The sequence below is a fragment of the Loxodonta africana genome, chromosome 15, assembly GCF_030014295.1.
Source record: "Loxodonta africana isolate mLoxAfr1 chromosome 15, mLoxAfr1.hap2, whole genome shotgun sequence".
Taxonomy (NCBI): Eukaryota; Metazoa; Chordata; class Mammalia; order Proboscidea; family Elephantidae; genus Loxodonta; species Loxodonta africana.
In genome coordinates this window covers 85,422,994-85,495,082 of record NC_087356.1, presented here as the reverse complement: position 1 = coordinate 85,495,082, position 72,089 = coordinate 85,422,994, and positions in this window count along the sequence as shown.

Sequence of the window (72,089 nt, the reverse complement as noted above, 5' to 3'; positions counted from 1 at the left end):
TTACACTCCTCCTCATAACATTCTCTGATTTTATAAGATCTCACCTCAATGAAATGGGGATGAAGTTTCTAGAGGCTTTGTGTATCTGAGAAGGCAAAATTCAAATTCCTTTACTTACCAGAAATGGGCTTTGTTTTATGCAAAAATACATAGTCTGTCCTGTATTACAGCCACAGTGTAATGTCCCCAAGGGGTTTCTCTCTGTGTGCTCATTCCATTTTATTTGCTTCTCTGTGGCTCAATTTTCATGGGTTTTATTTACTTTTTTTGCAATGCCTAAAATCTCTGACATGCACCTTAATGAAAAGTAGCAAACCACTTGTAAGGTTTATAAGATGCTCAAGTAATGGGAATTAGAAATCATCACCTTTGGTGAGGGCAGCAAACGGTTGTCTGAATCAAGCTGACTTTGGTGGCACACATTATGATGGAACAAATTACTGATGAAGTGCTAAATTACGGGAAACATCCCTGTTACTTATTAAACACTTTGGTTAATAAGAACTGGAAAAATAAAGGGTTGAGGCACATTTTCATATCGCCAGTGATACCAGGTCAGAAGTGAACAGATGTGTGAACTTACAGCCCTGCTACCTGTGAAAGCCCCTCCACGGGAGGGACTGCCAACCTCCCAAGTTCTAACCAGACCTTGAACACATGGACAAATAACCTTCCTGTCTAAAATGGGTGGTGTTGGCCAATTCTAAGTCAATACTAGGTCTTTTAATGAGCACAGAAAAATAAAGCTGGAAATAAAGGAAAATTGGGCTGGAAAAGCCGGAACATGGAGATACAATACTTGAGAGATGTTTAATATTGTCTATTTGAAAGCTCCCACTTTTTAAGGTATGATCTAGCTGAGGAGCAAGGGTGTTATACCAGCCTTCCCTAGTAACTGGCTTCCCATTTTGGTGCATGTGCCTGAGTGACTGTCTTGGTAACTAGCCTAGATTTCTGGTTTTCTAAAACCAGAACCCTGACTTCATCTGGCTGCTCCCCTTGCTTCAAGGATCACCCTTCTACCTCTCAGAGGCTGGCCGTGTAACAGGATGCCTGATGCCTGCCAGAAGGTTTATCTGATGCCATCACCTTGAATACTGACCTCTTAGATTTCTGAACACTGTGTGATCCTGGGTTCCTTGTAGTGATTCTGCACTCGATGGTCAAGGCTCTTCTGTTTCTTCCCGTGCTTGCCCCCACCATTGACAACTTCTAGCTCTGATTACGCCTGTCTGTACAGGTCCCCTCCAGGTCTCAGATTAGTCTGCTGAACTATACTCACTTTGACATCAGCAGAAGGGTCTGCCTACTGCCTCTAAACCACCAAAAAAATTGCTGTCAAGTCAATTCTGACTCATGGAGGCCCCATGTGTGTCAGAGTAGAACTGTGCTCCACAGGGTTTTCAATGACTGATTTTTTTGTAAGTACCAGCCCTTTCTTAGAGGAATCTCTGAGTGTACTTGAACCTTCAACATTTTAGTTAGCAGCTGAGCAAGTTAATTGTTTGCACCACCCAGGGCTACGCAGCACCACATAGGAGAGTGGAATTCCAGGCCCAGCCACTGTGCAGTAAATGGGATACAAGGCCAGAGTCTGAAGATCCAGTTCTAGCCCAGAAACTGCCATTGGCTAGCTGTGTCATTTGAGAAACTCATCACACCTCTCTGAACTTCAGCTTTCTTATTCATTATTTCCTAATTGTATTTATATAAAAAAAAAAAATTGTATTTATAGAGGGGCTGCTAAATATTGGAAATTCAAAAGATAAAAAAGACAAGGTCCTTGCCCTCAAGGAGCTCATTCTGGCAGAGGAAACAAGTCTTGTAAATAAATCATTAGAGTTATGGGCGAAGCGCTAAGAAAGGCATAGTCAAAAGGTTATGAAAACACTGAGAAAGAATAATTAACTGTGCCTGGGAGACACGGAGGAAGAGATGTTTGAGCAATCTTCAAGGTTGCATTGGCATTGACCAGGGAGCAAAGTGCCTCCAAGGCAGAGAAAATAACATATGCAAAGGTACAGAGGTGAGAACTGCAGGAAAGAAACCAGAAATTGAATAGGATTTGGGATGCCTGGATGAGGATGTAAGTGGCCAGTAATGAAGTTAAAAAGTAGACAGGAGCTAAATAACGATAGGCCTTTTCATGGCAGGCTAAAGCGGTTATCTTTCACTGTATAGATAATGAAGAACCATTAAGGGCTTTTATGTTTATTAGATCAGTTATGTGTATGAGATAACTGTGGCCCACGTAGAGAGAATGGATTGATGAGGTAGGAATTGGAAGTAGGGTGGTCAATGAGAAAGGTATTTCAACAGGGCGGGTAAGAGAGACAGAGCACTGTAGAAGTACAGGAAGCAAAGACAAAAGCTTCATAGAATGAAGAATTAGAGGAACATGGCAATTCATTGGGAGCCCCTGAGTGGTGCAAATTGGTAGCACTTTAGCCGCTAACCAAAATATTGGTTGTCGGAGTTTACCCAGAGGCATGTTGGAAGAAAGGCCTGGGGATTTACTTCTAAAAAACCAGCCATTGAAAACCCTATGGAGAACAGTTCTACTCTGACCTGAGTTGGAATCAATGCAACAGTAACTGTTTTTTTTTTTTTGTAACTAATTAGGTGTGAGGTATATGGGAGAAGCAGAAGTCAGGTTACCTCCAAAGATTCTGGTTTGGATTCATTGATGAGGATAAAGGGACTCTATTGGGAAAGATGAAAGCGGATTTCTGTTTTGCAAAAGTCATTTGAGATGCTGAAGAGCCAGCCAGGTGAAGATACCCATGGGGGTAAGAAACATTGCCCAGGAGCTGAGAAGTCTGGGTTAGTGATACATCTATGAGAGCCATCAATAGGGGGGATGATTATGTCATAAGAACTGAGGAGCTCAGCCATATAGAGCACACACAGTGAAAAGAGAAGACGGTCAACAGCAGAGCCAGAGGGGAAGAGCCGCGTTTGAAGACCTAGTGAAAAAAGAACCAGCAATACGCTGAGCAGAAGTTGTTAAGGAAGCAGGAAAGCCAGATGAACAGGGTCACCAAAGCCAGGAATGGAAATTTTCCCAAAGAGCAGTGAGCAGAGTCAAAGTGACAAAAATTCAAGTCCAGACTAGGAAAGCATTCATTGGTTTAGGCAGAGGGTAATGGCAATTGGAGGGTTATTGATGACTTTGTAATGAGCAGTTTCTAGGAATGATGTACCAAAGATGAGAGGTGATTACAGACAGGTCATGAGACATTACAGCCAGTGGGTATAGGCTATTTAAGGGAAAGAGAGAGAGAAGTAGCCAGAGGGCAACACAAAGTAGAAGGAGACTTTTTATATAAAGTGGAAGAAATCTAAGCATATGTACAATGAAGGGATTAGATGATATGATCCCCAAGATTCCTTCCAACCCTACTGTCCTTTGATGCTAAGGACCATACTTAAGAAAGGAGGGAAAGAGTCTCCTACTACTGGAGAATTTCCAATACAACGAGAAATATGAGCTGGAAAATGTTAAGTGACTCAACATAGTTTCTAAGGCTTCCCACTTGCCTGCCTCTCTCTGTCCTTCCAAAAACCAAGCCATTCTGATGAGCTCTGAGCATGAGCAGCACTTGGGGAAAGCTCACTGGAGCCCAAAGGCGTGTGTTGTTAGTTGCCATCAAGGTGACCCCATGGACAGCAGAACAAAACGTTACCCAGTTCTGTGCCACCTTTGTAATCATTGGTATGTTTGAGTCAACTGTTGGTATGTCGTTGGGGCTACTGTGTAGTGCCTTCCAACCTGAGGGGCTCATCTTTCAGCAATGTATTGTACAATATTCTATGGTGATCCATAAGATTTTCATTGGCTAATTTTTGGAAGTAGATCACCAGGCTCTAGTGTGTCTCAGTGTGGAAGCTCTGCTGAAACCTGTCCACCATGGGTAAGCCCGCTGCCTTTGGAAATTTTGGTGGCTTATCTTCTCACATCATAGCAACACACAAGCCGCCACAGTACAACAAACTGACTGATGAGTGGCGGGAAGCCATTTAGCCCACCTGAAGTTTGCACCTTCGGTTTCTATCCTATCAGCCTTCTCATCTAGTATTTACAGACTGAGTCTTCTCTGATCTATAACAATCTCCCAGGATATTGTCTGGTTTTAATTTGAAGACCCTAAAAATAAGAAAAACCATAATCAGAGTCAAGTGACAAGCAAGAGGGAAAAGAGTTTGGGCGGGAAAGGGGAGAAGGTAAGCAAACTAAGACAGAACCTACTTCCCTCTCTTCTAGGAGTTTACGTCAGATTTTACATTAGTTATCTCTGTAGCTCTTCACCTGTCTAGGTTAATATTCTCCAGGGAAGACCAAGTTGAACATGAACTACAGAAGACTTAAGCGTTCAATCTATTTTAATCTGTTAGCAAGATATTTCTGAAATAATTTTTCGAAGGCATTTTAGACTTTCAAGAGGAAGAATCTTATCTTCAGTGAATTACTATTTATTAAGGCTTTAATACTTTTTGTTGTTGTTGTTGGCAGGCTGCTTTTTGTGGCCCATTAAAGCAAAGTTTATCTTTGGGGGAAGAAAAGCACAGCTTGGTTTTCAGCCTGGGTAAAGGAAAAAATTCTACATGATCAGTTTTAATCTCACCTGCTGAAGGGTCTTTACTACTTAATGAAGTATATTGGGAATGCATGTGACACCAAAGGTCACCCCTAAATAGAGCTCAGAGGGGAGGGAACGAAAAGCACAAATTAGATTCACTGGCTGTGCTAGGTAGCAGGAAGCTTCCAATCTTCATCCCATTTGTGACAGAGAGAATCAAGCAACGGTTCTGGAATATGGCTTCTGGGGAGGAGAGCCGGGGTGGGAAGGCTCAGCCAGTTTCATGTTTGCTTGTTTTCTCTGGCCAGTCATGTGAAGAAAGTTGGCTGGGAGTTTTTTTCTTTATTATTGTTGTCTATGACACAATCACTACATTATACTGGAGCTCTTTGAAAAGCCGGTGTGCAGCTCAATTGCCTGATTAGCATTGTGATTTAATGGAACACGGTGTAGCCTTAGGGAAGCCCAGGATTCTACAGTGGCATGGGAGAGGGGTTGGCGCCTTCAGAATTTTTAGAAAATATGCCAAAACCCGCACAGGCAGCACAGAATTCCCAGGGGCCTTTGTACTTTTTTTTGAAGATGAAATTCACATAACGTAACAACCGTTTTAAAGTATACAATTCAGTGGCATTCAGTACATTCACCATGTTGTACAACTGCCACCCCTGTCTAGTTCCAAAACATTTTCATCACCCTAAAAGGAAACCCTGTACACACTAAGCAGTCATTCCCTGCACTCTCCTCCCCACAGCTTCGGCAATACCAATTTGCTTTCTGCCTATATGGATTTATCTATTCTGGAGATTTTGTATAAATGGAATAATAATATGTTACCTTTTGTGTCTGGCTTCTTTCACTTATCATAATTTTTTTAAGGTTCATCTATAGTGTATCAGTACTTCATTCCTTTTTATGGGTGAGTAATATCACATTAGGAGTCCCTGGGTTGGAGCCCTGATGGTGCGGTGATTAAGAGCTCAGCTACTAACTGAAAGGTCGGCAGTTTGAATTCACCAGCCACTCCTTGGAAACCCTATGGGGCAGTTCTACCCTGTCCTATATATAGAAAAAATATATATATATATATGTATATGGTCGCTATGAATTGGAATTGACACAACAGCAACGGGTTTGGCAGTGCAAATGGTTAGGATGCTGAGCCACTAACTGAAAGGTTGGAGGTTTAAGCCACCCAGAGGGGCCTCAGGAGAAAGGCCTGGAGATCTACTCCCCCAACCCCCTCTCCCTGCCAAAATCAGCCATTGAAAAGCAGATCTACTCTGACACACATGGGGTTGCCATGAGTCAGAATCAACTCCACAGCACCTGGTTAATATCCCACTGTATGTATACCATATTTTATCCTTTCGTTTGTTGATGGACATTTGGGTTATTTCCATCTTTTGGTTTTTGTGAATAATGTCGTTATGGACATTCATGCATAAGTATTTATTTGTTTGAGCACTTGTTTTCAATTGTTTCGGGTATATACTTAGGAATGGAATTACTGGGTTATATGGTAATGTGCAGAAACCCTGGTGGTTTTTTTTTTTTTTATGGTAATGTGCAGAAACCCTGGTGGTATAGTGGTTAAGAGCTACTGCTGCTAACCAAAAGGTCGGCAGTTAGAATTCGCCAGGAGCTCCTTGGAAACTCTATGGGGCAGTTCTACTCTGCCCTATAGTGTCACTATGAGTCGGAATCAACTCGAGAGCAACAGATTTGGTTTGGTTTGTTCAGTTTATGATAATATGGAGGAACCCTGGTGGCACAGCCCTTAAGAGTTACAGCTGTTCAACAGAGAACCCCTGAGAGAACAGGAGAGCAGTGGGATGCAGACCCCAAATTCTCATAAAAAGACCAGACTTAATGGTCTGACTGAGACTGGAAGGACCTCGGTGGTCATGGCCCCCAGACCCGCTGTTGGCCCAGGATAGGAGCCATTCCCTAGGCCAACTCTTCGGACATGGATTAGACTGGACGGTGGGTTGGGGAGGGATGCTGGCGAGGAGTGAGCTTCTTGGATCGGGTGGATACTTGAAACTATGTTGGCATCTCCTGCCTGGAGGGGAGATGAGAGGATAGAAGGGGTTAGAAGCTGGCAGAATGGATGCAAAAAGAGAGTGGAGGGAGAGAGCAGACTGTCTCATTAGGGGAAGAGTAATTGGGAGTATGTAGCAAGGTGCATATAAGTTTTTGTGTGAGAGACTGACGATTTGTAAACTTTCACTTAAAGCACAATAAAAATTATTAAAAAAAAAAAAGAAGAAGAAGAAGTTACAGCTGTTAAGCAAAAGGTTGGCAGTTTGTATCCACCACCTGCTCCTTGGAAACACTATGGGACAGTTCTACCCTGTCCTATAGGGTTGCTATGAGTTGGAATCAACTTGACAGCAACAGGTTTAGCACAGGTTTTTGGTAATGCTATGGTTAACTTTTTGAGCAACTGCCAAATTATTTTCCCTTTGTACTGTTTCTATGCAAAGAATTAACCTCAGCTCTTGAGAACTCAGTTTTTGAAATCATGTTACTCTTGTAACCTGGGAAGTTTGTCTTCCTAAGTATTTCTGACCCTGTAATGAGGAAAGTGAGAATGCTAGCCTCAAAATGGGGCTCCAATTGGTCTGAATCCTGATGTTATAGACAAAACACAGGCTTCCAAATCAAAAAAGTCTGGACTTATGCCCTGCCCATGCCACCAACTAGCTGTGTTAGAGAACCTCCCTGGCCCAACTTACTCACCTGTAAATGGAGGATAAGGTCTAGCCCACAGGGTCATCAAATGGATGATATGAAAAAATCCAAATGCATTTTCATTAACAAATATTTATTGGGTGCCTAACACGTATAAAGCACTGTCCTAGATACATAGGATACAACAGTGAGCAACACCAACATACAGAGCTAAGGCATGCAAACTGCCCAGCCCAGTGCCTGGCCTCTAACATGACTGTGACGGTAATTTCATATGTCAACTGTGGAAACCAGTTATTTGGTCAAACACTAGTCTATATGCTGTTATGAAGTAGTCACAAGTAAGTTGGCCTTAGGTAAAACAGGTTACCCTTCATAATGTGGGTGGGCTTCATGCAGTCAGTTGAAGGCCTTAAGAGCACAAAGTTTTCCCTCGATGTGTTCTGCCTCTAAACTATAAATAGACATCTTGCCAAAACTCTTCTGTTCTTGGCCTGACCTATAGATTTTGGGACACAGGACTGCAGGAATCTCTAGTCTGTTGTGTGACCTACAGATTTTGGACTTGTCAGCCACCGCCATTACATGAATCAATTCCCTAAAATAAAAATCTATCTATCTATCTTACTGGTTCTGTTTCTCTAAAGATTCCTGATGGAGACAATGACTAATAGACAGGTTGAGGGTCCTCATGTTAGGTAATGCTTTGTTTCTAAAAACTTACTTCTAAATCCATTATTTTTCTCTGAAATCATAGGATTCAACCTTCGAAAGTTATTGAAAGCAATACAACTACAGAAATATCCCAAGACCTCAAAGACTAACTTCTTTTCCTCATTTGGAACTGACGGTAGCCAGACACTGTAACCATCTGCTGAAGGATCATGGTGTGTGGGTTGTAGGCAAGGCAGTGCCATCCCTAAGAAATGATAAAGGAAGGTGTTTTGGACCCATTCTTGGAAGGCTCTGAGCGTTGTCAAGTAATAACGGTTGCAGCCATCATCTGTTGGGGGAAAGAGGGGGCTTCAGCATTTGTTCAGGTGCATATAGAAACCAGGTCATGACTCATCTTCCTCAGTGCCATTGAGTCACCACATGTGGGATTGTCCTATAAGAAGGAAGGGGAGAATGCTAGGCCCAAAATGGAGCTCTAATTGGTTTGAATCTTGATGTTATAGACAAAACATGTGACACACACACACACGCACACACACACACTTACTGCATTTATGTTCCATGCATTGTGCTAGGTACCAGGCATATAATAATCACATAGACACAATCCCCAGTCTCGACAAGTTTATGGTGTACAGCAGAGATTGGCAAACTTTTTTTTTTTTTTCTGTAAAGAGCCAGGTAGTAAATATTTTAGGCTTTATGGGCAGTATCATCTCTGTCACAACTACTCAACTCTGCCACTGCAGTGAAAAAGCAGGCATAGATAACAGGTAAATGAATGATGTGGTTGTGTTCCTATAAAATTTTATTTACAAAATAGATGGCAGGCCAGATTTGACCCTCGGGCCGTAGTTTGCCAACCCCTGGTCTAAAGGGGAAGACAATTATGTAACTAGATAATGTCAACAAAATGTGGAAAATATTTAACAGTGATAGCAGAGGATAGGCACCTAACTTATCCTTGTCTGGAAGTTTCAGGTAAGGCTTTCTATTTAGGAGCTTATATCTGTTGCCCACCACCCGTCTGTGGTGGCTTGCTTGTTGCTATGATGCTGGAAGCTATGCCTCCAGTTTTTCATATACCAGCACCCATGGTGAACAGACATCAGTGGAGCTTATAACTAAGATAGAACAGGAAGAAAGGCCTGGTGACCTACTTCTGAAAATTAGCCAGTGGGGGAGGAAAAAACCCTATAGGTCACAACAGAATATCACTCGACAGAGTGCTGAAAGATGTGAACCCTCGGCTGGAAGGTACTCAAAATACACAGTGGTTAGAACAATGGACTCAAGCTTACCAGTGATCATGAAGATAGCACAGGACCAGGCAGCATTTTGTTGTGTTGAACATACAGAACAAAATGAGTCAGAGGCGACTAGTCAGCAGTTAACTAGCACAACAACAACTATCTGTAACCCAAAGTGGACATTTCTAATTCCTTTGCCCTTTTGAAAGAGCAGACCCTCCAAGAACCATTACTTTCCTGTTCGGGAAGCTATGGCAAAAGTCCAAGGGAGAGATGATGAAGATGTGAACTGAGCAATGGTTTTAGGAAGGGAGTGGAGCAAGAAGACTTGAGAAATATTTAGCAGGTAAAAGTGGGAGGACATGGAGATGAAATGCCGTGAAGGAAGGAAGTGGGGTGTCATGCTTCTGACAGGGTGGTTGGGCAGTTAGTCACCAAGATAAGGATATTAGGAGAAGCTTGACTTTGAAGTAAGAGGAGAAAGTTTATTTGCTTGTGGGGAATTGAAGTGGAAGCATCCAGCAGGTGGTAGACATACGTGAGTCCCTGTGCTCAGGGGAGAAGTGGGTACTTGAGTATTCTCCCCTGAACTATTGATCCAACCGACCAATGAACCAAACAGTTGTAATCTAGGATACTTCAATTCTTGGTGGCCCCATGTGTGTCAAACTGTGCTCCATTGGGTTTTCCGTGGGTAATTTTTTGGAAGTAGATTGCCAGATCTTTCTTCTGAGGAGTTTTTGGGTGGACTCGAACATCAAACTTTTTACTTAGTAGTCAAGCACATTAACTGTTTACACCACCCATGGACTCCCAAACTGTTGATTAAAACAAACAAACATAGAACATCAAAAACAAAGAAACCTGTTGCTGTTGAGTTAATTCTAACTCATAGCTACCTGATAGGACAGAGTAGAACTACCCCACAGGGTTTCCAAGGAGAGCAGCTAGTAGAGTCCAACAGCCAACCTTTTGGTTAGCAGCTGAGCTTTTAACCACTGTGCCATCACCAATGCTCCGAACTATTGATAGAGACTCCTAAAGGTCCTTTGTCTTGCTCCCATCAAATCTATCCTCACTCAGGAGCCACGAAGTGCTACCTAAAGCACAAATCTGACCTTGTTATTCCCCAGCAAAATATTCTTCCATGGTTCTTCACCTTCTATAGGTTCCTTAGTCTGACCAGAGAGGTTCTCCAAACCAGGCCCCTGCCAGCCTCTGCATCCCTATATGTCAGCATACCCTGCCTTCTCTGAGCTCCTCCGTGATGTCAAGGCCCAGCCAGGAGGTGGATTTGATGATTCAATGCAAATAAGAAATACTAAGTCAGCATCCCTGGGGATTGGACCCTTTCAATGTGGGCGAAAGTATAGAAATACTTATCCTCAGTGGCAGGAACAAAGTCTCAATTTTAGCTCAGGAGTCCTCAGCAAGATTGCAAACCTTGGCCTGGCAGCTCGCTGAACTGGTTACCCTCCCTCACCAACATACCCTGAATCTTCAACTTTTCCAGAATTTGTAGCACAAAGGTGAGCCCCACCGGGAGTGAGGCCTTCTCTCCCATCCTGTTCTCTATTAGCCACACCTGGAGAACTCAAGGCACTGGGAAATAAAAACTAGCTCCTCCTCCCACAAACTCTAGGGACCTCATTAAACTCAAACTGCCTAGCATTCACATCACTGCTCCTGAAAAGTAAACAGGATCGATTTTCCTTGGCTGGGGAGCAGAGGCTGGCAACTTAGTGCTGATGTTTAGACTCATCAGACACCTCTTCAGAAGAGGATTAGCTGTGAGGCTCCTGGCACTCACAGCTGATGTTTAAAAAAAAAAAAATCTAAATGATGATGAAGGTGGAAACATTCTCCAAAGATTATGGGTCAAAGAAACAAGAAGTAAAGTTTTTGAAGAAATATTTACAAAAAGGATGATAACTGCTAACAGGCTTGTTCTATACGAGCAGACACAGTTTAAAAAAAAAAAAATCTGTCCACCACCTGTGGCATATTCAGGCTTTGCCTCGAGGAGGACTTGTTTTCTTACCTGGTGGGTTGAGTCACCCAGCAATGTGTAAGCTATCAGTCCATAAGCCACAGTAAGGGTGATTTCAGGCCATCTCTCATGGTTCACTAAGATGAAAACTTTTCTCTTCTGCTGTATTGATTCTAAAGAATCTTTGTCTTTTCCATTCAACATTACATGACTTTTAGTAAGGAGAATCCATCGGTTTGCTGTACTGTGGTGGCTTATGTGTTGCTATGATGCTGGAAGCTATCCCACCGGGATTTCCAATACCAGAAGGGTCACTTACAGTGGACAGGCTTCAGTTGAGTTTCCAGACCAAGACAGACTAGGAAGAAAGCCCTGGTGACCTACTTCTGAAAATTAGCCAATGAAAACCTTATCAATCATAATAGAATATTATCTAATATAATGCTGAAAGATGTGCCCCCTAGGTTGTCAGGCATTACATCACTGCTGCAACAATGGACTCGAACACACCAACGATCATGCAGATGGTGCAGGACCAAGCAACATTTCATTCTGTTGTACATGGGGTCACCGTGAGTCAGAGCCAACCTGATGGCAGCTAACAACCACGGTAATAAGAGCAGTGCCCCACCAGAATAAAAACTGCCAGCCTCGCCACGGAACTGGGCACCTAGCCTGGGTCTTCTCCTTCAAGATGTGCTTTCCAAAGGGTCTTTGATCTGACCTTAAAAGGAACTGCATGTCTCCAAGTCCAGGCCCAGGAGAAACCTGTCTGAATGAAAATATTCCCTTCTTCTTCACTCCCAGACCCAGTTTTGTCCCTCTGCATGTAGCTGTGACCTGCTACCCCCAAACTCTGTGTTGCCCCAAGCAGTGTGGGACATTTGGTGAGTTTGGTGTCTGTCAATGCACAACCAAGGATTTTAGAATTCTTTTCCCCAGAATTTTTGTTCTGAAGGGCACTAATAAACATTTTCAAATGTCTCTAAATTTCCAGAACAAATATATCTCAAGAAGTTTGATTACAGACTCTAATGCACAGTGGGAAGCTAACAATTATAAGCCAGTAAGAGGAAACAGTGGAATTGGACACACAGGCTTTTGCCTTCACATCTAGTCCAAATCTGGCTCTGCTCCCTAAAGATACCCCTTTGTTATTTCTTCAATTGCCTTTTCCTGTGCTTTTGTGAATGGGTAGAAGATTCCAGGTAGCAGGAAGAATTTTGCTGCAATGTATTGCTAGTGCAGTGGTCTGGATTATTGATTATTGTTGATAGTGAAAACACTGGCTTGGGCGATTGATAACAAGTAATTATTTACCAGCTGTTGTAGGCTCTCACATGTAGTTACTCAACAGTGGGAGTAATTGTAAAGTAAAGGTAATGATGGCAGACAAGCGAACGGCAGATATTATCAGAAAGGAGATTTTATCCTTATACAATTAACACTACTTGTTGGCTTCTTTGTCTGCCCTTCCTTTTTTCCTTCCTCCTTCCCTTTCTTACTTTCTCTTTTAATACAGATGAAGTACGCTAACCATCCATTTGTTGGCCCAAGCCTCCTCTTGAATAAACCTTTCTGCAGCCTTCCATGGACTCTCTGCCATGGACCCTGTTAGACACCAATGAACCCTTCTAGGCTGCTCCAGCAATGCATCGTGTTCATCTCTATTAGGACACGTATCATGTTATATCATTATACTTTGTTTATGTGCCACAACCAGGTCTCCTGCACATTCTCTTTACGTGCCTGTTTACCAATTGGATTATGAGTTCCTGGAGCAAAGACTTTGAGTCTTTCCAGTGCCCACAATGTGCTCACCATGTAACAATCAATATGTTTTTTGAATGTATGCATGTACACGTGCATAATTTTCACTCTCTGAGTCAAACTATTAAAACCCACATTATTCATCCACATGAAATACTTATTTTTTAAGTTGACCATCAGTTTTGATGAGAAATGTTGTAAGTTTTTTCAGAGGGAAAGGTCCGTATTCTTGACTCCTCAAGTGCCAGAGCTCCTGGGTGAAATCTCCATTGATATTTAGGCCCCTTGGCTGTAAACAAGAAGCCAAGATTTAAGGTTCCAGGCACTAGAGTAACTCTGAGGCTATTGTGAGTGGGCTTCCTGGCAAACCTCATTTTCCCCTCATTTGTGCTATAAGGGATAGATGTAGGGAAAAAGTCCTTCCCCAAAATACAAACATTCATTCACCCATTCATTCAGTGTTTGTTTATTGAGTGCGTGTTATGTGCCAGGTTCATTCTTCTGGCACTCCAGTATATTCAATATTCTTGGCCAACACCATAATTCAAAGGCATCAATTCTTTTTTGGTCTTCCTTATTCATTGTTCAGCCTTCACATGCATATGAGACCATTGAAAATACCATGGCTTGGGTTAGGCACACCTTAGTCCTCAAAATGACCCTTTAAAGGGGTCTTTTGCGTAAGATTTGCCCAATGAAATTTGTTGTTTCATTTCTTGACAGCTGCTTCCGGGGTCATTAATTGAAAGAAGTACAGCCAGAATATTCCTTAGAAGTGGGAATGGTGAGACGTCGTCTCAGATACTTTGGACATGTTATCAGGAAAGACCAGTCTCTGGAGAAGGACATCATGCTTGGTAAAGTAGAGGGTCAGCAAGACCCTCAATGAGATGGGTTGACACAGGGACTACAATGATGGACTCAAACATAGCAATGATTATGAGGATGACTCAGGACCTGGCAGTGTTTCATTCTGTTATACATAGGGTCACTATGAGTCAGACCAACTTGAGGACCCCTAAGAACAACAATTATGTACCAGGTGCTATGAAAAGTGCTGATACACATACACTTCAGTAGTCCCTATTCTCAATGGCTCAGTTTAGTAAGGAAAACACATTTAAAAAACATACATATGTATATAATATAATGTAATATATTATATATATGCATATATATGTGTATATATGTATATGTGTGAACACGTATATATAATATTATACATATAATACCATATGCTGAAATTAGGGTATAATATAGCATAAAAAAAAAAAAATTATACCCTAAATTCTACACCTAATTCATGTGTAAGGTACTAGGTGAGCACGAGGAGAAGAGTGATCCTGATTAACTGCATGCTAAAAATTTTTTTTTTTTTTAAGAAGAAGTTCACTACCCACCTATTAGATTGTCATACAGTGGTGGCTTGCATGCTGCTGTGATGATGGAAGCCATGCCACCTGTATTTCAAATGCCAGCAGGGTCAACCATGGTAGACAAGTTTCAGTAGAACTTCCAAATGAAGACAAACTAGTAAGAAAGACATGGGAATCTACTTCCAAAAATTAGCCAATGAAAACCTTATGGATTACAACAGAACATTGTCTGACTTATATGCTTGGGACACGTCATCCAGAGGGATCAATTGTTGGAGAATGATATCATGTTGGTGAAGTACAGGGCCAGCAAGAGTGAGGGAGACCTTTGGTGAGGTGGACTGGCACAATAGCCACACGATAGACTTGAACATGCTGGTGACTGTAAGGATGACAAAGGGCCAGATAATGTTTCATTCTGTTGTAATGAGGTTGCCATGAATCAGAGTCAAGTTGACAGTAGTTCTGTCCACCTATCTATCTACCTGCCTATCGATCTATCTATCTGAGCAAGAAGATTGTGGTATGTTCAGGGCTAGACTTGGACTTGGAAGGCTGAGGCTGGAGTCCATGAATAATCTATTTGCACAATGAGTAGGTCAAGGTCAGGGTAGAGAAACACACTTTGAAGGTGAGTTCTGTGAATGGGAGTCCAGAGAAACCTAACACAGCTAAACTGGGAGTCGTCTTAGTCATCTAATGCTGCCATAACAGAAATACCACAAGTGGATGGCTTTAACAAAAAGAAATTTATTTTCTCCCAGTTTAGTAGGCTAGAAGTCCAAATTCAGAGTATCAGCTCCAGTGGAAGGCTTTCTCTCTCTGTTGGCTCTGAAGGAAGGTCTTTCTTGTCAATCTTCCCCTGGACTAGAAGCTACTCCACACAGGAACCCTGGGTCCAAAGGAAGAGCTCTGCTACCGGTGTTTCTTTCTTGGTGGTATGAGGTCCCCAACTCTCTGCTTGCTTCCCTTTCCTTTTATCTCTTAAGAGATAAAAGGGGGTACAGGCCACACTCCAGGGAAACTGCCTTTACATTGGATCAGGGATGTGACCTTAGTAAAGGCGTTACAATCCCACCCTAATCCTCTTTAACGTAAAATTACAATCACAAAAAGGAGGATGACCACACAATACTGGGAATCGTGGCCAAACCAAATTGATACACACATTATTGGGGGGACATAATTCAATCCGTGACAGGAGTACTGCCTGGGAAATGCCCTTGCAGCCCTTTCATCCAGAATGTCCAATAGTGCCTAGCATGGTCACTAAGGACTACCAAGGGAAGGTGACTGGAAGGGTATGTTTTGCAAAACATCTTGAGCCTCTTGAGCCATTTTGGCCCTCCCTCATACTTCTCCTTTACTCTCTCTTCCTTAGAAAGGTGCTGGGGAGTGTTGGAGCCCAAGAATGTAACTTCCGCTGAGCACCTGACCTCCCCAGCTATCCTAACGATCCAAGTCAAGAAAGGCATTGCAATTTACAACTCCCACCTTGTGGTACTGCCAAGGCTTTCTTTAGAAGGCTATTTTATATTCCCTCTTGACTTTAGCATGCCATGTTTTCCTTTGCATATTAAAGATTGAAAATTGAGGCGATGGACACATTCCCTCAGTACCAGAGTCAGCTGCCAAGTTTCTCTGGCTGACTTTATCCCCTCCTACAATGCTTCTTTGCTAGCATGATTTTCACAGGGAGAGTGTAAGAGAATATATACACTTCTCTCACCCTTTTGCCTTCTAGTGAATTATCTGAGAAATAACCAGGAAAAAAAAAAAGGGAAAGCCACACACACGGAGTCCAAGGTACTGTTGATTTCACAAGATTTTAATGCCGTGATGAACTTGGGAGAACATATTGTATTTTATGTTTAACTGCAGCAGGCGACTTTATGCTTAATAGGTTTTTTTTTAATATAGTTTGAGCCAGTACTGCCGAGGGAAAAACTACGTTTTGTTCCTGCCTTACATTCAGGACATGATTTCTGCAAATAAATAATTCGTAAAATGCAGTTTCTCTTACAAAGACAGTGTTTCACACATCTGTTTAATGTTTCATTAATGGCACAACAAATGAAACCATCAACCAGCCTGTTCTCTATATTAATTCAATGTATAAGGAAAATGTGTGATGACTCTAGACAGTAAGGCTGATTACCGTGTCAGGGAAATCCACTAGTTTACTTATGGATCTGCAAAGGCTGCCAAAGTACAAATCACCATGCTCGCAAATGGCGATCCAATTTACTGCTTAAATCAAGAATGAGCACCATGGCCTAATCCTCAGCAGAGCAGTACAACCCATTACGTACTAATTTAACTTAATCTCCAGTACCGAAGCGATGATTAATAAATCCACTGGAAGTGGAAGCATCAGTAGGAAAAAGATGTCATAAAGAAGGTGGCTGATGAATTTCCCAATCTTCTTAAAAAGGAGGCAATCTTGAGTTGAGCCAAAGAAATTGTGTTTTTTCGGTAGTGATAAATATGAGAGGATCAGTTTATATCTCTCGTATCGTAGCAATCTTACACAAGACCTAGATGCATGGGGAGTCCAGTTGGCTTGGGTTGTAAAGGAAGTCAAAGATCAAGCCAAGCACAAAAACTTTGGACTCTGAGTTTAGTATAGGCTTGACCTACTTCATATGCAACAATGATGCCTCTGTGGATCATTTCATTTGCATTGATGTTCCAATAATAATAATGTGTTTGTGCTAGGAAGATGATAGCCCTTCATTTTGTTTCCTTTCTAACCAAAGCATACATTTGAGGAGGTGCTGGCTAAAGTTAGAGTTGGAGGAATCTGGCTTGACTTAGGGACATAGTTCTGCAGAGCGTATCTCCAGCCCACCCACTTGACTGGTTTCTTTTCCTTTGCTTCCTTTGAATGGAGCCTTTTATGACCATTACTGCTGATCTCTAACATCCCAAATGTCTTTATCTAGAGTATTTGCCACCCACTGATACCCCATACACTCTTTCATCTTAGCGTGTTTTCTAAGGTCCTTTTGTGATTGGGGTATGGAAAAAGAATGAGAGTTGGAATTTTTGCCTTGTTCACATTTGTAATGTGGGAACTGCATGACCAGGACACTGAACATGCAAATAAATAATGTGGGATGTTGAGGGGGGCACACATGAATTCAAGAGGTAACACTGGCAAAAAACCTTCCCGAGCCATGCATCATATTATACCAAGCAGTACAAAAAGGATCTACTCTAACCTGGCCTGGGGGATTGTGATTAAGAAATGTTTCAGTGGGGGACGAGAAACCTAAATGGATTCTAAAAACAAAAGAAAAACAAACAAAAAAACTGAAAGAAAAAAAATGGTTGTTGACCCAATAAGATATATATAAGGTCAGAAGGTACCCAGAGAGAAAGATGATGGCATCAGAGAAGCATGGAGGTAAGAAACAGGATGGGGTGGGCAGAGGGTAAAAAAAAAGTCACTGAATTGATTGACTCATGGTGACCCCATGTGTGTCAGGGTAGAACTGTGCACCATAAGGTTTTTAATGGCTGATTTTTTTGCAAGTAGATTGCCAGGCTTTTCTTTCGAGGTGCTTCTGGATGGACCCAAACTTGTATCCTTTCAGTTAGTACCTGAGATTGTTAGCTGTTTGCAGTACTCAGGGACTCTGGGCAGAAGGTACTAGAGTCTAAAATTCAGGCAAGAAATAGCAAAACATGAGCCTGGAGAAGTAGAAGGGGTAGGATCATGAAGGGCCTTGTGTGCCGCAGTGAAGGGGAGTGCTGACTGCCTTAGGCAGGGGAGGGGGCGTGACAGGGTCAAGTTTGGTTTCACTATAAGGAGGATGGATCTGAGAGCAACAAGCCTGGAGGCAGGGAGAGCAAAGGAATAGAGAAGGCACATTCAGTGATCAAGACAGGAGATAATCAAGGCCCAAGCTAGGGCTGTAGAATTGGGATAGAGAGAGAATCACACATGCTTTAGAAGGGACTGGGGTCTCAGACAGGCTAGGAGAACAGGTTCTGGGCACCGGCAGGGATATGGGCACTCATTATAGGTCACTGAGAGGACAGAGCTGAGGTTCCACAGCATCCATTAGCCAAGGCTCAGGTCAGGCCAGTAACGAAGAAGACCTGCAACCATGCAGAAGGCACTTGTCACCACAGTCAGCACTGTCTCTGTCCCCTGCCTGAAGTTGGAGTTGATCTGGGAACTGGGAGGAGCTGGTGGTCGGGCTTGGATGAGGTCAGCTGGTCTGGCAGTAGAAAGTGAGGGAGAACAGTGTCAGGAGAAACAGGCTGGAACTGCAAATCATCTGTCACCCCCTCCTCCAACTGCTCTGCAAAAGACCCCTAAGTAACCCCAGTTCACTGCTCCTCCACAATCCCTTCCTCTAACCAAAGGACACAGGTCAGGGCTCATATACCCTAACATCCCACCAAGGATTTCCTGTGCAAAGGGGGTATAAAAGTTCCTGAAGCGGCACCAGCAGGGTAGTCCAGGCCTGACTTTTCCAGAGACAAAAGGGACTTGACCACTGTTGCCCCTAAATCTACAGGGTTTGTTCACATGTTCGTTTATTCACTAAATATTTATCGTTGCCTGTGGCGTGTCCAGCACTATACCATCATGCACTATGGGGTGGAAGGTAGAAACGCCATGGAGAAGACTTGGATGTGGACCTTACCGTAAGGAAATTATAGTCTAGCAGGAGAGATGGAAATAGGTAGACATGGAAATAGCAACAAAACAAGCGCTGAGGTGGGCAGGAGAGAGTAAGGTTAGTGTGACCGTCATTCTAAGGAAAGAGCAGTTATTTCCTGCCATGGACATCCCAGAAGGTTCTATGGAGAAGATGGCATTGGACTGGGTCTTGATGAGTAGGGAGAACTAGCCATCTAGGTAAAAGGAAAAGCCCAGAAAAGTCTCAGAAACAAGGAACATTTGAGCAGATTAGCTTATTTACTATGAAGGGTATGAAAGGAAGTTAAGGGAAACAAGGCTGAAAAGAGAGCCCAGAGGACCTCAAATGTCAGACTGAATTTGGACTTCATTCTGTCAGTTGCAGAAAGCCAGTGAATCATTTTGAGCAAGGAAAGGTATTTTCAGGAGGTATCCTGGGGAAACTGGATTTTTGCTCATGACTTAGCCCTAAACCATGAGAAATGTCCCAGTCCTTAATTTTTCCCTTCCACTGTAAATGCCAATACTCCTTTTAAGCTTGCAAACACCCAATTCCGCTCTGAATGTAGTGAGCTATTGACTGATTTAAGTTTCTCATTTTTTCTTTCACTGAAATGCCTTTTGTGCCTCGCTGATAAGTCTAAAAGGACATGGGCTCAGTGGGTGCCCAGGGAGAGCCATATTTGGGGAGGGAAAGCGTGTGTGGAAATCAGAGCTAAATAATATATATTAAGGAATGTTGTGTAACAAGCACAATAAAATATTCATCCCATTCATTAGGTGCAGGGAAGTACAATAAAAGTCCCCAAGGGACAACTTGCAGTTTTGGAGAAATGTTAACGGCGCCTTCTCATTTCAAAACACACTCTGCCATCCTAAAACAGAATACCCCGAAAGTGACAGTGATCCTATGAGAAGGGACACAAGGAAAGGAACATGGAGTAGGGAAGCCTAATACATGAATCAAAGCTCCAGCTGTCACTGGGATGAGAGGCAACTGCCGAAAACAGGCCACAAATCTCAAAACACATGAGAAAGATGAGGGCCTATATTCCCCCGAGCTCAGGCAAGAAAATAGAAAATTATGTTTTCCTCCTCTTTCCTTGATCAAATGGAAATCACCTTCATCCAGCATTGAGATTCCTTTGTCTCTGTTTACTTAAGCCTCTATATTTTCAAAATTCATTCTCTTTTATTCTATGCTCTCCATCTACTTACTCTTCATGCTCGTGAACTGGGTGTTCTCCATCTACTTACTCTTCATGCTCGTGAACTGGGTGTCCTAGGCCTTGCCAGTCTATAGATACCAAAGATGTCCCATCAACCTTAATAGCTTAAGACTTCATAGTCATATGGGCCTCCAGTCCTCCTGAGAAGTCGTCCAAGTATTTCTAAGAATTCCCATGGGGCATGTGCTCGTCAGCCTCTCTGTCAACCTTTGTCACCACTTTTGATCAGCCCTGTTGTCAATGGTCTCTGAACATGAAGTAGCTTGAGGAAGTCACACCCTTCAAGTGTTGATCAGATGTTTCCTGAGAATGAAAATGTTCAGGCCCAAGGTTCTGTGTCTAAATGACCCTGAAACGTCCAGCCTTCAAGGCCCAGGAGCTGTTAGGTAGCAGGCAAGAGCAGAAGACGTGGCCTTCCACAGCTCCTGCCCCGCCTCTGTCACTGGGTCTAAAATAGCATCACTTAAGTGCAGTGGCTGCTGACTGAAAAGTTGGCAGTTTGAACCCACCCAGTGGCTCCGCAGGACAAAGACCTGGCAATCTACTTCCTTAAAGATTCACAGTTTAGGAAACCCTATGAGGCAGTTCTACTCTTTACATGGAGTCGCTATGAGTCTAAATCAACTCTACAGCACCTAACAACAACACAACATGCCCAAATCACACAATTTTCCTTTAGATTTTATCTCTTATACCTTGTCTCCCAAGGGGTAGTGGATAAATACCATCCTGTCCCACCTGTTGCTTTGTTCTCATGTCTACCACCTCCTTATCTGGTAGGAGTCAACTCAGACTCAACACAACCCTGTTTTGTTTTGTTTTGTTTTACAACAGAACAAAATGTTGCCCAGTCCTGTTTCATCCTCAAGATGGCCAGCATATTCAAGTTCTTTGTCGTGGCTACTGTGCCAATCCGTCTCACCAAGGGCCTCCTGTGCCCTCACTGGCTAGTTTTTGGAAGTATATCACCAGGCCTTTCTCCTGGTCTGTCTTAGTCTAGAAGCTCCACTGAAACTTGTCCACCATGAGTGACCCTGCTGGTATTGGAAATACTGGTGACATACCTTCCAGGGTCATAGCAATACGCAAGCCACTACAGTACAACAAACTGAGAAATGGGTGGTGACAGATGGTTGGTAGGATAAAGTATCCTATCTGCTACCTTAGCTCAAAAAACATTAAACATTGAATACACGAAAAGTTAAAAAAAAAAAAAAACTACACATGCGTGCCACCTTCTTCCTTCACCTTCAAACAAAACACAAATGCTGTCCTGCATATCCACTTGTGCAGACTGTGGAAAGCCACAAGCCTTCCACCTCCACAAAGAGCCACACTCTAAATTCAACACAGGGCTCCTGTTAAACAGATCCCCCCCCAACCTGTCATAACACTGGTTTTATATAGTCATTTATAGCCTAAAACCAGTTTTCACAATTGGCACTCCTCTGGTTTCAACTGTTGAAATCTGTTTGCCAAAATACTGCCTCATGCAAGGCTCCAATTTGTTGTTGAATTGCTGCTCTTTGTCGTGAAAGGACAGTTTACCATTTTGGGCCAAGAACTGGGTTTATAAGTGTTCATGTAGCAATTTGTAGAATAGCATTTTAAGATGACTTCTACATGTAGCTGTCAGTACAATATTTGCATCCTGCAGTGATGAATTGAAAAGAACACGAGCCTTTGGTGTCAGACATGGGTTTGAATCCCAGTTCTACTATATAATATCTGTGAAAATTTAACTTTTCTGTGTCTCAGTTGTGAAATACAGGCAGTAAAAAATTGTCATGAGGATTAAATTACATGATGTACTTAAGGCTCCTAGTTAGAGTGAAGCAACTCAATAAATGGTGGTTACCATTATTTATATTATTATTAAAATATGTTGCATCACTAAATGCAACAAAAGAAAAACATTTCTAGACACTTGGGGTAAACCAGGGATGGTATATGGACGGCACTCATGCTGCCTTTCCCTATTTCCACACACACAGCAGGCGTCATTAATTAATAGCCTTGCTGTTTCCCATTGAGCTAGATTGGCCTCAAAACCCTCAACACAGTGTTACAAGCAGTGACTAATGAGTTGACAGGTTTGGCAAATAAAAATACAGGATGCCCAGTCAAACGTGAATTTCAGATAAATAACTTTTTTTTTTTTTTTTTTGTAGTTTAAGCATGTCCCATGCAATATTTGGGACATACATATACTTCAAAATTTTACTTAAATATTATTATACTGGAAACCCTGGCGGCGTAGTGGTCAAGTGCTATGGCTGCTAACCAAAGGGTCGGCAGTTCTAATCTGCCAGGCGCTCCTTGGAAACCCTATGGGCAAGTTCTACTCTGTCCTATAGGGTCGCTATGAGTCGTAATCGACTCAACGGCACTGGGTTTAGTCTTTTTGGTAATTATTATACTAAATAAATTATTCATTGTTTTTCTGAAACTCAAGTTCAATTGAAAATCCTGTATTTTATCTGGCAAACCTTGTGATTGGCCTGTGAGCTAAAATTGACTTAGCATGCCTGACCTCTATATTAATCAAGATGCTGGGCTAGATCAAGTTATTAAAACTCAATTCTGTCAATGCTTAAGGAACACTGAGTTTCTGTTAAGAGTGATGGAAAAAAATTGGAAACAGTGGCAAACATAATTAATGTCACTAAGCTGTACATGTAAAAAATGTTGAAATGCAAATGTTTTGAGATATATACATATACTTTATCACAATTAAAAAAAAACAAAAAACCTCATCTCTGACTAGCTTAAGGGAAAAACGGTAATTTAGTAGCTTACACACCTGAGAAGTGCCAGGTTGGGTCTAGCATCAGGTGTGGTTGGACTCAAGAGCTCAAAGAGTATGTGAGGCCTCTGCTACTCTCTCAGGTCTCAGGTCTGCTTCCCTGTTTGCTTCTTTCTGTAGACAGCCTCTCTCCACCTGACAAGGAAGAAGGCTGCTCCCAATAGCAGATTTATTCATTCCCAGCTTAACAACCAGGGAGATTCTTTCTCTCAACTTCTGTACATTGATCCAGGGAAGAAGTCTGATTGGCCTTGGGTCACCTCTAAATCAGTGAACTGTTGCCATACGGATGGACCTAGATGGGATCAAGGGCCCATTCTTATGGATGGAGTTTGGATTAAGGTACCTGGTGCGCAGGCCCACCAGGATCATTTCGTATAGGAGAGGTATAATTTCCAAAGGAAGCAGGGTGCCAGGCAGGAAGAACCAACAAGGGTCTATTTTCCCTCTGCATTGTTTCCACAGAATTAGAGAAAGACTGCAGTATACAGGGAGCTCAGAATCTGCAATCAAGAGACATGATATGTAATGAACTGCAGTAAACCCAAAGTACTAGGGCACTTTTGAAGGCAAAAAATAGTGACCGCCACAGCTAAATGTGTTATTGCAAGAAATATACAGGGAGATTGTTTGTTTGTTTTTTTTTTAATTTTTCGTGTGCTTTAAATAAAAGTTTACAAAACAAGTCAGTCTGTCATACAAAAACGTACATACGCCTTGCTATATACTCCTAGTTGTTCTCCCTCTAATGAGACGGCACACTCCTTCCCTCCACTCTCTATTTTCATGTCCATTTGGCCAGCTTCTGGCCCTCTCTGCCCTCTCATCTATTCTCCAGACAGGAGCTGCCCACATAGTCTTATGCGTCTGCTTGATCCAAGGAGCTCACTCTTCACCAGCATCATTTTCTAACCCATAGTCCAGCTCAATCCCTGTCTGAAGAGTTGGCTTTGGGAATGGTTCCTGTCTTGGGCTAACAGAAGGTCTGGAGACCATGACCTCCAGGGTCCTTCTAGTCTCAGTCAGACCATTAATTCTGGTCTTTTTACAAGAATTTGGGGTCTGCATCCCACTGGTCTTCTGCTCCATCAGGGGTTCTCTGTTTTGTTCTCTGTCAGGGCAATCATCGGCTGTAGCTCGGCACCACCTAGTTCTTCTGGTCTCGGGCTGCCGATGTGGTCCTTTCTGTCTCTTGGGTTCATGATTACCTTGTATCTTTGGTGTTCTTCATTCTCATTTGCTCCAGGTGGGTTAAGACCAACTAATGCATCTTTGATGGCTGCTTGCTAGTGTTTAAGACCCCAAGCACCAGAGAGAGTTTTTTATAAATTATTGATTGGACAATAAGAATGGCTGGTAAATGCTACTTAAGACCCATTGCCGTCAAGTCAATTCTGAAGCGTCTTTGGCTCAGCGTTGGTTTTCAAACTGTTCTGAAACATGGAAAAATCCATGTTTTCTTCACACCTGTGAAGCACATCTCTGTCAGAAATCAAAGGGCTGACCACAATAGGTGTTTAAAGAGCTAGATTCTTAGCTATATAGTGTAGAGAGTAAGAGCAAGGCTATGCAATGAGATTGTCAGGGATTAGATCTCAGTTTCATCACTTGCTCTCTGATGAACTTGGACATGATACCTGGTAAGACCAGTCCAGCACTCCTGCATTCAGCAAGGGCCCATTCCCAGAGCAGGCAGGGGTATCCTGGGCGAGATGGTCCATGAAAAAAGAAAGTCTTAATAGAAGAGGGCTGTGGTTAAGGCAAGAAATGAAAACTGAACAGAGCACCCTTTGAAAAGTGAGCTTACCCTCATCTCCATCCCCACCACTGTGAGGAATCCCAGGATTCTGCAGAACGCTCTTGAGATGGATTGGCTTAGAGAGCTAGCCAACAGGAGTAAACACTACCACTTGTGAAAATCCTCTACACTGTATTTCTTACCAACTGAATCTCTGAAATAGGATTTTCTTTAATAATAAAGTTTAAAACAGAAAATACACTGTCAATCAGTACAGGGTAAAAAGTTTGGTTAAACTCATGGAATTTGGAGTCACAAAGACCTGGACTTGCATCTGGAGTGTCCTTGGGCAAGTTACCTAATCTCTCTGAGTCTCTATTTTCTCATCTATAAAATGTGGATAATAGCAGTAATTATTTTCAGAGTATTGCTGTATCTAAAGGGATAATACACACAGCACTCAAAAACATCATCATCATAATCTTCAAACAATCTCAGCCTCCAAGTTTTGACTCAGAGATGTGAGGTGAAGAAATTCATCTGGAAACATTTCAAATAGGGGTTACGCGGTATAAAGTAAAATGTAAACTAAAATGGACTTTATACCCATAGGATAAATTTGGGTACATCTCCATACTAAAAACAGAGCTAGGGGTGTGGCTGATGCAAACTGCTAAACTTGAGCTTAATTATTTCCCTAAACAACCTCCATCTTGCCTAATCTCCAAGCCTTGGAATCACCCCTCTGGGTCAAGCCACTGGGTTTCAGTTCATTCGTTCAACAAACATGTCTAAGCGTTTATCATGTTTCAGGAATTAGACTGAGCAGTGAGTCTAGAACAATGTATGGAATGTAGCTCTCACCCCCAAGAAGCTTATATTCTGGGGGGGGCTGGGAGACAGCCACATGACCAGGGCAATATAAAACAGTGTGCCAAAAGAAGGAGGTAAGGCGCACGGGGCTATAGAATCCTAGAGAAGGGGCAACTCACTCAAATTAGGGGGGTAGTAGTGTGTGTGTAAGGAACCCTGGTGGTGCAACCAGTGGCTCTGTGGGAGAAAAGAGCTGGGGAATTGCTCCCCTAAAGATTACAGCCTAGGAAACCCTACGGAGCAGTTCTGCTCTGTCCTATAGGGTTGCTATGAACTGGAATGAACTCAAGGGCACATAACGACAACAACAATTGTGTGTGTGTGTGTGTGTGTAGGAGGATGCTCAGAAAAGGCTTCCCGAAGTTGGTGATCCTTCAGCTGAGTCTTGATAGACAAATAAGGGGGCAGAACATTTCAGGCAGAGGGGTTACCAGGAGCAATGGTGCAGATGCACTGTGGACAACAAGAAATAATTCCTATGGCTGGACAGTTCAGTGCAAGACAGGAGGCCTGGGGGAAATGCAAATATGCCCCCTGGAACGGAGTGATGTTTGCATCTTTTCAGTTCTTCAAAGAAAGTGGCTCTCGTGTGTTTTTAAAGAAGCCTCAAGAGACTATTTTCCAAGGCTCTATTACAGGGATGGAGTCCCTGGGCGGCACAAATGGTTAAGCACTCCACTGCTAGCTGAAAGGTCGGTGGTTTGAACTCACCCGGCCACACCTCAGAAGACAGCTTGGTGATCTGCTTCCAAAAGGTCACAGACTTGAAAACCCTGTGGTGCGGTTCTCTTCTGCACACGCGGTACTGCCATGAGTCAGAGTCGACCTGATGGTAACCACCAACAACATATTACACAGAAGTGCAGTATATTAAAAGATAAAACCAGACCAGCTCTGAAGGGGGGTATAGGGAGGCCTCAGGGTCGTTCTTGCTCAGTCTTCCCCTTGTGTCTTACCTTGCTAAGTTTCAAGGCCCTCTCCTGCCATTTGTGGAAGCAGTTTGAAAACCACAGATTCAGAGTATGAATCTGAGTCCTAAAGAGCTGACCTAGCTTGCTCAAGAAAGGTGGTTGTGCCATAGCTGGGAATACAGTGCAGGAACAACAACGCCCACTTTTCTGTCTTGCTCCAATGTCATCACCCTGATGAGTGAGGAGTAAAGGAAAGGTCTGGAGCACCAGGTGTCCTGTGAGAAGAGCAGGTCAATGTGCAGAATGGCAATGAAGAGCCCAGGGAAACAACAAGCTAGTTAAAGGGGCCTGGGCACCTAGCCCTAGGAATAAGGTGCCTTGGGGCCTGGGAAGGCACGGGAGACAACTTCACCGACCGCGCAATTACACTGTTTGTCATAATCTACAGTAGTCTAGGTATCTCTAGGTCTAACATGTAGAAACATTATGTCTAACCTCTAGAAATAGTCACTTTTACTATGTAGTGAGGTATTTGATTTAATCATTGCTTAGCAAATTCCTTCAAATACTAAATATTTATTGAGTACCCGTGTGATGTAACAGGTCCTTTATTAGGAATTGTAGAAGCAAAGCTTAATCAGATATGGTTCTTGCCAGCAATGATTGATTACACAGTTTAGTGAGGGAAATGGACCACAATCTATAACAAAAGATAAGTGCACTAGGAGGGGCATATCCAAAGTGAAATGGAGGAAGAGAGAACAGGTGGGGGTGGTAAGCCCTGAGGGGCTTGAAGACGTGTTCAACCAAGAAAAGGTGAGATCTAAATTTGATTCTGAACGATGAGTCCACTTAACTGAAAAGAGGGGCAGCAGCCCATGCCAACACAGAGGCATGAATATATGTGGTGACATCTTCTAAACTTTTTTGACTCTCAAACCTCACATGCTCGCTTGCTGTTCTGATTTGAAAGGAAAAATATGCAAATAATTTTATGTATTGATTTTTTTTTTTTTTAATGAAAACTCAAAACAGACACCACAACTCTTTCAATGACATAAACCTTCTGAAACATCATTGTGAATCCCAGGGGAACAATTTGGGAACTGTTAGTACGTAGCATGTTTGGACAATATGAGAAGTGTGGTAGAGTAGACTGTGAGACTGGCAGGAAAAAATCTAGAAGAGTAAGAGGGACTTAGACTGCGAAGTTTTATATGCTGTGTAAGACATGTCAATGTAATATGACAAACAAAGGGGAACCAGGGAAGGTTTTCAAGTAGGGAATTGACAAAATGTGATACTGTTAGATACCAAGTTAATTTAATAATAATAATAGCTGTGGCAGGCAGCTGGTTCCCAATGATCCCCAGTTCTTGGTAGCCATGCCCTTGTGCAATCCTCTCCCCTTGAATATGGGATGGACTTAGTGACTTGTTTCTAATGAATAGAATATAGCAAGCAGGATGGGATGCGACTTCTGAGATTAGCTTATGAAAAGACTGTACTCTCTGTCTTGCTGGCCGCATTTCTTGCTCACTCTGATGGAATTCAGCTGCCATGTTTGAGCTGCTCCATGCAGAGACCCATATGTCAAGGAAGTGAGGAAGGTGTCCAGCCAACAGCCAGTGGGGAACTGAGGCTCTCAGTCTAGCATAGTAGCCCATAAGGAACTGAATCTTACTTGGAAGCAGATCTTCCCTCAGTCAAGCCTTCAGATGAGACAGCATCCCGGCTGACGCCGTGATTGTACCTTTGTGAGAAACCTTGGGGCAGAGGTATGTAACTAAATTGTGTCCAGATTTCTGATCCACAGAGACTGTGAGATAATAAGTGTTTGTCGTTGTCGTTTTTAAACCACGTGGCCCCAAAATTTATTCCTAGTATATTGAATGTTACAGATTTACAATATAGAAAGCTGAATGTTTCTTCTTTCAAAAAATATTTTGCAGTCACCACCCCGTTCACAAAACATTAGCCAGATTCCATGTGGACTACAAAAGTATTTAATACAATACACCTCTCCTCGAACTCTAAAAATTGTTTTCCAAAATTATTCCCTAGGCCTAGGAGGACTCCAGATATCAAGTCATACTTTAAAATTAAGTAATTAAACATTGTGGTATTGGCACAGAAATAAGCAAATAGATCATTGGAACATATTAGAGGGATCAGAAGCAAACCCTTGTGTACATGGGAATTTAGTTAATGAAAACAATGGCATTTCAAATAAGTGTTTAAAGAAATTTCCGTAAACACTGTTGAGAAAATTGGCTCTACATTTAGTAAAAGAAACAAAAACCTCTCCACTACCTCACACCATGCACGAAAATAATTTTTTTATGGGTTAAAGAGTTAAACACAGAAAGTCCCCTAAACAAAAGTTAGTATTAGAAGAAAATACAGGTTCATCAGCTGCTTCATGTAAACTGTCTCCAAACACAGCTCTTTAAAGCGACAAACGTTTATGACTGCTCACCGTCTACAGGTCCTCCAGGTAGTTTGCTGACCTGGGCTAGGTATTGCTGATCTCAGCTGGGCTTGTTCGTGAGCCTGCGGTCAGCTGGCCAGTGGGCTGGGGACTGGTTGTCCAGGATGGCCTTATCCACGTGTCTGGTGGTTGGCTGGATACTGGCACAAGTGAGGGTAACTGGGCCTCTTACCATCCAGCAAGCCAATCTGGATTTTTCACACAGCAGTGGTAGGGTTCCAAGAAAGAAAGAGAAGGTCTACAAGATCTCCTGGTGAGTACTATCACTTCATCCCCATCCCATTGGCCACTGAATGTCCGAGTCCTGCCCAGATTCAAGTGGAGGAAAAATAGGTGCCACCTCTGCATGGAGGAGCAGCAGAGTGGCATTGTAAAGGGTATGGATACAAGAAGGAAGGAAAAACCGTGGCCGTTTTTGCAATCTTCCACAATAGAAAGTTTATTTTTCTGCTTCTTTTAAAAACAATACTTTGTTGTGCTTTTGGTGAAGGTGTACACAGCAGTTTAGGTTCCCATTCAACATTTTCTACACAAACTGTTTGGTGACATTGGTTATATTCTTCTCAGTGCGTGAACATTCTCATTATTTCTGTTCTGATTGTTCTGTTTCTGTTAATTTTGTCTCCCTGTTTCCTTACATTCTCATTTTTGTTTTAAAGTAGTTATTGACCCTTTGGTCTCACACAAATTACTTTTTTTTTTTTTTTAATTAACTCTTATTAAGCTTCAAGTGAACATTTACCATTCCAATCAGTCTGTCACATGTAAGTTTACATACATCTTACTCCCTTCTCCCACTTGCTCTCCCCCTATTGAGTCAGCCCTTTCAGTCTCTCGTTTCGTGCCAATTTTGCCATCTTCCCTCTCTCTCTATCTTCCCATCCCCCCTCCAGTCAAGAGCTGCCAACACACTCTCCAGTGTCCACCTGATTTAATTAGCTCACTCTTCATTAGCCTCTCTCTCCGCCCTGCTGACCAGTCCTTTTCATGCCTGATGAGTTGTCTTCGGGGATGGTTCCTGTCCTGTGCCATCAGAGGGTCTGGGGAGCATTGCCCAAACTACTTTTTAAAGAGCACAGTATTTACAGGTGATATTCTTTATTTTGTGAACCAATCTGTTATTTAGCTAAAAGGTGATTTCAGGGCCTAATTTCAGTTCAAGGTTTAAAGAGTATCACAGGACAATAGTCTCGGGGAGTCCTCCAGTCTCATCTGGTCCAGTGACTACAGATTTTTTAAATGAATTTGAGGCTCTGTTCCACATTTTTCTCCTGTTCCATCAGGATCCATCTATCGTGGCCCTAATCAGAACGGTCAGTAGTGGTAGCTGGGCACCATCTAGGTCTTCTGGTCTTGGGGTAGATGAGGCTGCAGCTCATGTAGACTATTAGTCCTGTAGACTAGTTTCTTCTCTAAGTCTTTGGTTTCCTTCTTTTTCTTTTGCTCTGGATGAGTAGAGACAAATAGTTGTAAACGTTCATTGTTTTAAACCACAAAGTTTTGGGGTAATTCTTTACACAACAATATATAACTAAAACAATAACTAACATCTATTTAGCTCATACTCCCTGTCAGAAACATTGCTAAACACCTTACATATGTTAATTATCTTATCCAATCCCCAGGGGAACTGTTTGAGGTAGGATCATAATTCCATTTTATAGATGAGCATCCTGAAGCTTAGCCATGTTAAAGAACTTTTCCAAGGTCACACAAGTAAGTGGCTGAGCTAGAATTCTACTTTTAATCTTTCTTACCCCAGAATCCTCATTTTGAACCATTACATTGCACATTGTCTTAGATGCAATAGAATGTGGTAAGGATGGGGTAGGGGAGTGAGGGAGGCATGGGCTTCTAGAAAATTCCTCATTAAGTCTACAGAAAATTGAAGAAGAGTATCTAAGAGCTGGCAATTTTATTTCACCTTTAACAACTGTTAAACACAACATACTGTAATGGAGTTAGTGACCTTATTAAAATATTTACTCACACATTACAACTTGATAAAATTATGAGTTAATAAATGTTTTTACACCTACATTCATCTGAAGGAAAATTGTCTGGTTATACTGACTCTCTGGTTCATTTCAGGAGGTTCTGGGAGTGTTTTAAAAGCCATTTGGAGACTTTGGGAAGGAAGAGATTTTCTTATGATTCCTAGTTCCCTGTAATCCAGAAGGACACTGCCAGATGCCACTCATGCTACCCCATCCTTCCCCTTCCCACAATTCTCTGGCCTATCTGCCATCTGTTCATCTGGCACAGTGCTGGGAATGCCCTCTTTGGCCAAAAATATCTCTACAGTTGTCTAGGGAGAACACTAAGTCTGACAGGAGTACATAGAGTGGAGTGGACAGAAGTAAAGGAAAACCGCCTACCCTGCAGTGTTGCTGGGGTGATGTGAGATCTTCTTTCAGAGAAGTCCTGGAACTTGGCTTGAGTAGTGGCAGGTGCATGTAGCATATACAGGGGAGTGGGGGAAGGGGCAGGAGATGTCCAACATGGCTTCTCTGGATCACTGAGAAAGAAGACGTGTATCAGTGAAGGTTTAAACCAGCCTTTATCAGCACTACTGCTTGAATCCACTCAAAATCTCCTCCCTTTACTCAGCCATCCCTCTGTTTCCTTCAGTTTAGGAGCTCCTCCTTCCCCCTTAACCATCTCTAACAAAATGGCACTTAGGAAAATTTTCAGGGACACCCTAGAATTGAGAACCCTGGTGGCATAGTGGTTAATTGTTACAGCTGCTAACCAAAAGGTCAGCAATTCAAACCCACCAGATGCTCCTTGGAAACTCTATGGGGCAGTTCTACTCTACCCTATAGGGTCACTATGAGTTGGAATCAACTGGATGGCAATGGGTTTTGTTTAATTTTTTTCTTTTTACCCTAGATTTAGCTACCCCCAAAATTAGCTACACATTGAAAATGGAAGGTATAAGGAACTTTGATTGACTAGGATAATCAGAGAAGAGAGTTTGATTATGACAAAACTAGCCAAAGTGTGGTGCAAAATATATTGAATGTAAAATTTTTTAGTTAAAATTATATCTGACATTTAGGAGCACATTTGTCATCCTACAAAAGTCACCTGAATGTGTTAAAATAATGCCATACTTTAGGAACACAGAACATGATATAAATTGCCTGAATAAAAAAGTGGCCAAAAGCTTAGCATCTGTTAAAATAATTAGTTGTGGTTACATTTTTCTTAGCTTAATTCTCCTTATTATGTTCCTTTTTTTTAATGTTAAAATGGAAACCCTGGTGGCATAGTGGTTAAGTGCTACAGCTGCTAACCAAAAGGTCAGCAGTTCAAATCTACCAGGTGCTCCTTGGAAACTCTATGGGGCAGTTCTACTCTGTCCAATAGGGTCGCTATAAGTCGAAATCGACTCGATGACAGTGGGTTTGGGTTTGGTTAATGTTAAAACTGGACAGATTAGTCAGGAGTATAGATCCTTCCTTTCTGCCTCCTCTCATTTAAAGCCACCACCCTCATGGCACTAACATATATAGAAATCATCAACTTACCATGTAGCTACAATTTGCTGCACACCGACTTCATGTCAGGTGCCATAATAAGACCATTGCATACGTTATTTCATTTAATCTTCATAGTTACTCTAAGTTTTCTGCATTTTACAGATGAGAAAATCAAGAGTTGGTGAGATTAGGTAATTTACCCAAGGTCACACAGCTAGGAAGTAATAGAACCAAGAAGTGAACTGACACAGCCTGTCTCTGGAATCCATGCTCTTGGCCATAGTGTGGCTGAATGCCCTGGTGATTTGCTTACCTCTATTTCCATGGTGGGCCCTGTGTTCTCTCAAGAGGAGCACTTGGCAGAGGGATGCAGCCACACTCATTAGGCTACAGTCTCAGGGAGAGATCATTCACCATTGTCCCCTCAAAGCCTAGCTCTGCACCTGGCAGTAGTTTGTTGTTAGGTGCCATCAAGTCGGCTCCAACTCGTAGCAACTCTTTATATAACAGAAGGAAACACTGCTCTCTCCTGCACCATCTTCACAATCATTGCTATGTTTGAGCTCATTGTTGCAGCCACTGTATCAATCCATCTTGTTGAGGGTCTTCTTCTTTTTCAATGACCTTCTGCTTTATCAAGCATGATATCCGTCTCCCTGGATTGGTCCCTCCTGATAATGTGTTCAGAGGAAGCAAGAAGAAGTTCCACAATCCTCGGTACTAAGGAACATTCTGGCTATACTTCCTCCACAGATTTATCCTTTCTTCTGACAGTTCATGGCACTAGGTAAACTGCAATAAATGTTAGTTGCATGACATTTCAAACAATTGAATTTATCTTAATCTTTCACAGATATTCCACCAAATTTCTATTTTATAAAAATCTGTAAGCATGTTAATCCTTCTCTGAAAAATACAGAAGTAAATGGCTAAGTGAAATGATGTTGGACTTTGACACTGTTTTAACCTGGGCTCCCCAGAAAACAGGTGGTCTACTATAGTAATTTATTCCAGGCCAGAGAGTAACAGAGAAAGAGGGAATGCTGATACGAGAGTGAGTTCTCAAGCTGGTCACCACTCTGGGCAACTGTGGCTTGATCCCACAGGACTCTCTGGGGAACCAGGTGGAATGCATCTCAGAATTCCACCTGAAAGACAGAAGAGGCCATTTATCCACCAGCTCCAGTGTTCCATTGGTCAATGGGGCATTAATGCATCCCCACTTCCAGGCTGAACATGTGCAAATGTCAGCTGGGTTCCTGCAGATATCCCAAGGTGGGCATCAGAGAAGCCCTGGGGAGAAAGTGAGAAGTATACATGTGACTGAGGTGAGTTGGTGGCAGGTCACGCCTGCGGGATATAGGTTGCTGCAGCCCTCACTAGGGAAAGAGTTGTGCTAAGCAGCTCCGAGGTGGGCCACAGGAAATCCCCACTACAGGCTACACCTAGACATGAAGTCAACTGGGAATATGGTGGGTGCTGAGGTTGAAAGGAGGGGAGAGGTACTGGTTAAAATGCAGAGGGCATCCAAAGTCTGTTGCTGTTGTTGGAACAACATAGAGACCCTGTGTGATAAAGTGAAACTGCCCCATAGGTTTTCCTAGGCTATAATCTTTAAGAGAAAATATTGAAGTTGTCAGGACTTTCATTTTACGGGGATCCACGATCAATGCCCCTTGTGAACAGATGTCAAGAAATCAAACGACCTATTGCACCGAGCAAATCTGCAAAAGACCTCTTTGAAGTGTTAAAAAACAAAGATGTCACTTTAAGAACTAAGGTGCACCTGACCCAAAATGGTATTTTTGATCACCTCATATGTATAAAAGTTTTTTTTTTCATATGTATGCAAAAGCTGGACAATGAATAAGGAAGACTGAAGAGCTGATGCCTTTGAATTATGGTGTTGGTGAAAAATACTGAATATACCATGGACTGCCAGAAGAATGGGAGCCCTGGTGGCACAGTGGTTAAGAGCTAGGCGGCTAATCAAAAGGTCAGCAGTTCGAATCCACCAGCTGCTCCTGGAATCCCTATGGGGCAGTTCTACTCTGTCCTATAGGGTTACTATGAGTAGGAACAAACTTGAAAGGAACGAGTTAATGGGCCAGAAGAAAGAAAAAATCTGTCTTGGAAGAAGTACAGCCAGAATGCTCCTTAGAAGTTAGAATGGTAAGACTTTGTCTCATGTACTTTGGACATGCTACCAGGAGGGACCAGTCCCTGGAGAATGACATCATATTTGGTAAAATAGAGGGTCATCGAAAAACAGAAAGACCTTCAATGAGATGGTTTGACACAGTGGCTGCAACAATGGGCTCGAATACAGCACCGATTGTGAGGATACAGCAGTGGTTGGTCCTGTTGTACATATGGCTGCTATGAGTCAGAACTAACTCAAGGGCACCAAACAACAACAATCTTTACAGGAGCAGATCGCCAGGTGTTTGCTCTCACAGAGCAGCAATTCCAGAGACCATTCAAAAAGAACATTTCCCAACTCTGGAATCAACAAAAATTAGAAGTCTATTCAGACTAAAAACTCACCTTTTAAATTGCAAATTACAGAGAAGGCCAAGGTTAATTCTACTGGTCATTCAAACCTACTCTGAATGCTTTGATGAGATTTGCCCAAGACCCAGAGTTAGGATGGAAAATGATGGGAGACAGATCCAGAAAGGTAGTAAGTGACCACTACACACAGTCAAGTGTGAAGCATGGTGTTTTGTGGGTTAAAAGACTGGTCACAACACATAAAGCAGGTGTAAATGTATCAGTATAACCTGAACCCAGGTCACTGAATATACAACTGTATGTTAGTAGTAAGCCTGTTTTCTTGACCCCTCTTATGAGAAGTATAAGAACATGCTCAATAAAGAAATGGCAGATGATACATTCCTTGTAACATTAGGAAAGTTTTCAAAACCTCAGCCTTGTTGACAATGAGAACTTTTGGTTTCCTTGGAAAGCATGGGGGTTATGCAGGTGATTTGGAACTTAACAAAAATTACCTCACGTTTTAGCAGCTTGACTGTTCAAAGCACGTGTAGAGTGCAGGGTGGGGGTGAGGCAACAGGATCCCTGGCTGATGCTTATCAGAAAGGATTCAGAGCTGTAATCACTGGACATACTAGTGAGGAAAACAACTGACTCTCCCCACAAATAATAAAAATGGCAGACTGTAATGGTTTGCTTTATTTGTCCGTCTACTTGTGCTTTGATTATCTTGCCCTCTGAAATGTAAGCTCCGTGAGGCCAAGGGCAGTGCCTGTTTTATTCTCCATCATAATCTCAGAACCTAGAGTAGTATCTGGCACATAGTAGATGCTCAATAAATAGTTGTGGAATAAGTGAATAAATAAACAAATGTGGTTTGGTGTGTAATTAGTGGTGAAATGTGCCCTGAGAGTCCCATTAGCACGAGCACCACAACACTTAGATCATTGTGCCAAGTCTTCCTTGACTGACCTCAGGAAAGACTTCAAGTCAGGTGGAATGGCTACTGGGAGAGACAAGTGCTTTCGAAATCTACGTCTGGACAGTGGATTTGGGAGTTAAACGTGTTAAAGGATTAGGCAAAGCCCCCCACAAAAAGGGGGGGAGGAGCAAATTCCAGACTTGCCTGTAGGACTAAGGAAGTTCAATGTGACCTCTTGATGGCTCTCATGTCTTTCTCCAAAACTGTCCTTTCATATTTCTGATAACAACTGCAATACCCTCCAGTATTTTTTTCTTAACTCCATTTCATTCCCGTTTCCCATTTCTGATGCTCCCATCACTTAAAATCTTTAAGCTCACTCACCTAACTGTGGCCGTTTTCCCTTCAGGCTGTTGCCCGACTCTGCACAAGCAGCTTCTCTCATGCAGGTTGACTCGGATCTAACAGAAACTTAGCAGTATATGTGCAGGAGAAGAGCATCTAATTGGGATATTCATGTAATTATTCTTAAAGGTCACCACTCTCGTCTTAACCATCGAAGCTACCAGGGCTGTTTCTGGAGCCTCACTGTAATGACAAGACACTACTGGGGCCACATCCCTTCATGTTTTACCCTGGAAATAAGTCAGCACCGTCCTCTCCCCTGTTTCTGACCCTTTGTTTTATTAGTTAGTTCAAAGTCTTCATCTGTGCCTCAAAATGCCATCTGGGAGTCGCGGCTGCTGCAGCTGCTGCAGAAAACCCCTGAGTGGGCCCGGAATGCCATGTCCACACCCCTGAGTCGATTTGTTTAGCAGAAGAACAACTAAGCTGACATGAAACAAGAAGGCTTTTTCTGATTTCTGGGGCAGCTGCCTCCTGTCGATTGAATTCTATTTAAATAACTTCAGTTTTAAGAGGATCAAATAAAGAATGTTTTCTGAAAGAGTTCAAAATCAACTTCCCTGAATTCCTGCTCTCAAGACTGTTTGCTTGAAGATTTACTGGGTGGCTCATCAGCTAGCCGATAAGCCCTGGACTAAACTTGAGTCTCCTTTCAAGATGATTTTGAAAGCCCACAGGCCCTTGCTAGACGACGGGGGAAAGTTAGGGACCCATTTGTTCTTTACATCCCCTGGTGTCACACTAACAGAGCTCGTTAGTGAATTTCAAGTAATAATCACAGGAAGAAATGCAAATTTAGCCCAAGTTTTCCTGTTTCTGTGCTTTTTTTTTTTTTTTTTATATTCTAAACTCTAAGGTGTCATTGCCATCAAAGAAACAGTGCTTCCTGGAAGTGATTGCACTTCTGATCTTTGTCATATGTGTTTAAAAAGATGCCTGGGTCTGGGACTTAGATTCCAGAAAACTGAACACTTGGCACAAAGAAACACTCTGATGTCTCACCACCACCATTTGCAGATATTGCTGTCTTCGAGAAAAGTCTAAGTAATCCATTGTTCCTGTTTTGGAATGTCACCAAATAAATATAAAGATTATTGTTGTTAGCTGCCATCAAGTCAACTATGACTCATGGCAACCTTATGAGCAACAGAGCAAAATGTTGCCCGTTCTCTTAATTTCCGGTGTGTTCAAATTCATCGTTGTGCCTACGTCCCACTGAGGGTCTCCCTCAACCTCACTGGTACTCTTTGTCACTAAACATGGTGTCCTCTTTCAGCAATTGATCCCTTTGGATGACATGTCAAAGCGTACAAGTCGGACAGTGTTCTGTTGTGATCCATAAGACTTTCACTGGCTAATTTTAAGAAGTAGATCACCAGGCCTTTCTATTAGTCTAGAAGCTCCACTGAAACCTGTTCACCATGGGTGACCCTGCTGGTATTTAAAATACTGGTGGCATAGCTTCCAGCATCATAGCAACACACAAAGACACCAAAGTGCCACAAACTGACATAAAGATAATGATGATAATAACAGCTAAAGTGAATTGCCTACTTAATATGTGCCAAATTCTGTGCTGAGCACTTTCCATATATTATCTCATTGAATATTCAAAATTTCCCTGGAATGATACAGCTGAAGCTTGGAGACCTTAAGTAACTTGTCCAAGTTCCTACAGCTGTTAAGTGGTGGAGCCAGGATGTGAAATAAAGACTCATTAGAATGCCAACTCTCATGTCATGCAGCTCTTTTCCTTCAAGTGACATCAGAGGGTCCTCATCATCCCTTATACTTGTTGCTGTGCAGTTAATTCTGACTCATAGCGACCCTACAGGTCGGAGTAGAACTGCCCCCATATGGTTTCCAAGGATTGGTTAGTGGATTTGAACTGCCAGTCTTTTGGCTGGCAGCCAAGTTCTTAACCCCTGTGCCACCACTGCTCCATCATCCTTTTTAAGCCCTTAAAAATCAGGGCAAGTTTGCTTCCTATCCAACATTGTCCATAAGCTTTTAAGAAGCAGTTAGCTCTCCATTGTGCTTGGGAGTTCATCTTGAGATGTGGGAATGTCAGCTACAGCTTTTGAAAAAGCCAACAAATAAATAAATAACCAAGTAGGTATATTCCTTTGCTAAAAGTGTCTTCTGAATTTTTTAAGCTCCTAGATAACAAAAAAAAAAAAAAAATTTTTTTTTTTTTTTTTTTTAGATAACCCAGGAGTGGCCATAATAAAATGTGGAAAGAGCTAAGAAGACCGAATCATACAGCAGAAATCATTTTTATATGACTTGGCATCTAGGGATGTATTTAATAGATAAAAACCTCCCATTTGCAAAGGCAGATTTAAGGAAATAATTGCTTACAAACTGGTAATCAAGGGGAAAATAAAATATCTATTCCTATTACGGCTATGTTCCAAGTACGTGGTGAATATCTTCCCTCGGTCTTGGTATATAAGGAAGGAAGAAGCATACAGAGTTAGAAAATGGCAGGCTTTAGAGTCAAACAATCTCACCCCACCATAGTTGGGTCATTTTCTTTCATTCACTTAAAAATATTAATTGAGCACGTACTAAGTGCCTGGCATGGTACTACATCCCAACTATAACACAGACACGGTCCTTAACCTAAAGAGCTCAACATGGTATAAATTTCACCTTCACACAACTCTCGGGGCGGGGGGGGGGGTGCAGATATGAAACTGCATTTCTCTATGACTGAATTTAATTTTGTTCCTAAGCCTGCATATCCTGTTGGTGGCAGAACAGAATCCTGCCAATTCAAGCTAAAATTCAGTTCCTTCTGGGTTAAAAGACAGTCTCTTTTGGGTAAAGAGTCAGTTCAGGTTTTCCTTTGTGCCCTTTTCCTTTTCATTTCCCAGGAGGGAATTTATGTTCCTAAGCACGCATTGGTGATGCAGTGTTAGGATTTTCATCTTCCACGCAGGAAACTCAGGTTCATGTCCCATCCAATGTGCCTCATGCACATCCATACCTCTCTGTCGGTGGAGGCTCATGAGTTATTCTGATGCTGGACAGGTTTCAGGGGAGCTTCCAGACTAAGACAGACTATGAAGAAAGGGCTGGTAGTCTACTTCCTAAAATCAGCCAGTGAAAACCCTATGGATCACAGAGGCCAATCCATAATCAATCACAGGGACGGACAGGACTGGGCAGTGTTTCATTCTGTTGTGCATGGGGTAGCCATGAGTTGGGTCCCACTCAACTGCAGCTAACAGCAATGATAATTATTCCATTGTATGGATATACCACATTTGCCTACCCATTCTTCTGTTGATGGGTATCTAGGCTTTCCAGTTTTTAGGTATTAGGAACACTCTTGTACAAAAATTGTTGTGGACATGTATTTTCATTTCTCCTAAGTTAATACCTGGTAGTAGAATTGCTGGGGCATAGCTGGTTGGTGGTTTGAATCCACCCTGGTGGCCTCTGAGCACAGGCCTGGCAATGTGCTTGTGAAAGATCACAGCCTCGAAAACCCTATGAAGCAGTTCTATTTGGAACATCTGAGGTTGCCATGAGTTGGAACTGACTCAACTGCAACTAAGAACAACAAGAGAATAGGCATATGTTTAATTTTATAAGAAACTGACAAACTGGTTTCCAAACTGGTTGTACCATTTTATAATCCTACAGCAGTGTATGAAAGCTCCAAGTTCTCCTTGTCTCGCTTGGTATCATCGGTCTTTTAAATTACAGTCAATCTAATGGGTGTGAAGTATTATATCACAGTTACTTTTGTTTGCATTTCTCTTACAACCCGTGACATTCAGCATTGTTTCATGTGCTTATTGACCATTCATATAACCTCTTTTATGAAGTATCTATTCAAGTCTTTTGATGATTTTTATTGGGTTATATGCCTTTTTATTACTTAGTTGTAGGAATTTTTAATAGATTCTGGAGGCAAGGCCTTCGTCAGATATATGTATTGTGAATACCTTCTCTTACTCTGTGATTTGTCTTTTCATTTTTCTCACAGTGTCTTTTGAGAAGCAGCTTTTAGTTTTGACCAAGTTCACTTTATCAATTTAAGAAAAGAGTTTTGAATATCAAAAAGTTAAGCCCTAAAGAAAGTAGCATATAGAGTTTATGCCAGAAACAATATTTTTGAGATAATTCTTGATGATTAAAGAGCTAGCTTTCCCTACGACTCAAGAGAAGATTAAAAGTCCTTTCCAGGCTGAAGAGAAGGAGTTTGAGAATTGGGAGAAGAAATCAAGAAAAAAACTGGGCACTTCTCCTGGGGTAAATGATTGAAGCCTTGGTCCATTTGTGGGAATCCCAGAGCAGAGGAGACCAATGCCTTACTTTCCCAAGGATAACCCAGGGAACTCTTTGTAGAAGAGCCTCACCGAAGAGTAGCAATAGTGGGTGAGGGATGCAGGTAGAGGGCCTGGGCGGAGCTTCAGGAAGTACTGTCACTCTCAGAGTGGATGGAGATAACAAACAACAGTTCTCAGACCCACCATGGTGGGGAGGAAAGCAGAGAATACAGGCTGACTGAAAGTGGTCCCAATTTGGGACAAGATGACTCGAAGTGGTTGTATCTAGTGTCCAAAGACCATTGTGAAAGCATGGGCATTAACAGTGAAGCCCAGAACCTAAGGATAAGAGGAAATAAGGTGAGGTTCAACCAAGTGAAAGCCAGCATGAGCAAGGGATTATTGTGAACGGGGACCCTATTTTTCCCTGGAATCTCCTGGAACATAAATTGTGTTGTTAGCTGCCCTTGAGTCAGCCCCCAACTCGTGTTGACCCCATGCACAATGGAACAAAACACTGCCCCGTCCTGAGTCATCCCTATGATTGGTTATAGATCAGGCCATTTTGACCCATAAGATTTTCATTGGCTGATTTAAGGAAGTAGATCACCAGGCCTTTGTCCCTCGTCCGTTCTAGTCTGGAAGCTCCAATGAAACTGTTCAGCATCATAGCAATACACAAGCCTCCACTGACAGAGGGGTGGTGTCTGTGCGTGAGGTGCATTGGCTGGGAAAAGAACCCAGGTCTCCCACCTCGTGGAAGGTGAGAACCACCAATGGAACAGTGCTTAGCAATAAAAAAGAACAAACTGCAAATACATGTAACAACATGGATAAAGCTCAAAAACATTATGTTGAGTGGAATTAGCCAGATACAAAAAAGTCACACTATGCAGTTCCATTTATATGACATTCTAGAACAAGCAAACTAGACTATAATGATGGATAAAAATCAGAACAGCGGCGGCCTCTGGTTGGAATGGGTGTGGGAATCTTGAGTGGAAAGAAGCAGAAAGGTACTTCCTGGGGTGTGGGGAACCTTCTACATCTCAACTGGAGTGGTGGTTACCCAGGTGTATACATTTCTCAAAACTTAAAACCTGTGCATTTTGTTAAATATGAATTCTACATAAATTTAAACAAAGAGGGAAAGTTTTTTTTGTTTTTTGTTTTTCTCCTCTACCTCTCTCAGAATACTCAACTCTTGTAAATCAAAGTTTGGCTTTCAAAGCTATTGAATTTTGCTCTGATTTTAAAAAGAAAACATTCAGAAACTCAATTGATTTCTTGTTCTAGGCTGCACGTGCCCTCAGCTGAAGTGGTTAGTATTAAAGCTATTACTAGATGGGGGACAGTTAGGCTGTGGTTAGGTGTACATGGAAGCATGGAGTTGGTGGCAACGTAATGTGTCATCGACACAGTCACTGTGCTAGAGCATTATCTATTCACAGTGTAGCGGGAGTGACAGATCGCAAAAAGTAAACAAACAAGTAATGTATAATTATAACTTCTGCTAAGTGCTATGACTAACGTAAATAAGGTGCAATAATAATTAATTTTGGAGGGAAGACTGCTTAAACAGGGTAGCCACGGGAGGCTTCTCCGATGATGTGATATTGAAGCTTAAAAACGAAAAGGAGCCAACCAGGTGAGAAGAGTCCTGAGTGGGCGAGATAGCACATAAAATTCCCCTAAGTAGGAGAGCTTAGTGTGTTCAAAGAGCCTATAGGTGGCCAGTGTGACTGGCATATGTTGATCAAGAAGAGAGTGGAACAAGACGTGTTAGGAAACAAATGTCATACAGGGCTTTCGTTGTGGGTCATGATAGAGAATTTAGATTTTACTCCAAATGTAATAAAAAGTTATTTAGAATTTTAAGCAGGGCAATAACATGTTCTAATTTATGTGTTTTTAAAACAGCTTCGTTGAGGTATGATTGATGTACCAAAACCAAAACCAAACCTGTTGCGTCAATTCCAACTCATAGCAACCCTGTAGGACAGAGTAGAGCTGCCCCATAGAGTTTCCAAGGAGTGCCTGGTGGATCTGAACTGCTGACCTTTTGGTTAGCAGCTGTAGCACTTAACCACTACGTCACCAGGGTTTCCAAATGATATACAGTAAACTACATATATTTAAACTATGAAATTGGCTAAGCTTTGACTTATGTATAAATCTGTGAAACCATCAATAGAATCAGAATCAAGATAGTGAATATATACAATACCAAATTTTCCTCAGGCTGCTGTGTAATTCTTCCCTACCACCAATCCGTGTCTCTATCCCCATCCCCAGGAAATCACTGATCTGTTTTCTGTCACTATAGATCAGTTGCATTCTCTAGAACTTGATATAGAATAAATCATACAGAATTGACTGATTTTCTCTGGCTTCTTTCACGCCACATCATTGAGATTGATTCACGTTATTGGAAGCAGGAGTAGATACTTCCTTTTCCTTGTTGAGTAGTATTTTGACGCTTGTTACACCACAATCTGTTTATCCATTCACTTGCTGATGGAAATTTGAGATGTTTCCAGTTTGGGGCTATTACAGATAAGACTGCTGTGAATTTTTGTGTGAAAGTCTTTATATGGACATATGTTTTCATTTTTCTTGGGTAAATACCTAGGAGAGGAAAGGTTGGGTCATGTGGTATGTGTACGCTTAACTTTTAAAGAAACTAGTAAACTGTTTTCCAGAATGGTTATGCCAATTTACATCCCCACCAACAGGGAAGAAGAGTCCCAGTTGCTTATATCTTCACCAAAACCTGATATGCTGTCTTTTGAATTTTACACATTCCAAAAAGTATGTAGTAGAATCTTATTTTGGTTTTAATTTGCATTTTTTAATGACTAGCAACGTCAATCATTTTTTCATGTGTTTATTTGCCATCCATGTATCTTCACATATGCATCTGTTCAATCTTATTTACTGGGTTTTTTTTTTGTCTCCATATTGTTGAATTTTGAGAGCTCCTTATAATATCCCGGATGCAAGCTGTTTATCAGATAGTATGTGATTTGCAAACAATTTCAGTTTGCTTCCATTCTTTTAACAGTTTTTCTTTCTTTTTTTTTCATTCTGATAAAGTCCAGTTTATCAATTTGTTCTTTTATAGATCATGCTGTGGTGTACTTTGCCTTGTAATTTAGGCAAAGAAGGTCTACTCTTATGTTTTCTTCTAGAAGTTTTACAGTTTTACCTTTAGGTCTAGGATTTATTTTGAGTTAATTTTCATATGGTGTGAGATATGGATCAAAATTCTAGTTTTTCTTATTTCCATATGGATATTTCATTGTTCCTATACCTTCTTTTTTTTTTTAAAGACTATACTTTTTTTTTTATGCTTTCTCCACTTAATTGCCTTGTAGCTTTGTCAAAAATCAGGTGACCACATATGTGTGGGTCCACTTCTAGACTCTCTATTCTGTTCCCTTTATCTATTTGTCAAATTTTATACTAATACCCCACTGTCTTAATTATCATAAATTTTTAATAAGTCTTGAAATCAAGCAGAGTTAATCCTCCATTGCTTTACTCTTATTTGTTTCTTTATATTTAAAGTGGGTTTCTGGTAGGCAATGTGTAGTTCTTGGTTTTTTAATTCATCTTGACAATCTCTGCCTTTTAACTGACTTACTTAAACCATTTAAATTATATGTAGTTTTTAAAAATATGTTTGGGTTTAAATCTACCATCTTGATACTTGTCTTCTATTTGTCCCTTTTGTTCTTTGTTCAATTTTTCCTCTTTTTCTTTCTTTTTAAGGATTCTACTATATCTCGTTTGTTCTTTTATTAGCTATAACTTTTTGTTGTATTATTGCAGTGGTTGCTTTATATACAATATACATCTTTAACTTACTAAAATCTACCTGCAAGTAATATTAAACCGCTTTGTTAGTATAAGGATCTTACATCTCTATGCTTCTATTCCTCCCCTCTCATTTTTGCTATTTTTGTCATACATTTTACTTTTATATATGTTATTATCCTTATAATACTTTATCACTACTTTTGTTTTAAATAGCCAATTATTTTTAAAGGTATCTAAATAATAAGTATTTTTTTATGTACTCATTTAGTTACCATTTCTGAAGTTTTTTATTCCTCTGTATAGATTCAGACTTCATCTAATATTATTTCTTCTTTCCTGAAGTATACCCTTCAACATTTCTTGTAGTGAAGGTCTGCTGATGATAAATATTATTTCATAAAAAATTCTTATTTTGTCTTTATTCTTGAAAGATACTTTCAAACTATATAGACTATGGATTGGTAGATTTTTTTTTTTTCTTGCAGTACTTTAAGTATCTTGCTTTACTGTCTTTTGGATTGCTTTGTTTTGACTGGGAGTTTGCTCTCATTCTTACTTTGATGATTTATATGTAATGTGTCTTTTATTCTCTGGGTATTTTTAACACTTTCTATTTATTACAGATTTTAAACAATATGATTATGATATGCCATGATGATAGCATCTTTTTTTAATGTGTTTAGGATTCATTGGGATTCCTAGATCTCTTGGTTTATAGTTTTAATCAAATTTGAAAAATATGTGATCATTATTTTCTCAAATATATTTTCTGCCCCTCCTACTTCGGGGACTCCAATTACATGTATATAGGACTGCTTGGAGCTTGGTGGTGTAGCAGTTAAGAGCTATAGTTATTAACCAAAAGGTCAGCAGTTCGAATCCACCATCCACTCCTTTGAAACCCTATGGGGCAGTTCTACTCTGTCCTTATAGGGTCACTCTGAGTCGGAATTGACTCAGTAGCAACGGCTTTGGCTTGCTTTTTTTATTTTTGGAGTTATCCTACAGTTCACTCATGTTTTTTTGCTCTTTTTCTTCAGTGTTTTCTCTTTCTTTCTCTGTCTCTCTTTTTCCTCTTCGTTTCATTTTGGAGAGTTTATGTTGCTAGGTATTCAAGTTCCCTAATCTTTTCTTCTGAAACATCTAATCTGTTATTACCACCCCACCCAAGCCCCAGTGTATTTTTCATCTCAGACATTGCAATTTTCCCTACTAGAAATTCAATTTTGATCTTTTTATATGGTCTACTATGCATTCATCATCAAAAAGAACATTTCAGAATCTAACTTGAAGCACAACACCCTCAGTGATAGGATAATATCCATATGCCTAGAAGGAAGACCACTTAATACTGCTATTATTCAAATCTGTGCACCAACTATTAAGGCTAAAGATGAGAAATTGAAGATTTTTATCAATTTCTGCAGTCTGACATTGATCAAACACGCAATCAAGATGCATTGATAATTCCTGGTGATTGGAATGTGAAAGCTGGAAACGAAGAAGGATCAGTAGTTGGTAATAGAAACTACATCAGAGATCCCATGACAGAATTTTGCAAGACCAACAACTTATTCATTGCGAATACCTTTTTTTCAACAACATAAACAGTGGCTATAAATGTGGACCCCACCTGATGGAACACGCAGAAATCAAATTGACTACGTCTGTGGAAAGAGGCAGTACAGAAACTCCATATCATTGGTCAGAATAGGAACAAAAGGCCAAATGTGGAACAGACCATCAATTGCTCACATGCAAGTTCAGGCTGAAGCTGAAGACAAGTTAAAACAAGCCCATGAGAGCCAAAATATGACCTTGAGTATATCCCACCTGAATTTAGAGACCATCTCAAAAACAGATTTGGCATGTCGAACACTAATGACAGAAGATCAGACAAGTTGTGGAATGACATCAAAGACATCACACGTGAAGAAAGCAAAACGCCATTAAAAAGAAGAAAAGAAAGAAAAGACCAAAATGAATGTCAGAAGAGACTCTGAAACTTGTCATTGAACTTAGAGTAGCTAAAGCAAATGAAAGACATGGTGAGGTAAAGGAGCTGAAAAGAGGATTTCAGAGAGTGTCTCAAGAAGACAAATTATGATAGTGAAATGTGCAAAGACCTGAATTAGAAAGAACTAAAGGGAAGAGCACACTCAGCCTTTCTCAAGCTGGAAGAGCTGAAGAAAAAATTCAAGCCTTGAGTTGCAATACTAAAGGATTCTATGAGCAAAATATTGAATGACAAGGAAACATCAAAAGAAGATGGAAGGAATATGAAATTCACTGTATCGAAAAGAATTGGTCAACATTCAACCACTTCAGGAGGTAGCATATGATCAAGAACTGAAGGTACTGAAAGAAAAAGTCCAAGCTGCACCGAAGGCGTTGGCAAAAACAAGGCTCCAGGAGTTGAAGAAATGCCAAATGAGATGTTTCAACAAATTTGTGCAATGGTGGAAGCACTCACTTGTCTACACCAAGAAATTTGGAAGATAATTACCTGGCCAACTGACTGGAGGAGATTCATATTGGTGCCCATTCCAAAGAAAGGCAATTCAATAGAATGTGGAAATTATCGAACAATATCTTTAATACCATACCCAAGCAAAATTTTGCTCAAGATAATTAAAAAACTGTTGCAGCAGTATATTGTCAGACCTGCCAGAAATTCAAGCCAGAGTCAGGAGACGACATGGAACAAGGGATATCATTGCTGATATCAGATGGATCTTGGCTGAAAGCAGAGAGTACCAGAAAGATGTTTATCTGTGTTTATTGATTGTGTAGGGCATAACAAATTATGGATAACAGTGCCAAGGATGGGAATTTCAGAACAATTAATTGTGCTCATGGAAAGCCTGTACAAAAACCAAGAGGAAGTTGTTCAGACAGAACAAGAAGATACTGCATGGTTTAAAATCAGGAAAGGTGTGCATCACGGTTGTATCCTTTCACCGTATTTATTCTAGCTATATGCTGAGCAAATAACATGAAAAGCTGGATATATGAAGAACACAGCATCTGCATTGGAGAAAGGCTCATTAACAACCTTTGGTATGTAGATGACACAACTTTGCTTGCTGAGAGTGAAGAGGACTTGAAGCACTTACTGATGAAGATCAAAGACTACAGCTGTCCGTATGGATTACACCTCAAAACATAAAGGAAACAAAAATTCTCACAACCGGACCAATGAATAATATCAAGAAAAATGGAGAAAAGATTGAAGTTGTCAAGGATTTCATTTTACTTGGATCCACAGTTAATCCCCTTGGAAGCAGTAGTGAAGAAATCAAATGAAATACTGCATTGGGCAAATCTGCTGCAAAAGAGCTTTTTAAAGTGTTAAAAAGTAAAGATGTCACTTTAAGGACTAAAGTTCCCCTGACCCAAGCCATAGTATTTTCACTCGCCTCATATGCATATGTAAGCTGGACAATGAATAAGAAAGACTGAAGAAGAATCGCTGTCTTTAAATTATGGTGTTACAAAGATTATTGAATATACCATGGACTGTCAGAAGAACGAACAAATGTGTCTTGGAAGAAGTACAGCCAGCATGCTCCTTAGAAGCAAGGATGGCATGACTTCATCCTACATACTTAGGTCATGTTATCAGGAGGGACTGGTCCCTGGAGAAGAACATCATGGTTGGTAAAGCAGAGGGTCAACAAAAGAGAGGAAGACCCTCAATGAGATGGACTGACACAGTGGTTACAATCAGGGGCTCAAGCAACAATTGTGAGGACGAGGCAGGACCGGACAGTGTTTCATTCTGTTGTACATAGGGTCGCTGTTAGAACCTACTCAACGGCACCTAACAACAACAACGTATTTTTCATGTCTCCACTTAACAGGTTTAATCTTTCTCGTAGCTTCTTGGACATATGGAATACGGTTATAATAACTGTTAAAAATTTCCTTGTTGATTAATTCTATCAAGTGTAATTTCTCCTCATTATGAGTTATATTTTCCTGCTTTTTTTTTGCATGCTTATGAATTTTTGATTTCGTGGTAGATATTGTGAATTTTACTTTTTTGCCGGATATGTTTGTATTCCTATAACTATTCTTGAGCGTTTTTCTGAGACACAGTTAAGGTACTTGGAAAGAACTTGATCCTTTTCATGCTTGCTTTCCACCTTTGTTAGGTGAGGTCAGAGTAGCATTTTGTTTGCGGTTAATTTTGCTCCACTTCTGAGGCAAAACTCTTTTGAGTATGTTACCCAAAGCCCTGAGAATTAATGAGGTTTTCCACTCTAGCTTATGGGAATAGGAGCTATTCCTGGTCCTGTGTGATTTCCAGTGGTCTCTCACTGTAGTCCTTTTGAGTGGTGTTTTCCCAGCCTCAGGCAATGTCCTCACAGGCATTCACTAATCAGTACTTGGGTAAGTACCTGAGGAAACTGCCTGCAGATCTCTGGAGTTGTCTGCTGGTACTTATCTTTTCCCCATATTTTCCCTGAGAGCTCTAGCTGCCTTGCCTCTCTGGACTCACAACTGTGTCTTCTCAACTCAGGGAGTCCTTCAGGGTCTTCCTGAATGTCCCCTCTCTGCACCAGCCCATTGCTTTCCAGTTGATTCTGACTCATAGTGACCCTATAGGAGAGAGTAGAACTGCCCCACAGAGTTTCCAAGGAGTGCCTGGTGGATTCGAACTGCTAACTTTTTTGTTAGCAGCTGAGCTTTGCCAGCAGGGCTTTCTCTGCACCATGGCATGGAAAGTAGTAATATAGTAAACTGGAGCAATTGTGGAGCTCGTCCCTTTTGCCACCCATGTTTCAGGAATCACTGTCCTTTGTTGCCTGATGTTCAATGACTTAAGAATATTGTTTCTTATATTTTCCCCAGTTTTAACTCTTTCTGGTGAGAGGGTAAATTCGGTCCTTGTTTTTCATCTTGGCTAAGAGCATTCCAATTTATGTTTTTAAAGATGACTTTGGTGTATGGAGAATACATTGAAAGGCCAGTTAGTTTCTTTGAACCTCAGTATTTTTTTAATCAGTAGAATATGTCCAGTAGAGGTAAGACCTATCTAATAGTGTTATTTTGAAAATTAAATCAGATAATATATATGGCATATAGAGAAGATTAGTTTTTCTATTTTCTCCTTGCTATAAAAATGATAAATAATTTAAAGCATATCCGTGTTTATATACCCAGGTATAAACACTCAATAAATGTTTGTTGTTGAAAAAATAATCTACCGAACAATGACATCAAGTTAAGTAAACTTGGTTAAAGAGCGACAGCAGCATACATATACCCTGGTAATTTCTTATAGGAGGGGCTCACCATGAATGTGGGCATCCCCAGAGAATTGTGAAGAGACTCAATGGATAAAATTGAGAGAGATCTTTGACAACACTTTGCTTGTAGACTTGAAACAAACCTGTAGGACAGTAAAACTACCTTGGATCCACCTATGATGAAAATGTTAGCAGAAATAATGCATACTTCTCATTTTTTTTTCCTCATTTCAGTGCACATAGAAACCTCTAGAACAAAACTTCTCTAAAAGAAACACATTTAAACACAGCTCTGTATTGTCAAAACAGGAGGAAAAGCTAGAAATGGTATAAATTTAAATTGGAGTCTGAATTTTATAGTTCTTGAATACGTAAGAGCACATGAATCCCTTTCTTTTTATACATGAGAACTGATTTTCACTCCCCCATCCCTCCTAAACAAATGATAGAAACAAAATCACCTTGGTGTTAACTACACAGAAGTGAATCCTTGCTCTGATCTTAGGCTGAATTGTTTCCAACACCCGCAGTCTTGAGCCAACTCAAAGATAAGCAGTTTTTATCTTAACAGTTTATCAAGTAATTTCCAAGAGGCTTCCATTGCTGTTTATGTTGGACCATTGTTCTTGCCTCAGATTATATTTACTCTAAGCTGTGTACGCTTTGAAAGTCTGTGCTGATCCAAATGTATCTTGTCCTAAGCTTTCATGCATATGGGAGCTTATTTTGGGTATATTTTCATTTTTAAAACAAAGAAGGCTGATTAGCAAATCCTACAATGAAGAAAGTCCCCAACTCAGCTCCCCGAATGTTTACTAGCTACTTTTTGGCTGCTGGAATATTTATCATAAGCAAAACTTTAGTCAAATCAGCAAAGGTTTCCAATTGCAGTGTTCTAGTTCCTTCATGGAAACCCTGGTGGCATAGTGGTTAAGTGCCACAGCTGCTAACCAAAGGGTCAGCAGTTTGAATCCACCAGGCGCTCCTTGGAAACTCTATGGGGAAGCCCTACTCTGTCCTATAGGGTCGCTATGAATTGAAATTGACTCGAAGGCACTGGGTTTGGTTTTTTGTTTGTTTTAGTTCCTTCATTCTGTGCTCTCTCAATGCAAAGAACAAGAGAATAAACACTTTTTTTTTTTTAGTGAAAGTTACCAATAATGACAAGTTTTCCTAGCTTTGGAATTCGAATGCTTATCCTACAAAAATGAGCATATTGTTGTTTCTCTAACTAAAGAGATCTACCATAGTTCTTAGAAAACAGTTGATCATATCTGCTAAACTGGTCTCACTACTTGCCATATTTTCTGTTTCTATCTTCACTTTGTTCATGAAACATCAGTGATGATTTAGAGTGACATGTTGCTGCTATACAATCTTATTTCTCTCCGGTTTTAGTCTACTGAAGACTTGTGAGCTCTTAAATGTCTTTCCATAAGTTATTGCTCAAAAGCATGGATGCTCTGATGGGCTGGGCAGCTGTTCAAACCCAAACTCAAGCCAGGGATCGTTACAGAGTCAAAGGTTGGGGTGAGAGCTGTGCAGCACATAAAATAAAAACCAGACAAATGTTTAAGTCATGGCCTGTAACTTTATCTTGGAAGATTTTGATGATGCCAGCATTACCGCTGCAGTTTGGGACAGTTTTAGCCCCCGCATTTATAGTTGTTCATTATTTCTTCCATGTACAGCACTCTGAGTTACTTCTCTCACCTAATTTTTATAGAGAGAAGTCCTGTGCATTGAAGAAGATTCATCTCTCGTGACCTGGCAACTTATGTCTCTACACCTAAAGGAGAAATTCAGCTCAGTCAGCCTGACATCAGAATATTGGCTGTTTGGTACTTCACCGGAGCCCTGGTGGTGTAGTAGCTAAGACCTCAGCTGCTATCCAAGACGTTGGCAGTTTGAATCTACCAGCTGCTCCTTGGAAACCCCATGGAGCAGTTCTACTCTGTCCTATACGGTTGTTATGAATTGGAAATGACTCCATGGCATCGGGTTTGGTTTGGTACCTCACTGAGGGATTCTTTGGCAAATTCACTAGAATATAACCTCCGTGAGGATACAGACACTGTTTTATTTACTGCTGTGTACTTAGCATTTTGAACAGGGATTTAATACACAATAGTTGACCAACAAACATTTGTTTGGATGGATGAACAGAACCACAAAAATTTATTATTAGAAGGGAGATGAGCCCTGCTGATTCCACTTCCCAGACTCTTCAAGTGTCTCTTCTACAGAACATGACTGATGGCCCTGTATCTTTTTGAACCCCTGCAGCCAGGGTGTGCTCGTTACCCCAAAAGGCAGTCCATGCCATTGAAGGCTGTCCTTCATTGTTCCAAATTTCATCTTACGTGCACTCACCATCTACCTCTTTGTGTCTTCCCTCCTTAATTCTCGTTCTGCCATCTGGAGTGACACCGTCTTTCACCTGACAATCCTGCAGATATCAGGAGATGGATCTCCCAATTCCCTGTGGAGCCCAAAAGGCATGAAGTGGACTATAAATGGGTGTAACCCATAAAACCAGGAAGGAACTCTTCTCTTACACAATAGTTGATTTTTAGGTTGCTGTTCAGACCTACCAATTTTATTAAGATTCCATGATACTAATGGAGTAATTAGCATTCATTATGTTGTAGGAGGTTACTGGACCTTGGAGGGAGGAGAGAATCTTCCATTTAATTTGACCTGACACAAAGCTTTGAGGAACCAAGATTCTCAAGGAAGTATATGTTAATTTTTGATGAGGTAAAATTGGAATTGAAACTTAAATGAATTAATCATACAACTCTGTTTTAATTGAGTACCTACTCTGTGTCATTACTTAATTTTTCTATACTATATTAAGGCCGTATTGCTAATAGCTAAGATTTATTGAGTGGGAAATGCTCTGCACATGTTATCACACTGAATTCTGATAACAAACCTATGAAGAAGATACTCTTATTACCCTCATTCATGTAAGAGGTGGCTTAAGTTCAGCAAGGATCAGCGACTAATCCAAGGTCAATAGCAGGAATGTCACAGGGTCAAGGCTTAAAACTCAGGTTAGACTGATGCTAAGGTCCTCTTAAACTCTAAGCCATATATTTCATAAAAATAAATTCTTATGGGAAAAATTATCCAAATTCATCATTGTGTACCTCACAGCATACATAGTAGGTGCCTGTTATGCATTAAATTATGTCCCCCAAAATATGTGCTGTAAATTCTAACATCTATGCTTTTGTTTATAATCCCATTTGGGAATGGGTTGTCTTTGTTATGTTAGTGAGGCAGGATTAGTGTAGTCTGTATTTTGAGTCAATGTCTTTTGAGATAAAAAGAGATTAAACAAGCCAGCAGAACAGAGATGGTGGAAGAGAGATGCAAAGCTATGTGAAGACTGTCCAGAAGCAGAAGCTCAGAAGAGACAAGGACCTTCCTCCAGAGCTGACAGAGAGCTGGCACTCTGAATCCTAAACTGTGAGAAAATAAATTTCTCTTTGTTAAAGCCACTTACTGTGGTATTTCTGTTATAGCAGCACTAGATAACTAAGACCAAAAAAAAAAAAAACAGACCTATTGCCGTCAAGTCACTTCCGACTCATAGCGACCCTGAAGGACAGAGTAGAACTGCCCCATAGAGTTTTCAAGGAGCTCCTAGTGGATTCGAACTGCCAACCTTTTGGTTAGCAGCCATAGCTCTTAACCACTCCACCACCAGGGTTTCCAGACAGTGCTCGGTCAATATTTGTTGGAAGAACGAGCACACGTGACTGTAGACCACCGGTCAGGGCATGACTCACAAGCTCATACTTTCCACCTCAAGTTTCTTCTGTGTGAACCGCAGCAGTCGGCCAAGCCCTCACTAGGTTTCCTCTGAATGCAGACAGGTAGTCTGGGACTGAGGACGAGGAGGAGTTCAGTCGCCATAGACATGAGGGAAGAGCATTTCACAAGGCGCAACATGAGCTAATACAACACTCCTTTAAACTGAATGTTCGCTCTGCCTAAAATACACTCTTTCCACTTGCTCACTTGGCAAATGGCCAATAGTCAGCTCAACCAGCCTCGCCTCTGTGAAGTTGTCCTTGAACTCTCCCTCAGTATATCCTCAACACACATACAATTATTCCCTCCTCAGGGTCCCCAAGTACACTGTGCGCGATGTATGATTATTTGATTGTGGGTCTGTCTCTGCATCTTCTCTCACTAGACTGTGAGCTCCTTAAAGACAAAAACTGTATCTTTTTCATCTCCAGGCCCCATCAGAGAGCCTGATGTATGTAGTCAGTCCTCAATAAACGGTTTTTGAGTGGATCGAATTAACAGGGCATGTGTGGGCGGAGCAGGAGAGGAGCAGTTTGACCTTAATGGAGAATTCATGCCATAAAATAGTGAGAAATTAAGCTAGTAAGATAGGATGAGGCATGAAATCCAGACCAAAAAAACACAGTTGTTCTCAAGGCAACTCTGACTCATGGCGACCCCATGTGTGTCAGAGTAGAACTGCTCCACAGAGTTTTCAAGGGCCGGTTTTTTGGAAGTAGATTGCCAGGCCTTTCTTCCATGGCACCTCTGGGTGGACTCAAACTTCCTGTCTTTTGGTTAACAACCAAGTTGTGATAAACATTTTTACCACTCAGGGCCTCCTAAATTCGGCCACGGGAGTTTATACCCAGTGCCCTGGGTACACCAGGGAACAGAGCACCTCTGTGCCATTCTCAGGTAAAGAAGTGATAGTAGAAAGAAGGTTTCTATTAGGAAGACTGGTGTGAGCACTGTTTTTCACTAAAAAAAGAGTAAAGGCAATGAACTTACTTTCTTCCTTGGAATGTTCTTAACAAATTCACATCTCATTTATTGTGTCTGACACATGCGTAAAGACAGAGTTGTCCAATTTGAACATATCTTTCTTATTTAATTTTAAATAAATGAAGTTTTAATAAATTACTAAAGCAGTAAATAAATATCTTATCTGGGATCAACCAAGTTTGAATAAGTCTTACAGTTGTTCGTAGTATAAGTGGCACCTAGCCTCAACTGGTATTTGCTGAATATCAAGTTAATATTGCATTGTGTCTGCACTTCCTCTGGTTATATGCCTGAATGGAGGATAACAGCAGCTGAAATCTAAAAAACAGTGATTATTTTAGATTAAAATATCCATTAAAATTGAAAGATACTCAGTGTTTGTGTTTGGAATATAGAACAGATATGTATATTTTTATCAGCATGCTTGCCTTTTTAATTCTCTGAAATGTAAAGACATATTAAAATATGTGTATTATGGGAACACATGCCAAATGACTGAGGAAGAAGGTAGCTCAGAAATGCATTGCATCACCAGTCGGATAACCTATACCCAGATGTAAGCCATTGAATGGGCAACATTTCTTTAAAAACCAAACAGGCCCCTTTATCCTGGTGCACCTTGGAGAAGCTGGCACAGGAGAACAGTCCAGTAAGTTGAAGTCCATTGACAGAGCGGGTTTAGCCATGTGTACCCAGGTGGTAGGCTATTACCACGTGGTTGCATCATTTTGCAATCTTGGGATTTAAACTCAAAAGCCATTTCACAATGCAAAATTTTCTCCCTAACTTTTTGAAGAACAGAATGATGTGTGTGTGTGTGTGTGTGTGTGTGTGTGCTCGTGTGCACGCCAATGTGGGGAGGACCGAGAAGGGTTCCTCTGTGATATTTGTATCTGATTTTGAGTAATTAAGCTCCTCAGTGACTAAGCATGATACTGTCAGAAAACAACATGTGATGTTGCCTGAAGTAGTGCGTAATGATCTAATTTGGATCACCAATGAGTCAACATTTATGCCTAGGAAAGGGTGAGGCTTTATCTTGAGTCTTAGGTTCTTTGAAGGATTTCCATAATTGTGCAGCTCTGCTGATGGCTTATCTCTCTCTGGGAGGGGGGCTGTGCAGTTCTCCCAAGGTTGGGTTGCTTATGCATACGTATCACTTTTAAATTTACAGCCAGTTGATAGAGTATTATTTCAGAAATAAATGGAAATCAACCCCACTCCCCAGTGTTCCCACCTATAGCAAAAGTGCAAGGGAAAGTAATAAGGAAAGGTGGCAGCCTCTTTCCTTATATTCAGAAACCTTGTCATAATATAAATTTCAGCCAGAAACTGGCATTATATAACAGGTCCTTGAGCCAAGTCCTACTTATTGAAATCTGGAAACATGTCATGATAGCAGGGTCTCATTCTTGTGTCTATTGTTATGTGTGCTTGTAAATCTAGAGGATAAATCTGCATTGTGTCAAAAGGATCCATTCTTGGCTGAAGTCCATGAATATTTCAGAGACAACTTATCTTCATTCCTGATTTTGATCTTCCATGGTTAGTAGCTCCCAACTTTCTAGATTTATGTTTCTCTACCCATACCCCCTTCAAAAGTAATTAATCTTCCCCCCAGTTGGGAATATAATGTAGTGGAAAAGAACATAGGCTTTGGAGTTTTGATAGTCATTAGTGCTGGTCATATATTTCTGATTCTCCTGGATACAGCAGGTTTTCACCTCCTTGCAACCTTGGAGGCAGAGATGTTCGTATGACTTGCTTTGTCCAATGAAATGTAAGGACAAGTGATGCGACCACTTCCAGGCGGAACGTTTAGAAGCCTATACACAGTTTGTCTCACCATCCTCTTCTTTTTCTCTGCTTCCATAATCATGAAAATAGAGATAAAACCACCCTCAGAGTGGGTCCCTGATTGTGGACAGCGTAGACTAGAACCCTCAACTCATGTGAAACAACTTTTATTTAAATAACCACTATTTAACAATTATAAGCAACTGGTTGCCAATGGGAAACCCTGGTGGTGCAGTGGTTAAGAGCTCGGCTGCTAACCAAAAGGTCAGCAGTTCAAATCTACCAGGCGCTCCATGGAAACTCTATGGGGCAGTTCTATACCGTCCTACAGGGTCGCTATGAGTCGGAATCAACTCGATAGCAATGGGTTTTGCTTAGTTGCCACTGAATGGATTCCAACTCAAGGCGAGCGCATGTGTGTCAGAGAAGGACTGTGCTCCATATGGCTTTCAATGGCTGATATTTCAGAAATAGATCATCATGCTGTTCTTCTGAGGCGCCTCTGGGTGGACGCTAAGCTCCAGCCTTTCGGTTAGTAGCTGAGTTGTTAACCATTTGCACCACTCAAGGACTCGCAAAAAAACCAGTTACCATCAAGTCAATTCTGACTCATGGCAACTCCATGTGTAGGTTATTAGAATAATCGTTGAGACTTGGGGAAACCCTGGTGGCATTGTGGTTAAGAGCTACGGCTGCTAACCGAAAGGTCAGCAGTTTGAATTCACCAGGCATTCCCTAAAAACCCCATGGGGCAGTTCTACTCTGTCCTACAGGGTTGCTGTGAGTCAGAATTGGCTCAATGGCAATGGGTTTTATGAGACATGAGGGTTGGTTGTTATCCCCACAGACCCTAACTTATCCTTGACTGATTCAGAGCTAGATAGTCCTGGATTCAAATCCTTGAACCAATTATGTAAGTTTTTTGACCTACTCGGAGAGACACATGAGGTTTCAATAAAAGTATGTGAGTAAAGCCAGCAGCCCTGTGGGAGAAAGGCTTAGTGACCTGCTTCTGTAAAGATTACAGCCAAGAAAATCCTTTGGGGGCAGATCTACTCTGTCACCTGGGCTACTATGAGTTAACATCGACTCAACAGCACCTAACAACAACAGCAAGTAAAGCAGTTTGCCCAGAGAAGATATTTAATAAATGCTTAATTCCTTCTGTCCTTCTCTCTTTCCCTTTATCTATGAGGAGAGAGATGGTATCTTGTTTGCCACTTTATGATGCCTAGCATAATCCCTGGAGTACAAAAGGTGCTTGAATAAATAAGTGAATACATACAAGTATTTACATGTACTAAGAGAATGTCTTATTTAAACGACCTTTAGCAATCATTTTGTAATACGAACATTCTTTTTTTCTGTAAATTTCTTTATATGAGGTTTTCCAAGACACAGTTGGACAAAGGGACAGGTAATCATAGTGAATTTTCATAACAAGAGAGAACACTGTGTTGGGATTTTAACTTCTGCTCAGCCAGTTGCTAGCCTGAGTGACCCTGGTCTGAATGGGACAATTTGTAGCATCCTGAACCGAGGTGACCCATTGGCCTCTGCATCAGCCAGACCTCTTTTAGAGTATGAAGCCCTGCTCTGAGCATCATATTTGAGAGGGACACGAACAAGTAGAATTCCCATTTGGAATGCACACAAGTGGCAGGACGAGAGGGACAGGTACAGAAGGGAGATCAAGATGTGGAGAGGTCTGGAAGCTACTGTTTATTGCTTCAAATTCCTTCCTGCTGTCGTAAGGTTAATTGAGCATAGAAACCATCTATTCTCAGTACTTTAGTGGGCAAAGTAACAGTGTTGCCACCAAATAAGCCACAGTCTGTCCTGGGAACCAGGGACACAATGGTTTTTAATAAGAGAAGTAACTTCTTCATAACTTCAGAAATCACAGGGTGGAAATGCAACCTGAAATGATCCAGCAAAGAGAAAGGTGAAAAATCATTAACATAAGGCTTTGTCACCCATTTTCATAATAGGCAAAGGAAGAAAAGGACCAAGCTTTAGACAGGAGGAAGAGAAGCCCACAAGGGAAAGAAAGACAAGAGCCAGGGACCATGAAAGACCTCTTCTGCAGAGAACTTGGGGCGGCTACACCGGAGCTTGGAGGAGGAACTGGGTTACCAGAGGAAGCTACTCTAGGTGTGAGCTTGGAGCCAGGGCAAAAAGGAAGATGGAATTGGTCAGAAAATAGAATCTTCTCAATGAATCAAGGATAGAAAGATCAGAATCAAGGAAGAGTGGTTTCAGTGATTGGCCTGATATATTAAGACCAAAGGATCTCTCTGTAAGACTTTTTAAAAGAAAATTTGATGTTACTCGTTAAACCTATAAGCTCTACACTTTGTTCCCTGTATGACTTCCATGTGGTGGAAAGGTAACTTTTACCACATTCACGACAAGCGGTCTGGGAAGAAGTTGTTGATGGTATTTATTCCCTTATTCCACAATAACAAGTATTAGGTGCCAGGCAACGTGCTAGGTACTGTTGCTTTCCTTAGCTGTTGTAGAAGTAGCCCCTGACTCATGACGACACCATACACAACAGAGCAAAATGTTGCTGGGTCCTGCACCATTTTCACAATCTGTTGAGATCAGACTGTTGTGATCCATAGGGTTTTCATTGGCTGATATCCAGAAGTGGGTCGCCAGGCCTTTTCTCCTAGTCTGTCTTAGTCTAGAAACTCTGCTGAAACCAGTTCAGCGTTATAGCAACACGAAAGTCTCCACAGAGAGACAGGTAGTGGCTATGCCTGAGGTGCATTGGCCAGGAATTGAACCCACGTCTCCTGCATGGAAGGTGAGAATTCTATCAATAAACCACCAATTCCTCATGCTAGGTACTAGTGATACAGAAATTAAAGCAAAAACCTTTGTCCTGAAGAATGTCACAGGCCAGTGGAGGAGATAGATTCAGAGACAGATAATTCGACTGCAACGTGTCATGTGCGTGTATTGTTGGAGATGAACAAAAGGGATAGTGGAAGCATCTGGGAAGAGCTCCTAACCCAGGGAAGGGGGCTGTGGAGCTAGAGGTGGGAAAGGTCAGGGAAGAGATAGCCTTAGAGTCTTAGAGGGTGATCAAAAGTCAGCCAGAAGCAAGCAGGAATCTCCCCTGCAGAATAGTATGTACTGAAACTCAAGCCCACACTGGGGAATACCAAGAGGCAAGATGAGACTGGGGAAGGGCAGGCACCTGATCATGGAGGGCCTTGTAGGGCTTGGACTTTATGGGGAGCCATTAAAGCATGAAGTGACACTAGCAGCTTTTCACAAATATTCTTCGTAGGAAGACAGCTCTGGAGGTGAGGAGGGAAGAGATGGATTTGAAGAGGAGAGAGTGGAGGCAGGAAGATTAGTCAGGAGGCTGTGGCAGCAGTAAGTGTAAGACATTGTGAGGTCCTGAACAGCAGCTGTGGAAGCTGAGGAAGAGATCCTGCACAAAGCACCAGAAAAAAATGAACCCAGAGCCCTTTGTTGGTTTGTTTATTGATCCTATTCTTTCGACATACATTTAGAGAGACATTTATGGTGGGGCAGTGAGGAGCATGGGGTCCAGAGATCTGGTGTCTGTCACTTCTCTTCTGCTCAGAGAGTCACTGAGTGGAATCTTTCTTCTCGATTGTTCTCTCTGCTGATGCAAGGACAGGTGGCAGTTGGGGTGAGATCCTCCCTTACTGTAACAAGCTTGACTCACTGTATGGTGCTTGCTGATGCAAGAGGGAATTTCTCTCTCAGAGATAGTGTCTGGAATGAGAGCTGTGTCTCCTTGGAGCTCCTGGAAGCTCTCTGGCTCTGGAAATCTTGGCTCCCAAGAGGTAAAGGAGTAAGGATAAAAATGGCTGCCAGTCTTCAGAAGGTGTGGATGGTGGCTCATTTAAGCCCATATTGACTTCAAATTTGGAGTCTGACCTTGAGGATTCTCTGGCATTCTGTAACTAGTATAGAGCCAGCAACACTGTCGTCCTAGGCTTAGGCTAAGGTTCTTCAGGATGGTACCAGAGGATTCTCAGGAGAGGTGTAGTGTAGTGGTTGGGTCTGTGGAATGGGCTTAGGGGGACATTCTAGGTTCTTTCTGCAAAGAAGGTGCAGGGGAGAATGGAATGAATGCCTTTGCTTCCTCCTCTTCTTTTCTCTCACTCTCTAAAGTGCTTGTGCTTGGGAGAGAGGGTGCCACAAGTGGGCACAGGCTTCTCGCATGGACACTTCTCTGACCCCATCAAGATACAGATGACACTGGACAGGCCTGAATTCAGTGTTGGCTCTGCCTACTAGGTGTCTTTCCTTGGTGCTGGGGCTAATGCCGGATGCTGTTTTGGTGTGTGACAAAGGAAAGACATACAACCACAGAGCACATAGAGGGACGGAGGTGAGGAGGGGGGCAGGCTTTATTGAAGAAGTAAAGATAGTAGGTGGAGAAAGGGAAATATTTTTTTCCTTTTACCTCAAGTACTGATGCAACCGAATCTTCTGAAACATTGAATGTCCAGAACTATCGTGGCAATTATTCAGAGAGGGCAACAGTGTTCTAGCTTGTACCTTGAAGTAAGACCAACTTCTGCTTTTCAATAGTTAATCTTTGAGTGCTGCACATTCATCCCTGGTCAGTCCCCAAATGTCCTTCTGTTACCACAGAAGCTCAAAGAAGGAAGTAGGGAGTAAGGAGCCTGTTATTGTTGTTACAGCAAACATTTGATAGGTACTCACTTCGGGCCTCAACAGTGTGAATTTGTTCCTGTCAACGTTACTAATGACCCTCATGTTTCCAAACCTAGTGGACACTCTTTTTGTCCTCTTAAGTGACCTCTCAGCAGCATTCATTACGGTGACATGTCCTTCCTTCTTACAACTCTGTTCTCTCTTGGTCCTGATACCCTACTCTCTCCAGACTGATCTAACTTTCTAGGGTCTCCTCTCAGTCTCTTTGCTTGTTCTTTCTCTGCCTGAACTCAGGGTTGGGGCCTGGGCTCTCCTCTCTTACCTCCCCATATTCTTGTCTAGGTGATCTCATCCTTTCCACAGCTTGATTTACCATTAATGCTGAAGACTCCAAGGCTTATATCTCCTGCTAAGACCTCTCCTCTGACTTCCAGACTCTCATATTTAACCACCAACTTTATATCTTCACTTGGATGGCTCCTAAGCAAATGTAACTTGTCCAAAATTTGAACTTGTGGTTTCTCCTCCTGGCCAAGAAAATCTTCCCTGCTTCTTCTGCATCTTAACTTCTCCTTCTCTCCTGCTCCTCACATCCATCAGGGAGTTCAGTCAATTCTGTCTCCTCTTCTCTCCATCTCCCTGCCACCTCCTTGCCCCAACCTCCAGCACCCCTTCCCTGGATTTCTGCAGTGGTTTCTAACTGAACCCACTCCTGCCTTCCTACAAGTTACGCTCCACACAACAGCAAAAGTGGGTCATTAAACCATGTAAAACAACCTATGTTACTCTGCTGCCTAAAATCCCCCAGTGGCTTTCTTTGAACTTTGAATAAAATACCAACGCTTTGAAGCCCTGGTGATACAGTGGTTAAGAGCTCAGCTGCTAACAAAAAGGTCAGCAGTTCGAATCCACTAGCTGCTCCTTGGAAACCCTATGGAGCAGTTCTACTCTGTCCTACAGGATCACTATGAGTCAGAACCAACTTGACGGCAACAGGTTTGGTTTTTGGTTTTACTACAGCCCTCAAGGTGACTTGTGCGTACTTCTTCAGCCTTATCTTGTATTCTGCTCTCTCTTGCTCTTTCCATCCTGGCCATCTTGTCTTTCCATTAGTTTCTAGAACCACCCAAGTTTTTCCTACCTCAGGGTCTTTGCACACTACTGGAATGTACTTCCCCTGCTCTTTCCATGGCTGGGTACATCTCATTCTTTAGGTCATGACTTGTACAGTCACCTCCTCTGGGAAGCCTTCCCTAATCTAAAGTGGGTCTCTACTGTTATTTATTATCAGAAATCCTGTTTATTTCTTTCATGGCTCTAATTACAATTTGTGAATTATTTTTAGTATCTTTGTTCAGCTATTTGTCTGGCTTTTTGAAAAACTTTTAAAAAATATGTGTTCTGTTCACTTTTTTTTTTTTTTAGTTCTCAGCTACTAACACAGTTCCTTGCATGCAGTTAAGTGTTAAACAGATACCTGTTGAATGAGAGGCTGTCAGGCCTGCCCTAAGCCCTCTATGTACATTATTTTAATTAATCCTCACAAGTCTGAGAGATAGATATTGCTAAGATCCCATTTTATGAACAAGAAAAATGAGGCTTACAGGTGAGAAGTAATTGGCCCAAATCCACAGAGCCTGTATGTGGGTGGAGAAACTGGAATTTGAACGTCTGTCAAGCTGCCGGACCTGAGCACTCACCTACTTCACTTCATTGTTTCTGGGGTGTGTGGGAGGGTGTGTAAGAGGGAGAGAGGAAAGTATGTCTTTAATGTTAGCTTAGTCATATTCAGCGGTTTGTGAGATCTTGACGTGAAGACTGTGGCTCCTTTCTCTAGCTCATGAAACCACCTGCTTCAGATTTATTTTTTTAAAAACAAAACAGGGAGTTAGGCAGCCTGGGGTTTGATTTCAGCTTAGAGTTGAGGAACCATTGAAATGCTATCTTTCTTTTGCTAGCTTACTGTCACTTCCCAAAGCTGGCTTCCTCACGTCATGGCCTGGTCCTTGTGCTTTGATCTGGCCCCATCTCTCCACATCAACACTGAAGAAGACAGATCTTCAAATTGACAATTGGTAATAGTTGCCTGTGACTCAGCTTCCCACAGCTCTGGAACGAGATGTCTAAAAAGGGACTCATCTCTAAGATGTTAGCATGGCTCCAATGCAACTTTGGGCAGATTAGAAAATAGCACTCCTCAATGCCTTTTTTCCACCTGCCAGTCATAATAACTCTACAAATAGGTACTGAGTGGGATTTGAAAGGCACACTTGGAGTTGTGCAGTGCATAGCCTGCACAAAGAAACAGTAGTCTGCTTTTGGGGGCGTCCCCAGCACCATTCAGCTGGATCTACTGATGAGGGCCCTCTCATCCTTAACCAGCTCCTGAGCCTGCTTGAGTAGGGAAGGAAGCTTCTTGGTTGCTTCAGCCCCATCACATGCAGAGCTTAGAAGTAATGTCTGATGTCAACCAGATCTGAAATATGAGAAGCTAGGAGTGAGCTTTGGGGGCTCCCTAGGGACTTTCACTCCTTAGCTCTGCAGGCACAATTTTCCCTCCTGGCCCTAACACTTTCCTGGATCATACTATGCAATGCAGGCAAGCCCCTGTTTTTCCAGCTTCTCCCAGCCCCAGGTCACTGTCTCTCGCTTTGGTCTTAAGCTGCTGTTTCCCAGAATGCATTTTGCTTAAGTCCATAAACCAAAGAAAAAAAAGCAAACCCATTGCTGTGGAGTCGATTCCCACTCATAGCGACCCAATAGGACAGTGTGGAACTGCCCCATTGGGTTTCCTAGGCTGTAATTTTTACGGAAACAGATCACCAGGTCTTTTCTCCTGCAGAGGGCTGGTGGGTTCAAACCACTGACCTTTTGGTTATCAGCTGAGTGCTTAACCACTGTGTCACTAGGGCTCTTCATTCACATGGCAAATATGTTGCCATCCAGCTGATTCCGACTCACGGTGACCCTGTAGGACAGAATAGAACGGCCCCACAGGGTTTCCAAGGTTGTGATCTTTACAGAAGCAGACTGCCACATCTTTTTTCCCTGTGGGTTCAAACCACTGACTTTTGGGTTAGCAGCTGAGTGCTTAACCACAGTACCACCAGGGCTTATTAATGTGTGCCTGACTCTTTCTGGGGAGAGAGTGCTAGGGAGGACCACAGTTTTGTCTCATTTGAAAGTGAGGTTCAGAAAGTGATTGAAACCCAGAACTCACAGATAGAGGCATTGACAAGGGGAGAACCGAAGGATTGGAGACAAGTGCTAGGCCCCGTTAACGACACCGGACAGACAGCTGGAGCATGGACTGGAGTAACTGTAGGGCAGAATTCTAGAGAGTCATTACAACAGGAGAGCAACAGCTATGTTACCGGCCCTCCAGGTCTCCCTCTGCGACACTGAGACACGAGTCCAGTGAAAGCGAAAGAAGAAAACTTTATTTGGTTGGCAGAGCAAAGGAGCACACCGGGACACGGGTCGCCAAGATGGCTCCCTGATCAGCAGGCACAGGGCTTTATATGGGGAGGAAAACAGAGTGGGGGCTGTTCTTCAAGGGTGTTCAGGCATCTGGTCCATCGGGATCGGTGGACAACTCTGACGATGTCGTCGTCATCTGGAGGACGCAGTCGCACTGGGGTTCAGGATTCACAGGATGGCAGCAGGGAAGGGAAAATGGTGGCTCAGCTCCTGCCAGCCCCACCCCTGTTGGCGACATCTCTGTGCTATGTCGCTGGGAGGACAAGTTGAGGCTCTCTGTGCGTGTGTGCGTTGTTCTCTACGCCTGCGTAGGCACCTCAGACTGATTCTGTCTAGTGTTCACCCCAGCCCTTTATTTTTCACTATCTTGGTTTCTCCTGGAACTAGAAGGAAGAAGTCAGAACGCGTAGTTCAGCCCTACCGGCCGCTGCATAGTGGCTGCCCCTTTCGGCTGCCTGTCTCAGCTAGTTGGGGCAAGGAGGGGCTGGGGAGAAAATAACACACTCAGTCATGCTGCAGTGAGATCGGATTTCCACACCTGCCTACTAAAGGCTAAAAATAGGGACATTTGGGGAGAAATATAGTGAGGAATCTTTTAATTCTACTGTCACGCACTATAAGGAGGGCGTCTTGCAGGGAGGGGTCTCTCACCTTGATGGTAAAATTAGAAAGCAGAAAGGTTTTATCTTGGGGGCCCTCAGCTTCAGGTTCTCCCTTTTTCTCTCAGGCCTGTTCTACCCTTCATTCCCTGCTATCAAAACCTAATAAATTCATCTGTATACGTTTATAAAGCTTAGTGGGGCAATTTTACATTTCAGCAGACGCTCATGTCTGAAGCGAAAGACAGTTACGTACAGCAAAACAAAACAAACCTCTCCTTCTCCCCTCCCACCACAATTTTTATTTAATCCACTGCACCTAACACAGGGCTAAACACAGTGGTTGCTCAATAAGTATTTGCTGAAAGATGTTCAGAAAAAGCATTACTTGTCAGTTTCTGAAGTCAGTCTAAATATATAACATAGGGGAAACCATTGAAGAACCATCCATATGAAGAAATATTAAATAGCCATAAAATGTTTCGAATGACTTTTTAATGACCTAGAAAAATGCTTATAATGAAACATTAGGGAAAATAAGCAGCATTAAAATGGCTACCATAATATCTCAATTATAAAAATTCATAAGCATGCAAAGACGACTTAGAAAATCTGTAGATGTCTCTGGAATCTGCTGGATTTGGGGTGGTCAGTTCCTTCTATTTTTTCTGAATTTTTGTGTTTTCTTCAGTGAGCAAATATTACATTTATTGCTGTTGGTTGCTGAAGAGTTGTCTCCAGCTCATGACGACCTTAGGTATAATGGAAAGAAACATTGCCCAGTCTTGTACCATCTTGATGATTTTTGGCGTGTTTGAGTCCATTGTTGCAGTCATTGTGTATTTTGAGTTTCTTCCAACCTAGGGGGTTCATCTTCTAGCACGGTATTAGACAATATTTTGTTATGATCCATAAGGCTTTTATTGACTAATTTTCAGTAGTAGATCGCCTGGCCTTTCTTTCTAGTCTGTCTTAATCTGGAAGCTCCACGGAATCTGTCCACTGGTATCTTAAATATCAGTGGCAGAGCTTCCAACATCATTGCAACACACAAGCCACCACAGTACAACAAACTGACAGATGGGTGGTGGATTACATTTATAATTGGTATAAAATAAATATTACAAAAGTAAACATGAAAAATTGGTTCGGGGGAGGAAGTACTTTTCGAGGGTGCCGGGAAATGACAGCCTGTTGGTGTGGTCCAATTGGTCTAGAAGAGAGGAGGAGGAGATAAAGCCTCTCCAGTAATGGAGGCTGGCTGGTCTGCAAGCAGAGAATGGGGAAAAAGGGAGTGCATGGTAATGTTGGTGGCTTTGAATGTAGGCAGCCTTCCTGTGTCTGAGATTTCGCAGTGCGTGCCAGGCTAATAGACTGTCCAGCGTCTAGAACACCTTAGGGCTCCTTATTCTTCCATACCTTCTTCCTTACACACCCAAGCCCTGTCCAGGTCCTGAGATATGCTTATTTTCATCCTGCTCTCACCCTCCTCTTTATAAAGTACAGCTGTAAGATTAAGTGAAGTCCCTTTGGGCTGATACTTCAGTGATCAGGACATTGACATCTTAAAGAATTGAGGTTTCATCCCCTTGCAAGAAAATATTATTTTTAATATTGCTTCTATATCGTCGGACATATATAGAAGGCTCTGTGATCATCATAAAGAGACCACAGAACTGAGCATTTATAAACAAAAAAAGTCCCCATTTTCTTCTAGTTGTTTCTGGGAATTCCTTCTAAGCATCTGCGTTTTCTTCTACTTCAGTTGCTTCCCACCTCCTTCCCCTGGGATTTGCTCACTTGTTATATGTTGCTTCCTCGTGAAAAACCAAACAATACCGAAACAAAGCCCAGCAACAGCAATCGGAACCTGCTCCAAATTTCTAATTTCCTACCCTTAAAAAAAAAAAAAAATTAAGACCTAGGCTATTTTTTTTTTCCCAAGGATTTAGGATCTACGTGGAGGAATTTGACAAACTTAAAACCCTAACCAAACCTAAGATTTTATTTTTATGATTTATTAGTTATTACAATATACAAACTCCTGATTAACGAAAGCTGGCTAGCAGGAGGGAACGCGGAGGAGTATGGGAAAAGTGTGAAAAGAAGAAACCCCAGCTCTGCATGGGAGGCTGCGTGTGAACGATCCCGACTCTTCCGTGAGTTCCAGGCCGCGTTTTGCAGGCGGCTGCATCTGCCTCCCTGTCTTTCTTACCTCCTTGATGTTCGGCACTATTTGTGGCCGGCGTGGTGGAAGGACACAGCGAGGTTCTCCATCTCGTTCCCCGCCCCCCGCTCCCATACCCAGTTCCATCTAAGCGAACCCGGGACAGCGCAAGGATCTCCGAGTTGCGAGTGTGCTGAGGCCGGGACTGTCACTCATTCTCCCATCAGCGCGTGAACGCGGCTCGGCAGCGGCTGGCAAGAAACAATTCTGCAAAAATAATCGTACTCAGCCTGGCAATTGTCTGCGCCTAGGTCTGTTGCTCTGCCGCCGTCCACACCCGCTGCAAGAGGGGGCCCAGAATCGTCCGCGGCAGAACATCCCTCCCAGCCGGCAGACTACAATGCTGCCAACTAAGGATCTCATCTGGACTTTGTTTTTCCTGGGAGCTGCAGGTACATTTTTTTGTCTTTTTTCTTGCTCCGATGTGCTCAATGTTCCCTTCCCCCTACGCCTCCCTCAAGGAACACCGTGATTTGGGGAGGTTTTCCGTGGAATGCCAGAGCTGGTCATTTTCGTGGAGCTGAGGAAGGAGCGCGTCGCCCTTGCTGCCCGCCCGGACCCCGCGCCCTCACGGGCTGCGCTGGACCCAGGCTGCGTACCCGCGTAGGCAGCGCCGTGCGCCCTCCAGCTTGCCTGCCGCCCTTCCCACTTTATGTGCTCGCGGAGGTGGGAGCGGAGCCCAGCGGCCCCCGGGGAGGCTGCGGCCGCGCGGATGAGGGGCAGCGCTCCTTCCCCGGGGGCGGCGGGGCGGCGGCTGCCGCGGTTCGGGTGGTGCCCCCGCACGGGCTCGGTTTCTGCTGGGAAGGGACTTGTCAGCTCGGGTTCTGGGAATAGTGAACAATAAGGTCGGGACAGCTACCTCTGATCGTTATTTCCCCAGGTTTTATAAGGCGGGTCTCGCTGCCTTCGGTCCTCCCGCCCCCGGGCAGAATAACGGTTTGCAAAATCGGGCCAAGCTGGCCGAATCGCGGGGCTGTGTGGCCGCTGTTGCACCCCCGCCGATGTGACGTTAGTTCTTTATTTGCCCAATTCCTGGCGGGCTGCAAACCCTGCTCTCGGCCCGGAGCACCGAGGGATGGGAGGGTCGAGCCGCGCGTTTTGACAGGAGGAAGTGCAGAGGGGCGGAGGGCGAGGAGGGCGTGATCCGGCTGCCTGCCGTGTGCGCGCGCGTGTGTGCGCGTGTGTGCGCGCGTGTGTGCGCGTGTGCCTTTCCACGCGTCGCGAGCCTAGTGTTGCACGGTGCGAGGAAAGAATAGCAGGTAGTCGCCTGAAGCACCTCGCCCCGGCTCCTTTCTTTAGGCAAGGTTCCTGATCCTTGTAAAGTGCGAACAATAGGCAGCTGGAATGAAGACAGTTGGGATGCTTTCGCGGATGGTGGTCGCTGCGCCGCCGCCCAGAGAACCTCGGCAGCCAGGAGGTTCATTTCGTTTTGGGTGTTTCTATTCGGGCCTCCCTGGAACGTTCTTCTGTGCGCGCACACCCTCCCCTCCAGCTGCTCCCTCCACCCTTCACTCAAGAATTTGCGCTTCGGCGCTTAAGGACTGAAGGGGAGGAAGACAAGGAGTTGGGGCCGCGGAGAGCTGGGCGGGGTGGGCGGACATTCTCGGGGGGCGTGTGTGAAGAAGTGCTCGAGCGCCGGCGAGAGCCGGGAGCTGTGCGTCGGCGTCGCCGCTACCCGGTGCCGCCGGACTTGCCCTGGAGGGCGGAGCGCGGGTGGGGGGAGCAAGCGGGACGACCTGGGGAGCACCCAGTGCGCCCCCTCCCCGGGCGGCACGGGAGCAGCGCTCGGCCGCCGCCTCCAGCCAACGCCGCTCCCTCCCATGGCGACCAATCAGAGGGAGGCTGGCTGGGCGGGAAGCCGCGAGAGGCTTTTATTGAGGTGCGGGTGGCGGCCCGGAGCTGCCAGGACTGTCTCCTGGTGTTTCAGCTTAACGGTCTCGCTTACCCCCTGTCGGGAGAAACCCCGCCCTCGGCGTGTCCCCTGGCAGCCCCGCAGTTTCTGAAGGAATAAAATGGAGACTAGGTGGTCACCGGGAGAGCTCCTTGTCTGGCCCGCTCTGGCTAGCCCAGGCGTGCCTCTTTTACGCCGACTTGGAGCGGACCCCTACCCGCCCTGCCAGCACACACACGAGCGCTGCCTTTCGGGATCCGAGCGCTTCGCCTTGCAAGATGCCGCCTGGAGCCGCCCAGGGCGCAGCGGCTTTGCGCAGCTGCGCGGTTGTGCAGACCGGCGGATCGCCGGCTGGGGGCGACTCCGGGGGCGGGGCTCTGAGGGGGGCGGGGACCTGACCCCAACCAGCCCCGAGGTGGGCATCTTGCGGCTCTGCCACCACCTGGTCGGGGGCCGCCCTGGTGCTTCCTTTTCCCGTGGTGCTCCTGCGTCCCCGCGGCGCGACCTCCCCCCGCCGCGTGGTCGGGGATGTGTGTTGGGACCGCATCTCCTCTGGTGAAGGCGTGACATTGGGGACCTGAGTTTTGGTGGGCCTTTTTGGGGGATTGTCTGGCCGTTGTTTTCATCATCGTTATGGTTGTTACGCCCGGTGTGTCGATCCCTATGGAGTTGCAGGCAAGTACACTCCCAGGGAATCCTAGGCTGGGGTGTTTTGGATGTTTGTGGATGCCCAGGCAAGGGTGGCATTCTGACCAGTGTTCAGAGTGTTTTCTGGAATGAAAGTGCCCCCGTTCTTTGCCAGCGAGGTAACCAGCACCGTGAGGACAGGAGGAAGGCAGAATGTGTAACACATAGAAGGTTGCTTAACAAAAGAAACAAGTTGAGTGGTTTTCAAAAGAGACATAATTTTTTCGTTATTGCTTCTACTGCAGTTAAAAACAAAAACAAAAAAAAACCGAAGAATTCAAGTCGAAGGGTCATAAAAACAATACAACTCTGTGTGTGTAGACACACACACACACATGCTTTTTTTTTTTTTTGGCCTCAAATGTAGCATCTCCAGGGACAATGGTAATTCAGGAAAATGGACTCCAGGTTTCTGCATGCGAAAATTTACATGTAAAGTGTGCTAATCTTAATATACAAACCAGTCAGGTCTGCTGCCCCTCTCTCATTTTGATGTCTGTGCTCCGTAAAAACAAAGTGAAAGGTTGTGGAATTGCATAGTGAATTTCAGTATATTCTATCAGTTTTCAATGTTGTGTAGAAAAATTGTTTGCTTGAATGATCCGGAATGGTTTTTAAGGTCCCATGTTTATTTGATAATTTTACAATCCTCTGCCAGTTTAACTTTTAAGAATTAAGGTATGGACAGGTGAAACTGGTTTTCTAGCAAGATAGCACCAGTTTAAGAGCAAAGCACCTGTGCTGTCTTACCAAAGCTAGTACACCATAGATGACATAGATAAATGAATTAAGATGCGTTTCAGCAAAGCTTGCTGTGGTACAGTTACCATGAGCCCCATTTTCTCCTTGATTTTCATTTTAAGATTGGAAATGTGTCTTTCTGACGAAAATTTAGCTGAATGTAATAAAGTATGCTCGAGAATGTGGAAAACCTTTCATAACTCTGTTCAAAACCCAAAAAGATAGTTTTCATCCAACAATGTGGAAAATATTAGCATATTTAAAAATACTGAAAATAAGCTAGAATTTCTTTAAAATACAACAGAGTTAAACACAGGAAGGGCCTATAATCCAGGCATTATAGAAGCGTGACTTCGATTTGTTTTTGAGTTACTGTTTCCACTGCAAATGTCCTAAAGATCTAGCAACCTTGCTGAGTTCTCCGTAGTCTAAAACTTATATTATTTTTTAAGTTAATTTTTCAAGAAATTCCCTCCCTCTTCTCTCAACTGATTTAGCTTGATGGCCGCTTACCAGATACCTTTACTAAGAATCTTTTTTTTTTTTTTTTTTTAATGAATACTGGGTGAACAGAAAATAGCAGCACATAAGATCCGAACTATAAGACCCTTGTTCACCAAAGGAGGTTTATCCAGTTCTTCCTGAGCTGAATGATTTAACTAAGGGCTTGTTGATTTAATGGATGACTTGTTTCTTAGAGTTGATAGTTCCAGGATTGAGGTAGTAATTGTTTGCAAAAAACTAAAAAAATTAAATTTGGTGTGTATGCTATATACACATGTGATATGGGTGCTTATGTGAGGCAGCTTTAATCGGGAGAAACTAGTTACAGGGAACACTGAAATTCTAAGGGTTTTGCCTAGTGCTTCTCTTTGAAATACACTTATCATTAAATGAATTCCTCCGATGGATGGTGTGTAAGTTAATATAAGTAATCTATATCTGTATTTTTCTGTCACAGGGAACAGCGTCTTAATTGCCTCTCGAAATAAATAGCACCATTTTGTCATTCAAAAATTACTCTTTAGATGTGACAGATGTTTTTGTTCATTACAGAATTGTTTCTTAAATTATAGACAGCATTTGGTAAAATAAGTGATGGTTGCCAAGGAAAGGTTTGAACTTTCCCTGGTGATCTTGGGTTTGTGGTGACGGAGAGCAGAACCAGTTGACAGGCAAGGAGAAGGGACTGGACATGCGCCTATCAGTCTGCAGGGAACACTCCCAGCCTGGCAGGAGACAAAGGTGTTTTGAGAAGGTTCTCCTGTACTATTCAAATATTGAGTTTTTGAACACACGAATATTTTATACTGTCAAGATAAACATTTTTATGTAAATTTCATAATCGATAATTCTTCAGTTTAGTGATCTACCAAATATATATAGGCGAAGGAATGCCTGGAACTTTAAAATAAATAGCAGCAGATGAGGGGTAACATTTTAGTTGTCTTAAAAAGGGGTTGCAAATGAAACAAA